The following is a 72089-nucleotide window of genomic DNA, read 5'->3' on the forward strand; positions in this document are numbered from 1 at the left end:
CACATGCTGGGTAATTGGAACACTTTTACCTGTGATATCAGAGCTCCCTCGCTGACCAGTGTGAGAGACGTTTGGGTTTAAAAAGCCTCTCAAAGAGGTTTTTTTTAGGTATTTAATATGCAGAAAAAGTCCCCAGTTAGTTATATACATGTATATATTCTTTGAGGTGAGATGTAATTGTGATAATTACAGGATGTTATGAGCTCCAGGGAGCTGCAGGAGGATCTTCAGGTGTCTGGATTGTATAATCTGTCATATAATTAATATAGTTCTGCAGGATTAATGTGTTTAATTTCTTGCTGTAGCCTCACTATATTGAAATATTTGGTAAAAAAAAATTATATTTAGATGAATTTAAGAAGCATCACGTTCTGCCCTGTTGTTATTCACCCAAATTACAAAAGCACATTTTTTTCTAACTTAATTAATAATTAATTTGCATGTTAACTAGTTTGGCTTTCAGTGGAGACTTTGTGTGACTTTTCCTTGTGTCCAGCTCATCAGTTTTTTAGTGTTCCCTGTAAACTTTTCTTTGTTCTGTACGACTTAAAGTCGACTCCAGTCAAACGTGTGTTTGTCTGTTGAGGGTTTGAGCTTCACGGCCCAGAATGCTGCACAGTTTCACACCAGAGGCTGTTTTCACATTCGTCCCTGAAAGTGTTAATTTTCTCTTCATTAATTAAAAAGTGCAGCAAACCGGAGTAGGTGATGATTGTTGCAACAGTGAGAGGACAAACTAAGAACCAAGGTTTTATTCTGTTTTAGTCAGATTTGAATGAATTGTGTTTCACACTGTTTAACAGAAACATATCTCTGTAAGGATCCTTTCCATGATGTCCTCAGACGCTTAGTACAACAATCCAAGCCAGCAACACTTTTAGTGGACGTACATTGACGTAAACGTCTGGAAAGCATTGCATCGCTGGCTGTAGCGCTCTCGTTCAGCACTGAAATAACTTTTAAAATTGTTGTTTCCATTCGTCAGTTTCACAAAAAACATGTTAAAATAGAGCCCATAATCAGATAAGACTTGAAGTCTTCCCTCATGGATTGATAATATAATTTCTGTGAAGCTGAAACAAGCACAGAAAGTTATCAGACGTTATTTATTTTCTAATTTGTAGGAGTGTAGATCGATTATGTTGAAATATTAAACACCTAACCTGCCTCTTGTATTGATTTTCACTCTTATGGACGTAATGTGCAAAAATAGAAATTTGATTGGTTTGAACCTGTGTGTTTTTTTTTTTTTAGAAGGAATATTTGAGACAGCCCAGTGTGATGAGATAACCTGAAGCCTCCGGTTTACCTACACTGACAATAGGCTTTATAGTCCAGCAGATAAAACACGTGAAATTAAAAATATTCGTCATTTTAAGGTTTTTAATAGTGGTAATACAGACGCATATTAAGACACTTTTTAAGTGTGCTGTCATGCATGTGTGGAGGCGATCTTTAGGTTTCAGGTGCATTTAACTGATTAACAGAAAACACGTTTTAAGATTTCGTCTGCAGCCACAAAGCATCAGCTATGAGCAGCTTATTAGCGATTTACTGGCTTTCAGACGTTTGTGTCCATAGTTCAGTGAGAGGTGACAGATCCAGACAGACCACCGAGGATCATTACAGCAGGTTGGACTCTTTGGTTCAATAAGCTCTGAAGATCCAGACTGACAGGCAGAGTCTTCTTTTGGATCGTTTCACAGCTGATTGTTCAGTCAGATGTTTGCTTCAGTCCAGATTGGCCAGTTTCTGTTATTCTTTTTCTATTTCAGCTCAGTGTCATGAGATCTCATATTACTGCACTTTAAAACAGTTAAAACAGTTGCAATGAGTGTTTTTTCTTTTTAATTCAAACGATTGATTAATTTTTAAAATATTATAATAATAATTAAAATACTTTATCGTTTTGTTAATAATGAAATGATAATTATTGCAGCACTTGTCTCGTGTTACACCACACACAGCACCACCCTCCTTCGTCTCTTCTCAGCCTCTTTCTTTCATTTGTCCATCCAAAGTGAGTCTTCTAACGCTCGGCTCTGCGATCACCCAGTTCCCCGGCTGACCTTGCATTACCCACAAGGCTGCGGGTCATCAGCCGCGTGCTCGCCTAATTCCACAAATTGTGGCTGTGGCTCGTGTTCTGTTGAGACCAGCACTTTTGTTTCCATTTATAGCTCAGTGCTTTTCAGGATTCTTATCATTATTTCCCCCAATAGGTTAAAGGAGGGAAGGTGAGTTTCAGTCCGGCTGAATTGCTAATGACAGCACCTCCACACTGGTGTAATGGGTATTAAAGCACAATCGCATTAAGCCGTCCGGAGCGGGCCGAGCGTCCCACAGGCCGGTATTTCTTCTTGCTCCTGTGCTTCATGTTTGAGGCTGGCCGCGTCCTGCTGACGAGGCTGAACACACAACTTAGGCCAAGGTAGTTTTGCAGCATCGCCGGTCAGGCTGAGAAACATGCAAAGACTGCAGGACATTTAATTAAGTCAAATGTAATCAGTGAGGCGAGAGGCATCGTCTTCTAGCTTGTTGGGGAGTGACGTCGTGAACGTGAACTTTTTAAAAATACTCTTTTAAAGCAGATCACAAGCAGCGTCCTGCTGTTAATTCATCACAGCTGGTGCTGCTCAGCCAAACTTTGTTCAAACCTACACAACTTTAAAGTCTAGTGGAGATTTCAAAGATTCCAATGTGTCAGATTTAATGTGTGTAAAAGTACGAGATTCGAATATTTAAGTATCCTGTAGGTTCAATACGAGAACCCATGACACAGAATGTACATGATCCTGTCAGATTATTTAACATCTTAAAGCTGCTTTAGAGAAAAAGTTCTCAAAAGTACGTATTCAGTGAAGATTTAATTTAAGACTTGCAGTCAAATGTGTAAAATTGTCGTGTTTCATGTTAAAAACCCAAAGAAACTTTCTCGTAAATCAGAATAGAGCTGTCAGATAAATGAGTCAAATCAGCCTTTAACATTAACTCTGTGGCCTTCAGTCTAACATCTGGTTCAACACAGTCAGTGACATTATTTCTGCCTCCACAGCAGCTTTGGAATCAAAACTCCTCCAGAACTGAACTGATGCTACGCTTGTTTCAGTGATTTGCTCTCATTCATAATATTTAATATTGAGCTGATTGTAGTCAGTGAAAATAAGACTTCCTGCGTGAGTGTGCACCGTGTTCTCTGCATGGCCACATCTGTGTGGGATAGTTTGGCGTCTGTCTCCCTCTTCTGGATGGACAGTGCAATTACTGCTTGTTTCGCTGGACTAACAAGAGTTGGACACATAATATATCAGCATTCCCTCTGATTGATGCTGCAGATGGAGCACTGCACAGCTTTTACATCCCTCTTTCCACCTGCTTTCTTAAAACTACCCGATCACCGTGTTTCTGAAGTAGCTCCCGTTCTCTCCGTCTAAAAGCCACTCAGCGCTTGTCGTGAATCCAAAGTAAAACTTCTCAGAGCGATGTAAATGAAGTCGGCTGCAGATGGCACTTAGCTGGGCCGAGCTCTGCAGCGTTAGCAGCAGATGGTGGAGTGCCGAGCTGATGGATGCACCGTCGAAACCTCCAGACATGAAACCTGCTGCTCCCCCTCCGCCTGAGATGCTCGGAGAGGACGAGAATCTGCAGCTCCCAAACATCCGGACAGTGCGCGCGCACACACACACACACACACACACACACAGACACAGACACAGAATGGTTGAAGCACTGCAGTAAGAAAAAACAGGATGTCGATTATGCAACTGAGAAATGCTGCTGTAGTTGATTTATTAGAGATTCAGTGGTTTTTGTATTCTATATACACTTTATAGTATCTGTTGCTTTCTACTGTTCATCAAGTTACATTTAAGACCTTTCTGTTAACACAGAGAATGTAGTTTAATAGCTGCTACGATCATACCGGCCAAAGTGTGAAAGCATGATGGAACTTGTGCAACATGCTGTAGTTATTTATCACGTTTTCTGTACTTTCCAGCTGTGTGGAACAATCATTTCTAAACAGGAGGGTCCTCAGATTGTTCAGACCTCCAACGCAGCCAAAACGTGGTTGTCGTCATCTCAGCTGTGCCTTTATTATGTGCTTCTAAATTGGAAATATTCCACATTCTGAACATGTGTACAAATAGCAAACTCTTAGACTGAAAATACATCATGAACGTGACAGCTGGTTATCAATAACAGTTGTTTTTTTTTTTTTTTTTAAATGTCCACGAGGAAGAAAGTTTGACTCAAATTTAAATTTGCATATAGAAAAAAAACTCATTATACAAACCAGCAGGACTTAGAAACTTAATATTTACACACATAGTAAAATAATTAGATCTGCTTTACAGTGTAAACATCGTTCTAGTTGTGCTTGGATGAAACCGCTGAATGCTCCGTAGCGACTCTTCCTATTTGAAGTTTGAGCAGCCACATGTGTCGGCTGCTCCGGAGGATTGCTGGTACCCATTAATGTGGAAATATCTCTACGACTGTCCATGCTTTGTCACTATTGAACTTTACTGCCATCTACTGGATGTTAAGGTGTATGGCATTTATTCTACCAAAGCCAAGAGCTCCATCTCGCAGTGTTCATGAAAGGGAAGAATAATTTGTGTATCCCCCTGTGATTCAGATCCACTCCATAATGTGCTGGGTTCTTATTTGGCCATGAGTTTCATGAAAATGGGACCAGTAGTTTTTCTGTAATCCTGCAGAAAATCAGACCTCCTGGGTGGAGGTAATAAGGCGTATGTGCACATCAGACTGCCACTGATGTGCATGTTCTGTGATAACACACCACAGGACCAAATTCTGCTGTGTTCATGTTTTGTGGTAAAGTGTCAGTGGCAATCCATCCAATACTTGTTGAGATCAATCACTGTGGACCAAAGTGGTGGAGCGGCCGACTGACGGAGCGACATCTCCACCCTGAGTCCCGCTGTCAGCGGTCAGTTACAGTACATGCATCCAATACAGTCAATTAAATTAACCTGACAGCAACAAAAAAAAATGAATAAACGGATAACCAATGAGAATGATTAATGAATGATTAATGACGATGAGCGTCATGAAGAACTGCCGCCAGCAGAAATGACGGTGTTTGCTACAGGTCTGACGGTGCTGACTGAACCTCCATTAAAACGAGGATTTAATGTGTTCATGCACACAACAATCTGACCTTTAGTTTGTGTGACGTCAACAACAACAGCCAGTCAGTGATTAATTAAATAACAATTTTCATTAGTGATTAATAAGTCATCTATCGATCATTCTCTGGTTTCAGACGGGAGGATTTACTGCTTATTATTCACTGTAAATTGAATATCTGTTGGTTTTAGCTGATGCTGACGTTTGATAGACGGGATGTTTAATCAGTTCATCCGTGGATGGACGAATGAGCTGAACCCCAGAATCACGTCATAGTTTATTTACTCCAACATAAAACATGACATCAATCACCTTCAGGCTACAGCGGCGCCACGAATTAGTGAACAAACTTAATTATTTGTGACTGTGGAATAACTTTCTAAATAAAATACAACCTGAATCACAAGTTTTCTGTGATGGTTTGTAGAACTGAAGTATTATGGAGGAGGTTTTAAAACCTGCTTTTATCTGAAGCTCAAACAAAACTAAATAAATACAAAACACCAGCAGAACTTAAATATCTACAAAACATGTAAAACAAGCACAGGTAATGCAGTTTTAAAGCCTTTTTAGTTTTGGTGACTCATAATCACTCATTGGATTAATAAATAAACTGCTGACAGATTCATCGATAATGGAAATATCCTACACTTATTTTTGTTAATATATTTTATTTATTATTTCCATTTGCAATAGTGAGTATTTAAAATAACTGGAAAATCAATTTTTAAAATGTAAATAATTAAATAGAGGAACAAACATTTAAAAATGCATATTAAAATGAAATATAAATAGAAAGAGAAATTAAAGGAGCACATACACTGATGTATACAAACAGCAGTGGAAACCCCCCTCAGCCCCTCTCAGCCCCTCTGAGCCCCTCTCAGCCCCCCTCTCATGACAGCTCAGATTCATTAGTGTCATATAAATAATAAACCGAAGAGCGAACTGTGTTATCAGCTGCTCTGGATTCACTCGTCATTTGGCTCATGAATCATCTTTGCTAATTTTATTTGCCACCAAAACTACACGAGGGAATCCTGCACCAACAGAATTGATGGCGTCCACAAATATCCGCGCCGTGTTTTCCTTTGACACCGACAGACTTGCCGTTTTGTCGGCCGCTCTCTGCTCTCTCTGCTAGATGTGCCGTGACTTGATATATTGGGTCTTTTAGCCCCTGCTTTGGCTCAAATCCAAGGCCCATTTGTACAGATGGGGTTTTACGTGGGCCATTTTAGCAAAGCACCCTCCCCATAAAGCCAAAGTGTCTCATCGCTTCATAATTGTGTGATTATGGTCAATTGCTGTGGTTGGGGTGACAGATTCTATTCGAGCCCAACAGATGCTTTTATCATATTTTAGATCCCCATTTGACCTTAATCAACCGTTACATGTATGAATGAAGGGGGGAGATAATATTTCACTCCGGAGGTGGATCAGGTGTCTGAGAGGAGCTGGTGTGACAGACACGGCGAGGCTGAAACACTCGTTAACACTGACGAGCGCTGGTCAAAGCTGAAAACTGAAGGAATTATACAAGTGCTGAGGCCTCCTTTGGAAGTGGATGAGACGGAGAGACGGTGCCACCAAGTGGGAGTGAGATGACATTACACTCACTGTGTGGAAACCTGCTGTAGGCCTAAGATTAAAAAGTGGCTGTCATATACACATTCAAATATTATTTTACTATATTATAATTGTTGGATTTTGTATTTCAAACATCTGCGACAGGATGTTTTTCCTGTACATGAAACTAAATTAATGTCGAGTGAGACGTTCAGTGTGATTTTTGGCTCAACAAATCAACTTGACGACTCCTTTGATGCGCACGAGCCACTCTGGCTTCACTGCGCTCGTGTGACAGAATGATGACATCATAAATGTAGCCTGTTCTCACAAAATTAAGCATGCTCAGAACAGTCAGCATGCAAACCGGATCTGATTCATGTGCTTTCACTCAGACGACTGTCCCATGATGCAATGCATAAAGGAAATGAGAGGGTGCTCACAGCTGGAAAAAAGCCACATTGCAGATCTTGTAAAGCACAAAAAAAGCATTAAATCTTTGCTTTTGTGTCCACTGTTGCATCTTTTCCTGTTTATGGTCAAACAGGTTGATTTCTTGGATTCTGCACCGGTCGTAACTTTTCCGGGGAGGCTTTCTTGTGTTTCCGCTGCAGGAAGTCGGGACTAAATTTAGTTGAGCCGTGCTGCAGTGCTGACTCACTGGTCAAACAGAAACCTCGCTGCTGCTGCAGCATCTGTACAGCGTTCATTCACACAGCCAGCAAACGCTGCCTGACACACACCATCAACTTCAGGATGTGGCATTACAGCGAGGTGCAGAGAGAGTGTGTGAGAAGAGAAACTAAACTTTCTTCTCAATACTAAAGCAGAGAAAAACTTACATGCTGGACTTTGCACACATCTGTTCATTACATCCACTAAATGCCAGTGTCATGCCAAAGTGAATACACATATGTTTGCTTTTTTAATCTGTCTAATTAGCCAAATCTGCAGTCGAAACTTTCTTCTGGCTCGTTGGAATCTGGAGCTGCAGCACAGCACAGACTTTCATTGTTAGGGTGTTCGGGTTGAAGTTGAGGTACCAGGTGCTGTGCATTCATCTGCACCAGGTTTGAACCAGGCGATTCCTTCCTTCCTGTTGTATACGATAGATCTCACACGTCGAAGCCTGGACTGCCAGAGCTGCAGACGAGCCGAAGAACATGCCGTGTTCATTCTCAGTGGGCAGGAATTAAAAACGTGTCCTGTGGCGTTTGTTCGGACACACGTTCACACCAACGATGCTTCAGTTTCCCCGCTTTCAGTACGCAGTGTGAACATTGGTACCTTTCCATTTGAATCCAGATTGTGATCGCTCAATCAAAACCACGAGAGCAGGAACAGGAAGTGTGATTAAAAAGGCTTTCTGCCGAGGCCTCGGGCGAAGAAACAGTCAGTTAAAACAGAGCACATTCACCTCCTGCACAGGCCTCACTGAGCACATTCTGATGTGGCGTCGCAGTGACACAAATAACAACAGTGTTTTTCTGTATTGTCAATTTTTCCTTCTTTTATTTTTGGCTGTGACAAAAAAAAAAAATCCCATCTCCTATTGTTTGTAGAGGCTCAAAGGATTAAACAAAGTCAACAATGATGGAGAGGCGCTGATCTTTTGAAGTATTTACATTTGTGGGGTTTTTTTGCGTCTCCGTCTTCCCCCCGAAGGCGTGCGTCTGTATTTTTCCTCTCGCAGGCTGCAGCCTCAGAGTTTGCCTTCGCTCCGGTTAGGTAAATGGCGGCCTCGGCGACAGACAGGCGCTCTCCATCTTGTAAACCCGGAGGAGTTTTGGCACAAGACAAATGGGTTTGGGAGCGTCCCCCCTCCCCGTTCCACCTGGCTCACCTCGCACGGTGTTGCAGCGATGCGGCGTCGTGGGATTTGTAGTCTTACCGTGAGTCCCGGTCCGGCCCGAGCACGTAGCAACTCATCACTCACCACAAAACAGCACCGAGACACTGAGGCTGAAGTAGACAAGTTTATTAATGATAATAATGAGGATGATGAGGATGATGATAATATTAATAATTAGTCATAATTATAATAACGTTAATGTCATAATAAATAGAACTCTTCATCTGAAGCACGTAAAGAGAAGCATACAGAAAGAGAAAAAACAAAAACACAAAGTTCAGAGTACAGAGCCAGAGGAGGGGGCAGGGACTTCTAGACATTTTTTAACCTTTCAATATATCCATTTAATTTTTTAACATTTTTAAACTTTATTTAACTGGAACATTTACAAAAAGGAGAAAGAGATAGATTTTAAAAAATCCTTATAAATAAATTTTGTCATTATTAGAACAAAATACAAGATTTCGGGGAGTCAGAGGATGTAGTTTTTTTTTCTTTTTTTTTTTTTTCTCTTTTTCCCCCTGAAAGGACGGCTGGGGGAGAAGGGGAGGGGGGAAGGACGGGGGAGGGTTATTATGTACAGAACACCAGGAATACAAAAGGGGCCAGTCGACTCACATACTAGAAGGCTATGGGGGAGTTGGGGCGGTGGGAGGAGGGTCTCGTACGGGGCGGGTGTGTCGGGGTCAGGGGGGAGGCGGGAGGACTCTTAGAGGGGACATCCTGCTAGTGTCACAGCTCAAGCAGTTGTGCTCAGGAAGATCAGGACCAGTTCATTATACTGAAGGCATCTGAAGGAAGGAAGGGAGGGTCTCTCTAACCCCGCCCCCCGCTTCATCCCGCCGCTGAGGCGCAGGCTGGAGTTTAAAGACGAGCCATTTGCTCAGGCGGAGCTTCTCCGGACGCACATAAAGTCACGGGTCGAGTAAGAGGAGCGCGTCGGCGAGCAGAGACGAAGAAACCACCACAGCTTTGTGAGGAAAAAAAAGCTTAATCCATACCTGACCACTGATGCTAGTATGGCTACTAACGTGGAAGACCAGCCAGACTAACGAGCTAACTTAATATTCTGCTAACGAGCATGTTTGATGCTGATGGATCGGACGATGATGTGTGATGTGAAACAGGATGCACGCTCTCACAGGAAATTCTAAGGCAATAAAATCTCAGCTGCGTTTTTAACTGATGATTTCGTCATTGTTCAACCACAACTACCATGAGCCAAAGCATCATGGGAGTTCTGTTTTGACCTTTATGAGAAGATACACTGAAAACGGCTAGAACAGGAGGTAACGGGGGAGGAAGGTCGGACTTTGGCTCTTCGACAACCTCGAAACAGAAGATTAGTTACTGCAGCTTTAATGTGGATTCACCGACACAGCCGAGTATTTAAAGTCAGAGCTCCTGACACATAATACAGGATATATAATATTTTCAGAAATGCTCTCGTTAGTAAATAAGTAAATAACTATGATTTTAAATACAAATACTAAGCAGGAAGTGAACTTTGTCCTGTCTTGCCTGGTTAGTGTTGAACATCATGGCGGAGGAACATGAGCTTCAGGCTAACTTCAGTACAACACTTAAAATGGCAACACTGTACTACTACTGCTACCACTACTACTAATACTTTACTAACTAATAACCAGAATAATAACATGTAACACAAAGACATTTTCCTTCATTACCAAGAACACACACTGTCCTGCTGCCCCAAATACTCACTAGAGTTTTAAAAGTGAAACTATACGTTTGTGATTTATACAAATTTACATGTTCGGTGGGAACCAGTTGGCTACAGACAGGAAGTCAGACAGGTGAGACGGACTAACACAGTGTCGCTTTTGGTCTTTTCATGGATTTGTTGACGAGAAGAAAAAGAACAGCGCCAGCCTTATTGCCAAAGAGTTTATGAACTACAAGCTAACTAGAATAAATAGACGACAGCGGTGTCTTCCAAAAATGCGCCTATACTGTGTGACATCATATTTGTTTTTGTTGCAAAGTGCATAGATCATTCAGTGGACGAAATCAGATCACGCGACCACACCTGAACGTTAGTGAGCCGAAAAACAAAAACCGTGGTTCTTCATCTCCGCCGTTTTTTTTTTTTTTTTTTTGCCTCCGGAGCGGCTCTGCCTCGCAGGAAGTTCCCGTCAAAGTAAAACTCCAACCTGCGCCTGAGTCGTTTCTGACCCGCCACAAGTCTGTAGTGCTGCAAGTAGGCCAGGTGAATCATGTGACTCTCAGAAACAAACCCACAGGTATAAAAATGCTAAGCCTGCATGTGATCGCTGCATGGGAGAACAAATGACCGACTTTACCCCAATTAGACTTCACAACAGTTAGTTGCCATGATATAGATACTCTTTGTAATATATGAGAAGCTGTCTACAGATGAACAGAGGTCGCGTGGGTAGGAGCCCTGATTCAGAACAAGATTTTTTTTAACCTGAAATAAGATGAAGTTAATCAAGAAGTGTGAGGTGAGATTTACTGTACAGGATATTAACAGTACACACTGTAGTTTCGTACAGGAAGTCAGGAGCTTAACCGAGTCTTACCCTCTTGGAACAATTCAAACAAACCACTACTAACTAAGTAGTGTACCCTGAACTCTCAAACAAAGTTGTGCTTCACCCGAACCTGCTCGCCTCTGATAATAAAGTTTCTTTTCAGGGCCAGCAGGTTATTTCCAATATGCAATAAAACCGCCCGCCCACCAGGGTCAGCATGAGAACAGCAGTTCATAAAGCGAGGCTGCTGCAGGAAGCCGGGCTTCATCAGCGGGGCTCGTTATATTAGCAGAGCAGCGAGCTCTTCCTCAGCAGCGATGAGCGAATGAAATCTGGGTCACGTCAATACACATCCGGGCTCCGCCGTCATCACACAGTCTCGCTGTCTCCTGATCAAAGAGCGCTGAGACTGTGCGTTCAAATCATACTTTGGTTCAAGTGAGAAAAGAAAAATCAATATTCATAAACTTTTTATCTGACACCCACAACACCTTGCGCTAATTAGCGAGTCTTCCAGCTCCAATGAAGGGCCAGAATTACTGCAGCTGCGATTCTTCCTGAAGTGTCTGTCGGGTGAACACAGGATGTGATGTTTTGCATTAATGGGGCAAAGATGTGGCGTTATGTGTAACTCTGCATGTGTAGTCAGCCAGTGAGTATCTGTGTGTGTGTGTGTGTGTGTGTGTGTGTGCACACGTGTAGTAAAGGGGGGGTTTCAGGGGAGATCAGTTCACACTATCACCATCACACTTTCAATCATATAACACATGATCACATGTTACAGTAAATATCAGGGACATATTTAGCTGGAGGGGGGTACTGATATCTATGCTCGGGGGCCAGAGGCTTTCCTGCCCACCCCCTCTACTCCCTGACATCACCACAGCCCATATAATAGATATGTATATATATTTATATACAGAAAAAGAATACATACTTATTGGACACCCTAGACATTAATGTACATTCAAAGAACTGAACCAACATTCTTGTTTAAACACGTTTACAGTGACTCTCCTGATATAAAGAATTAAGGTTTCGCTTCCACCAAAACTAAAACTTTTTTTTCATCTTTAAAAGTTTTCAGTGCTGCAAAACAAAACGAAACAAAAAAATAAAAACCCACACAAATATTCTCAGAGTACATTGACAAAAAGAAAAATGACATATTTTAGCCCTCGTTCCTTGTTACCGTTGGATGGGCACTACTGTATTTCTATAATGCTTTATCTAGCGACATAGTCTGTATGCCTCAGGCTTGTGTTTTGGTTATGCACCTGCTGATGTAGTACAATGGGATTATTCGATTATAATTCAATTTGTTACATGGACGTTGATGAGTTATTCTCGTCAGGTGGAAACGTGCATCCTTGGTAGTTGTACGCACCTTGTTACCGCGTTGGTCTGATAGTTTGTCCGTCGGTGCAGAGTGACACAAAGGCTTGGGCTCGGAGTCTGGCAGGTGAGTAAAGTCGGCGACTTTTGCGCCATTTTCTCTTAACTAGTCCTCAGTCATTGACCTCTGCTGGGGCGTGGAGAGGGGCAGACCGGGGAGGCTCGGCTTTATACCGTCTCACCGTCCCGCCGTGGCTCACCCCCCCACTCCCCAACGCTGTAAACCAGTGACGCTGCCCATTGGGGAGGGCGGGGATGCCCAATGGTGCTGCCAGGAGAAAGTGACATCACGACAGTATCCACAGGGGGACGCTGCTAACAGTAGGCGCTGCCGGTCAGTGACACCGCAACAAGGAGGAAGGAGTGACATCACCGGCCCGAAAAGGAAGGAAGGGCGTAAGGAAGGAGGTCGGGGAGGTTGGAAGGAAGGAGGCGGAGCAGTCAGACCAGGAGGCTGACCTTTGACTCCGCCCGCAGGAAGTACAGCGTAGAAAGTGCTTCTGCCTGGCTGCCGAGCTCTCCCTGCCACCTTTCTGTTTATGTTTTTGTTTACGCGACCTCGGCGACAGAGCAGTGTGCCATAGAGAGAGGAGGGGGGGCGGGTGGGGGTGTGGGGTGGGGGTCTGTCCTCCCTCCTCCTTCCTGCATACCACAGAATCAGCATCAAGGGCCAACTGTTCATCTCCCTTACCAAAAAACATAAAAACAGATTTGTACATATATACTGCTTTATACACACTTTTTACCATTGTAAATCACAAAAGTATAGAAAAATAAAATGTTTTATAATAACGGGACACTTTTCTTTCTCTCTCTGTCTTTTTCTACCCGGCAAAAAGGTGGTCCCTGGTGGAAACTGGCTCACTCCGTCTGTCAAGTTTGTGGCTGGTTTGACACCGCTGCCGCGGCGCCACTTTGTACGCCTCCCGTCTTCCCTCGCCAGCCTCAGTAGAGGGACTCCTTCTCGTCTTCTTCTTCTTCTTCTTCTTCTTCTTGTGTTATTTTCTTAAAGCTAGTTCTCCTCTCTTCGTTGTTTTCATCTGTGATGTCCATCAATACTGAGTACAGCTCTTCCTTTTGTATTTACTGGAAACAGGGGAGAAAAGTGGGGAGACTGGTAAATATGCAGAAGGTTATGTTTCTGATAGGCATACATAATGAGAGGTGCTATGTGAAGTCAATGTGGAGCAGCTCAGTGCAACTTTATTCCTCTCTGACTAACTTTTCAGGAGTGAGGATCTTGTCACAGAAAGTATTGGCTAGAAAATAGCTCTTTGAAAAAAAAAAAAAGACGAGAAAACATATGGGATAATGTATGGGATAAACAACACACACTTCCTTTAAAGTCCTCCCACCCTGGCGTCATCTCCCGCCTGCATAACGTACACTGTTACACGGAGGAAAAGTTCACGACGTTAGGTTAGCACACACCGTCGCAGTCAGAACGGCTGAGAAGGAAACAGCGCTTAAAACTCAACTGCAGAAAGTTGGAGAGCAGAGAGACAACAGCTTCATTCACTTTTCATCCGTTCTTGTAATGTGGCATAAAAGAAGCGGGAGCGGGGGCCTTACGCCTGCCAAAACTAGTGCTACTGCTCTCCCCAGAATAAAGATCAGAGTGCGCTGTAATCATACAAGTGGAGATCGGCAGTTTGGCAGTGCAAAGTGAAAAGCCTTTGTGTAATGGGGCTGGATGGAAGCGGAGCAGGGAGGGTGGAGGAGCGTGTGGGTGTCGGGGGCAGGCGAGGCAAGGCGAGTGTCCCAGGACCCTCGTCATGACAGATGCTCGCTAATTCGGAGTGATCTCCGGCAGCTCCGTGGAGCTTCTGACAAAAAAAATAAAGGAGTGGAGGAAGACGAGGCTTTAATTTGGAGACGTCTTTGTAGTGCGTTAACTCCCTCCTCCGCCCCCACCAACCTCCAACCCAGAGAGACAAACAGTCAAACAAGTGGCGTGCTCAATCAGCATCCACCCCGCCTCCCTTTGCATCTGTCTCTTCACATGGAGGAGCTGGCCTCAACACCTCCCCTAGCTATCCTATACCTCAGATTTACTGAGCGCTCGCTGGGGACCCGCCATACAAAAATATCCACATGCAGCCTTATAGCTCAGCAGGGAGGGAGCACAATAGCACTGCAGCTACTTATAGTCCTCACTGACAGGCAGCCTAGAACCGAAAGGACTGCAGAGACAAATATATTAATCACCCACGGACCTGAAGGATTCACGGGGTGGTTGCTTCAGGTATTAGAGCCTGAGCTGCTTTGACTCACAGTTTGTTACAACAAAGTTTTATTTAGCATTAAAGGGTCAGTCCACAAAGATTACAGAAAGATGCGTTTGTCTGCTTGGACCCAGAAAAACATAGATTTGCCAGTTTAGTAGGTGGTGCTGGTGGTGTCAGGAAGTGATGACTGAGAGCTCAACACACTGCACTTCCGGTTTGTTTTCACCTCATTATCGCTGTCGTGCTCTTTCTGCCACTTTCTGCTTGGATTTTAGCATCTGACCAAACCGAGGCTACGATAGCGGTTGCTTGGAGCAGCCATCTTTATTCAGGAGGATGTCTTAAATTCGACTTGTTTCAGCTGATCCGCGCCTTTTGCAGTTTTGTGGCTGTTTTTCTGTCATTATTTCATGAATTATCTAACTCGATCGACGAACTTGCTGTGTTTTAGCTTCCCAGCTTTGCAGTGATGTGTTGATCCCGTCTGGTTGTTCGATTCTGTTGGCTGTCATTTAGACTCATACACTGCAAATAGAGGCAATGTAACACTATGAGAGTAAAACGAGCGAACTCGAGTATTTATCAAAAGGTCATCGATGAATGCACAGCTTCACTTCATGTTTTTGTTTAAGCTGCATTGTGTTGAGCTCTCTTGGTCACCACAGAAATCCTCCTGATCTGCAACTGTCAGTAGTGGCTCTGCAGAGAAGCAGAGCAGCACCGAATAGAAAGAAAAATACCCCAAAACAAAATCTGCATTTGACTAAAATGATTAATCATATTAAATTTGTCTTTTTTTTTTTTTTTAATTAAATCAACTTTCTTTAATTTTTGGGGTCTTAAAATGCTTCTGAACTGGCATCTTTCTGCAGCTGTTGGCATGAAAGTGATGAATTTTGGAATGATTTTTTATTTGCAGTAACTTTAGCTGTTTACTAGAACAGTGTTCGAGCTGAAATGGATTTTTTTTTATTGTTGTTGTACAGTATAAACGTAATTTATGGTGCTCGACAGACCCGTTAACAGAGGTGCGACCTTCCCTTTGTGTACGACGAGCGGGAGAGGAAGCAGTTTAAACTGCACTGAAAACGCCAACAAATCTGGATTCAAGCAGAATATTTCTTGATTGCATCTTTTCAGTGGACTTAAAGTGGATTTAAATTGGATCACACGAGTTGGAAATAATCCTACAGGCCAGCACAGGAATCTAATATAATAACTAGTAATATTAGTGTAGGCTCATATTCATCCGCAGCTGTGCAGAAATAACAGGTTTAAACAGGATGAATAAAGCCGAGCAGCGTCCGATTGTTGATTCAGAATTTGAGCGTCAACGTTATGAATGAACGAAGCTTCGACGTATTCGGCGCAGCCATCACGAGGAAATAATTCATCTGCACACACACACCACCAAAACAAATCAGAATAAAAAAATAAAAAAAATCAGATTCTGATGAAAAAGCTTTGGTTGACAACAACAGCAACAACATCCATGTGTGAAGGCAGACATGATGTTCTTATAACTGCTTTATTCTGACACTCAAAACAATCAGAGAGTACTTATATGTCACATATTGACAACAAAAAGAATTCATGAATAAAGAAAACAAAGTCATAATAGTATACTTTTACCTATGAAATTAATCCAAAAGAAATTTACTTTACACCTGTCAGACAATATATTCTCATGATAGAAATTACATACAATTCAAGAACAAGTTCAGCTGAATTGAAAATACACAGATAACCCCACTTCATATAGGAATACATATAAAACAGTTACTCAGAGGATTGCGATATATTGTGTGTGTGTATATACATTTAAATGTATTTACATGTACTGTAACTTTTTTGCTTGGTTCTCTTTTGTACAAATCTTTTAGGTGGATTAATAAACGCACCTGCCAGCTTATCAGGGCTTAGTGAATACTTGTATTAAATATAAACGATGGATTAAGAGTGTTTTCATGTAAACATATCTCAATACTACTATCAATAAGTACGAACATATTTTTGGATCAAATAGAGGTCTGGTTGCATATTAAGCTGGTTATGGAATACAACAAAAGCAAACTGAACCAAAAAATATCAAAGTTTTTGTTTTATAAATTCACATTTAAATTACTTTAGACTGACTGTAAGCATAATGAAAGGGCTCAGACCTCTACAATACTGACCACCAGAGTTATTTACATGTTATGTCTTTAACATTTAAGCCTTGATAAGCTGACACCAGAACAGTTAAACAACGCTAATTTGAACTTTTTCTGTAAACTGTAGACAAACCCGTGCAGACTGATAGGAGCAATGACGAGACTCGAAGGCGTCCCTGCAGTAACATGACAGTAGGAGGAAGAGTCGCAGTGACCCTCGTGGTGAGATGCATGCTGGGATCACGTAACATGTGGATCCACTACTACTGTATTTGTTACTGTGTCCATTCATGTTGAGCAGCTGACCAGCAGGGCTTTAAACAGGAAGCACGGCTGCAGACGGTTGTTATTTCTGGGAGTAATAATCGGGAGGTCAATGTTACCCCGATTAAAACGAATAAAGGCCACCGGCTTTAAGTTCGCTGCTGCGAATGCTAACGCCTTTATGGAACAGTGGGATTATTCAAAGCAAACCGGCATGATTCAAACTTTGATGACAGCTTTAAAGGATTGAAGAATAAGAGCAGTGGAACCGTGTGAATTACACGTCGTTTAGATAAACTATGAGTAATCTGAAGTTTGGAACTGATTAACAAGGAAAAACTAATTAAGCTGCTAATGCTGAAGACTTGAGAGAAGACCAGTCTGCCACTGAGGGCCTTTTTTCTGTTTTCAGAAGAATTCATGGCACCAGGTTGCATGAAGAGACCAGCTGAAGTTCAAGATTTGCACCAAATGTGTCAAATACGAGAGCTCATAATACTTCTGGTGCTATTTTCTTTTGTTGCACACGATTTTGCACATTAGATTTTGACTGCAGATACGTGGATGTTGTCTATTAAACAACAATTCTGATATGTTCTTAATTTAATAGGACTCAGCAGCTCTAACAATGTACATTTTCTGTGAAGTGACTCATTTAATTGATTCTGTGCATTAGTCCTGCGATAAAATCTGCCGCCATGTTTAAAATCCGTCATTCCTGCTCTGCTGCATCCTGTTTATATGGACACAAGGTGGCCAAAAAATTAGGAACGCCTTGGTTCTGGTGGGATGGGCTGACATTTTCTCACTTTCAGTACAATCTGATCACATGTGATTCCAGTCGTGAATGTAAAAGCATCGTTTTGTGTGCCTGCTTTGCTCTGATGCTAGTTAAGGAGATCAAAGGAGGTTAAAATGAAAGATTAAAGTTATTAATAATGCTTGTTGCCACTGAAACATTTGAGGTCAGAGTTAAACTATTGTGATGTTACTGCAGGGACTTGGAGTGAAGTCATGTCAAACTGTTAGCTTACTGCAAACTACAGTATGTTAGCAAACTGCATTCACTTCCTGTCTCCTCCTCACACACACACACGCACACACACTCACTCACACATTCTAATGCATATATATATATAGCACATAGGCACACACATTCAGATCAGAAAACCAAAAGATCTATTTCATTCCAGTCTAGCTTACTAATAGTGGTCACTAACTGAACACCCACACGTGTTCTCTGCTGCAGAGTTCAGACGTGAAACTCCTGCAAATGCACAAACCAGATCTCCTGTTCGAAAATGGTAAAAATAATACTCAAAGTTCGTTTCGACTCATATAAAAACCCCAAATGGTGAGCACGTACTAGCATATAAAAGGAAGAACAGCGTTTGTTTACCCACATAAAGATCTTCTTTGACTCATGAGATAATGGGTTAATTGTCTTTTTTGATATACAACATTACTCTATATCATTTTAACATCTCGACTAAACATAACTAGCTGTTTATGATACTTTTATAAATATGTTACATCTCAGAAAGTATTGGAAAACCAAAAAACAAATAAAGTGCAACAAACAGATTTTTTTTTTCTTTTGAGACCACAAACACTTCTGTGAGTACATAGAAATTAAATATTATTGGCAATAGCTTTGAGTTGTATTTCCGTAGCTGCACTGAAATCTGGACAGCTAGCAGGAGCTACAGAGATTTTCTTTTCAGTTCACCTCACGTAGCACAAAGTTGTTATAGAAGCCAATGCAACCACTGAATGTCGACTAAGAGGCGAGCACTGCTGCACTCTACACACATTTACACTGTGTCTCCTAACTCCTGGGTGCTTTTATATAATATCTTAATGTACGTGTGTGTGTGTGTGTGTGTGTGTGTATACAGTTGAAATGTTTTATACAGTATATGTCTACATATATATATAATACAGTAGCTTTAATAAAGAACAACAGTACAGTCTTATTTTATCAACCTCTCCTGGGGTCTCTGCTTAAACAAAATCAAAATTCAGCTCTTCTAGAAAGCCGTGTTGCAAAGAGGCTAAACCTGCTGGTTGTGTTAGAAATGAAACTGTCCTGCCTGCTGAGAAGTGAATAGCACTGTATTCTAGTTTGTGAGTTTCAGTTAGCTTATCCTGAGGTAAAACATTTTGTGCAATGCTTAAAAAAGAGACCGGTGACTGGTAGCAGAACAGCGCTCTGTCAGGCTCACCCACCTCGGTGCTGTGTCGTTACTGTGAGTGTGAAGGTGTGTGACGGTGCACCTGGAGTACGGTTAGTCTGCTGTGGTGTAGTGAGGATATGCAACCGTGTCTTCTGCAAATTAGGGTAATATGCAACTATTTGCGTTTAGCGGTTACACTGATTAAAATTACGTTTGTGAAGTATGAAATCAAATCGTTCAGAATGGAGGAGTTCATGATGGAGGCCGTCAGGTGTCAACCAACAAACCAAAGAGATTCAGTTTGGAATTATGTAAAACAAGTTTGGGCCATTTTTATTAAAACTGTCAATTTTCTTGCAATCAACTAATCAGCTAATTGACTAATTGCACTAGTCCAGAACAACAGTCATAAATCCTATTTACAAGCTGCAGTCTCTACTGAGAATGTAATTTGTCCTGATGTTTCATTGGCATGCATTATGTTCTTAGCTGTGTTTACCATATTTAAATCTATTTTCTTTGGACAAAATACTTCCAATATGATGCATTCCAATACAGCATCTCAGTACAGCTACAAAATGTACCAGAGAACTGAGGCGAACGCAAAAACTAAACTCTTTAAGTTCTGTCAGCATATCAGAGTGAATTATCGTCCTACAAGCTGCAAAACATTCAGTGACAACTTTTAAAAGTAGATTATTTCTACAATGTTTTCGAGCTTTAGAAATTTTCTGAAAGCGGACTAACCTTCAGAGTAAAGCCAGTTAGGCAGCTAAGTGCACGTGGTTCTTTACCTCAGGCATGTAAATTATGTTTTCAGTCTGTTTGTTTGAAAAACTTCTGGCCCCATTTTCATGAAACTCATGAAGGGTCAAGCACGAGCTAAGGAAAAACCTGGCAGATACAGGAATTAATTTTCATTTTTCATTAACATTGCGAGATCGGTGATTTGGCCTTGGCAGAATAAATACTGACATCTTCAAATCTAGAAGATGGTAGTTAAGTTCAGTAGTTGACTGTAGAACCAGTGATCCTCTGAGGAAGCCGACGCATCAAACTTCAAATGTAAAAAATGTGCATATCATGCAACTAATCACCCTCTTATTCACAACCAAATGTGAAATCCTAATCATTTGGAAATATACTGTATCTAGACATGTAGAATGGTTGATTTGCATATCATAGAAGAGTGGCCTGTTGGCCTGGGTGGAGGTATGCGCTCTCCCAGCACCCTTTCAGTTTGGCGTTTACCTTTGGCCGCAGTTAAATGAAGTGCTACACGATTCCCCCTTAACACGACCGCTGGTGCAGAATAGTTGCATATAAACGTACAGGAATTTGCAGGAGACTGGGCTGGAGTGTGAGCCTTGCGAGTCCACGACAGAAATCTGACCCTCATGACCCTTTACTCTGCATGCTGTCAGACCACATAGTACAGCTTGTAACGCTCCACTGCAAGTGCACAACAGTAGGACTCCAATGTTTAAAGAAAAACAAAAGCAATCAGAGCAGCGCCGTCTTTGAGCTAAGAATCACCAAGGCATGTTCAGCGTCAGCGCGTGGCCTGAGCTGGGTTTCTGCATGTTAAATGGAAGGTAAAGGTTAGGGAAGCAACAAACTGGTGATGGATCAGTGATCGGTGCACACCTGATCACGCCTAGCGTCTTCGTCATGTACTGTATGTATCATACAAATGCCCCAGTATATTCTTAGTCAGATGACAGCGGCTGCATACACACACCTCTGAGCATGCATCATGCGTGCTGCAGGAGGCTCACATTGGTTATGGTGACACAGCACCCATATACAGCAATCAAGATAATGCACATGTGCATAAAACTTTCCAAAAGAAAACCAAAAGCACAAAATGAATACAAAACAAGAGCAGACCAATGATGACATCAAATAGGTTGTTGTAGAAATATCGGCTTGAGAGGGTGTCAGGGGAGGGGCTCAGCATGGGACCTGGAAGCTTTTAGGACCGGGTGTTCGCTCGTTTTGAGTTTGTCTTTTTTTGTTTTTTAGATTGTTTTTTTTTTTGTTTGTTTGTTGGGGTAATGTCTCTGTCTTTTCTCGCTTTTTCTCTTTCTTTTAGTAGGGAGTGAAGCGACTGTACCCTCCTCTGTATAGGCTAGCCTGCAACATCAAAGATGAAAAAGTACCAATCAGTATTCAGGTGACAGCTTTAGTCGGTTTCTCTTTTGTCCACAAATTTCCTTCCTTTTCCCATATTTTCATTTCGGAGTAACGGTTTCCGTATGGGAATGATCATGAGGCGGGTTGATAGTTTGATATATTTACGCCAATAACTGGAGTGTGTGTTAGGACCAGGCTTATCTGGAGTTAAGGTGGATTGATTTTTTTATGTAGTATCATAGCAAAAAAAAAAAAACCTTGCATAAATTGAAGCACTGGACCTGGTCTGGTGTATTTTCTTTAGCTTATTACATTAAACAGTTAATTTAAAAATAGCGTGCTTTGTGCTTTTTTACTCGAGGAAAGCCATTCCTTTTCAGGCTGTAACAATGTCAGAGATTCAAACTAAGCAGGATGAGTTCAGAGAGGTTTAATCACAGCTCCTTTTCAAGTCTAGCGGAGGTTTCTGCACCTTTCTGCAGGGCCAAACCACCACAGGATATTAGCCCTTAGATTTAGCACCATGCTCAAGATATGTAGGGCAGACACACACATAAAGCATGCATGTGGGCCTATGCATGCACACCTGCACATGCACACACACACACAATCACACAGTCTCTCCTCTTATCTTTCGGTGGCTCTGCTGCAATTAGGAATTCAGACAAACTCCAAAGGCTAGTGAATGTCTTCAAAGGCTAATTTTGCCTAATTTCGGGGAGCCCTCTTGCTTGTACAAAACTTTCATCCATATGAGATGCTTCTGTATGCTGGAAATGAGTAAAGAGAATTTCCAACCTCAGAGGAACTAATTATTATATAGCTTTTAAATGCAAAAATGACTCCTCTCTGCTGGAGAACCATTAATCAAATATGATTAAAGAATTAGGAACCAAGCTGGTCTCTTTCTCTTTAGCTCACGAGTTTATTCGATGTTGGCCTCAGCACAGCCCTTCTCCCAGTAGCCTCGCCATTTGTTCAACACCACACGAACACACACACACACACACCCTCTCGAGTCTGCGTTAGCTCCCTGAGCTCCCAACACACACAGCATTAGCTCTGATATTTTTAGGGGCCAAATCCTGTCTTCTACTTTCATCGAGAGGACGAACAAAGTGTCGGAGAAATGGAAGGAAATTTAGAGGAAAAAGAATAAAGAATAAAAAACATTCAAGCACATTTTTTAATTAAGTAAATGAAGAGGAAAAAGAAATGTCTTAATTAATGAAAGCTTTTAGCTAGCAGCTGCACCGGGGAACTGTACGCTTTTTTTTTTTTTTTTACGTTGTTGAAAAATCGCATGCATGCCGGAATGGTAAATTTGAGTCATTTCTCAAGCAGAGAGCACGCCTCAAGCATCGAGCTTGTGGGCAGGAGGGGAGGGCGAGACAACTCCCTCCCTCTCTCCGTCTCGCTCTCTTTATATGTCCCACGGCACACTGCTGCATGCGTTTGATGGTCCTTAATCTCTAGGTTTGGTCTGTGAGGCCGGTCCCATCCCCTCATCATCGTAAAACAAAACCAAAGAGAAGCTCTCTCCGTTTCAAAAAAAGATGCTCTTTTATTTATCATCACTTTTCATCTTTGATGTTACAGTAGCTGCAAAAGCTAGCTAAAAACAGACATTAACAATTCAACTTCATCCCTTCAAGTTTGATTTGGCTGAATGGAAAAAAAAAAATAAAGATGGTCCAACTCACTCTGCAGCGAGCGGAGAGATGTAGAATGAACAGAAAGCTTGGAAATGTAGTTGTTATGTAAAATGCAAAGTTTGTGTTAAAAAACACGCTGCAGTAATCACTCATTCTCATTTCAGGAGGAACTTGTGTCAAATTAATATTGCATGAGGTGAGCTTGCGCGGCATAACACAAGTTTGTTGCACTAAATGTCTGAGCCAATTTTCACATGCCGGGGTTTTACAGTACTGCTCAGCTCCACCAGGGTGCGCCAGATAGCATGACAAAAACCGAATCGATTGATGAATAAATACATAAATAAAAACCAGTGGCCGCTGCAGCCTCTGGTCTTTATTTTGGAGTGTGAGTCGTGTGTGTGCTCGTGTTGTGATGTCTCAGACAGGGAGCAGACAGAAACGCCCGGCGGCCTCATAGACTTACCATAGTCCCCACACTGTATGTGGCGGCAGGGCCAATCGTGTGGTGGTAGGGGTCTGCTGTTGCATAGACTCTGCCATAGCTGCACGACAGGAGGCACAGAGAAACACGGTCATTGATCTATCATTGACGAGGAGAGCAGAACATTTATGCATGCTTGTTTAATGCTCAACCCCTCAAGTCAACTCTTTCAAGTCCCTAACACAATCAATTATTTCCCTCCTCGGCCTCCTGGGCTTCCTACATTATACAAGGTGGTTCAAAAAGGCGAGTTCAAAGGTTGGTGAATTATACTTGTCTTTTCATTGTCATCTTGATTAGGTGGATAGAATAGGTAATGAGCGCAGAGCGAGGGGGAGCGGGGGGGGGGGGGACAGATGCAGGGGAACACAGTCGGTGCTGGAGGGCTTGGTCTCTCACCCTGTTCTTGTTTACCCAGGCTGCACACTGGGCTCACGCCCCTGTCTTTTCATTGTTGCTGGTTTGGAACTAATCCTTCCAATTTCCTTCTGAGACAGGACAAGATGTGTCTGCCTTATTTATTTATTTATTCGACTTCACATATTCCTCTATTTACTTTCCTTTTTTTTTTTTCAATGCTCGCTTGCAAATGAGGGTCTGCATGGAGCAGATAAGGCACACCCAGCCAAGGACTGAGGGCACCAAATCAACCAGGAATAAAAAAAAAAAAAAAAAAAGTGGAGAGAGGAAGAAATTCTCCTAAAGGAGACAACAAGACATACAGCGCTCATGCCTTTCGCGTGAGCTACATCGAGTTATATAAGATCTAAATATGGCTCGGCCCATTTAAGTCCAGCAGCACCCAAGGTCAGTGAGCAGGACATGAAATCAGAAAGGCTGTCTCGGCTCCTTGGGGAGGAGGCCGGTGCCATGAGATGGTCAGGGGAAGTCTCCGTGGTCCTCTTATCTTCAGTGAGCACCGAACCCCACAGGCCCTCTAAGGCTAATATATCTACAAAATGACTCTCACCAGAGTGGCACTGCTGACGACCGGCAGGTCAAACCACCCGGTGCAATGTCACAGAGCCTCAGCAGAGCTGATTGGAAGCCGGCAGGGTCTCTACAATGTGACTGGCTCCTCACAAGGCCCCTTTGATACATCAGACTCTCTGGTATGAACTCTGTTTAGTTACTTAAAGGGCTTTGGTAATGCAGCCAGTGAGCACTGTAGGCTTTTCAGATAATAAATGTTTCATATTTTGCAGGGGTTTCACACGCTTTCCACAATCCCGGTGACCTCTTTTTATGATTGGCTGACTGCTCCACCGTTAAGTCTGATAAGGTATTGCTGAGACAATACCGACAAACCCCTATTGATCCAATGGGCATGACCGCTTATTCAAAAGGAAACAAACAGACAAAGCAAAACAAACAACTTGGGGGCGAATTACATTAAATCTCAGGGAAAAGTATAGGCAAGAGAAACAGGAATTAAATCACTCTGAGAGAAAAAAAGCTGCTGTCCAATTTCTGCTCTCGCCGAGCACGGCTGCTCATAATTCGAGCTGCGGCGAGGCCTGATAAATCTTACATTATCGATATGATCTTCAGGCTCTCAGGCAGGGTGTACGTTATCACAAGTGACATGCTCAATCCTTCCCAGATTAGATTCCCAAACCAGCCCACATCCCGGCTGACAACGGCTTTCAGGGGCCGAAATGAATCAGCGACGCCTCCTCAAACGGAGCACACCTGAACCGGAGTGACATCACTCAGAAGTGATAGAGTTCCTGCCGGTCCATCTCTCCCTCCCTGCCTCCCTTCCACAGACCTGAGGCCATTCATAAATACCGCAGTGATATACCCACTCGCCCATCACAAGCAGAGAGTCACGACATATATCACCGCTTTTCTCATCGAGTCCAACAAGGTTAGTCTTTTTTTGTGTTCTTTAGCTACAGGCGGAAAAGAATACGGCGGTTTGCCTAATAGATAACTGGAGAGGAAGAACCCAGAAATCCAAAATAACCCACACAGAATATTGAAAATATAGAAAATGCTGGTGAAGCAGCGCCGGCTCCGTCACGTATGCAGGAATTACTTACAACACAAATCCACCCTTTGCTACTTCTCCATTGTTAGATATCATTCTGTGATATTTACTGCATCCAGAGACTTCTGTTGAAGTCTGTTTTCCTTCCCCTCCAATCTTCCTCATCTATTTCTACTTCAATCAGTAATTTCCTCTATTTGTGAGCATGCAGGATCAGCTTGTTGCTTTAGATCGTAGTTCACGTTAACAAAGATAGCTTGTCGAACATAACGTGGACGTGCCTATCATCTTGCTCTGAACTCAACGTGTGCTCTATCAGCATCACGTTCTGTTTCTTCTGCCTCCTGCTGATGGGAAAAAAAATGCAATCTCTGCCTGCTCTGCGGCGGATTCTCTGTTTTCTTGAACACGTGCAAAATATCAGCTTAAGAAAGAGGCTCGTGCTGTTTGGATTTTACATTTTTTTCCTGTTCTGCGAAATTGCATTTGAGCTGTGCTGAAAATCGTGACATCACATTGTTCACGTTTGATGGAAATAAGAGAAACACCCACCCAAAAAATAACAAAATGTAGCCAGAAATTAAAGATACATTAATCTAATTACGTATTTCAGGGTTGGCTGAATCTGGACAATCTGGAACTGCTGAAGCATGCAACACTTTCTACACTCAGTAATCTTTGTACAACATAATGGTACAACTCTCTCAGTGCAGCCCTTTAATAAAAAGATGAAAGAGTGGATGGGGAGGGATGCTCACCTGTCACTGTAAGCAGCGGTGGTGGTGGGCTGGGCAAATCTGTATGCTGCATAGCCACCCTGTAAAAACACCACAGTGTTAATCAATGATGAAGCTCAACCTGCACAGAGAAAGGTTAGATCTCAGAGACACAAGGAAACAACAATACGCGCCGAGAGCTCGAAATTGCCGTAATAATTAAATGCCACTGCACAGGATTGCTCACTTTCCCCAACTGCAGGCTGCCTTTCAGACACCAGAGGGTGCTGTTTGATGTATGGCGTATGAGGCAAGTGGTGGCAACAGGGCAATGAGTGATGTTCCGAGAGGCAGCACATTCGGGGGGAGCGAGCCTTCATCACACTAGTGGCTCATCCAGGTAGCAGTGACAGCATAACAGAGGCCACGTGAGCCAGCTCCCCAAATTCAGCCCTCTTTTAGATTGAGGTTCTGCTGCTTCATTATTGAAGAGCCCCTTTTTTCCTTTACACGACCCCCCTGGCTCACAAATGAAGTAAGAAGGCGGAAGACGGTTGGACCATTGGGGAGTCAGGACCGCTGTATTCATTTGCCAGAGTGGGGAAGGAATTAAAGACCTCATTGTGGAGTGCTGCTATTACTCTCTTTGAAAAATGAAGCTGTTCTCCCACTGTTTTTCTATTAGTGCCAGTGGAGTGTGTGCCCATCTGCGTCCATACGGTGGATAGGTGGCTTTTAATAATGCATGTTTTCATTCATTTTTAAACTCGAGGGGAAAGACGTCCGACGGAGAGCCGCGCAGAGAGGCAACGGTGTGATGGTCGTGGCCACGGCTGCACATGAAATCAGGTCAGGGGCCACAGCAATTGAATCTCCCTCCCCCGGTTCCCCTCCAGGCTTCCACAGAGACAGGAAGTCACTGCACTCGAGGCAGATGACTTCCTGTGGGACAGCCATGCCTTGGGACTGTGCTGATTACAGCAACAGCCTGAACAAACACGCACCAATAAATCACTCTCCCACATTGTCAAATCCTGCACACAACAGTGCAGCACATTTGTTATTTTGTCGTGCGGCGTGTGTGTTTGTGCATTCATGTATGTGTGCACTCGTGTGTTTCTACATGAAGGTGGGAGCATGCATATGTATTAGCAAATGCATATAGGGAATGCGTATATTTCTGCGTGTACGCATCCAGTTCCCCGTTCTGCTGATGGATTAGCAGCTCGTCTGCTTCCGAAAGGAAGCTTCCGCGCACCAACCGGCTGGTTTTAACGGCGAGCCAGTGTCCATTGAATGATTGTGGAGGACACTGAGGGCTAAGGGACAGCTTCCTCTTGGTCACCCGAGACCTTCACGCACACTCAGCCAGTCTGAAGCAGTGCAGTGGCCAGTGCCAAAACTAATGGCAGTAAAGCACCAGGGGCTGGCATGACGGGTTGAGTGATGGACCAGCCTGGCCAGGCTTTGGTCAAGGGACATCGGGGTGCGGGACTTAGCTGGAGGTGGCTGAGCGAGTGTGAGAGACAAACAGTATCACTCAGAGCCGCCCCGGTCTCGTCTACGGTGGTGGATGTCACCGCAATAAAAAACAGCGAAATACAGTCCTATCATGTGGGCTGGTGTGTAAGCCATATATCACCCGGGTTCAGCATTTCGTTCCCAGACACTGGCCGTCGTCAGGGTGAAAGTGAGAGGCAACTGTCATTGCGGCCGTGCCCACTGTCATCTCGCTATCTCGGCAGACGGCGGCACAAAAAGCGGCAGAATCAAAGCGACAAATTACATCCTCCCACAAACGTCTGGACTAATGTCAAAGTGGGGCAGCGTGGTAATTTCAGCATTATCTCCACAGCGGCCATACTTTTCTCTGTCAAGGGCAACGTGCAGCAGGGCCAGCCCCTGATGTGACCCCGCCTGCACGGACAGCTCCAGAGGGACGGCTAATCCCTTTATCTGCTGCCGCTCCTCTTATCTCCCACATGGTGATGGCTGGGAGGAACCGGCTCCACTCAGGCCTGCACAGACCCCCTGGGGCAGGCAGGGATATCCCAGCCAAACCCTCTGAGTGAACACAAACACAAAACAGGAGAGAGAAGGAAAGAGGTAGCGAGAAGGGGGGGCGCAGAAGACAAGCCACCTCAAAAACCCAGACAAATCTAAAGTAAGAAGTGACCTAACTTGACACGGGACACTGAGCCCGGGTCTGCCTCGTTGCCAAAGTCTGAGATCATAGGAAGAGAGAGGAGGGAGAGGAGGGAGGAGCTGAGGGGGTTTTAAATTTTGTTGTTGGGTTTCTTGGCACAGCAGACAGAGGCCTAATCGACGCCGGCTTGGCAGCGAGGCTGGGAGAACGCTGGGGGCTGAGGAGATCACGTTTTTGTCTCCAGGGCTGGGCTTTTTGTCTGCTTTACTTCTGTTTCATCTTAGCAGGCGAGAGGAAAAGCCAACTGTACTTACATAGATCTCTGCACCATAGAAGCCATCTTGGTACACCACCCTGCGAAATTAGAGGACAGGAAAGGAGCGTCAGTTGATTTGTTGTACATGCTGCCCTACTGAATCTCAGCCCTTGACGTTCTTCCTGTTTCAAGCATTTGTGGGTCTGCGGGGTCAGTTCTTAGCAGCTTTAGCGTACTGTACCACAAATAATGAATGACACTTTAGAGCGAAAAGTGCAACCGTTTCACATCCCCGTCCAATTTTCTGCTCTGGTAAAATTGTTGTCTTTCCAGTTGCTGCAGTGTTGTCAGGAGGGCTGCTGGTGTTGGTGGTGGTGTTGGTGGGGAGGGGAGGACAAAAGAAGGCAGCGAAGGAGCGCCGTCACATGACTCTGCTATATAAATCAACCAGCTGCCATCAGTAGCAAAGGGCCCCGGAGTGGGAGGGAGGGGAGAGGGGACGTGGGATTTCCAGTCCGGGGTTCAGCGGCAAGTCTCTCTGCAGTAAGACGGATCCTGATCTAATCACAGATAGACAGCTATACTGGGCCCTCGGCCGGTCTCCGTCAGACCTCTCCCACGGCCACACAGACCACTGCTGATAACGGACGAGTGTGAGGCAGGGCTGCACAAAGCCAGGAGATCAGCATAGGCCCCGGTCACAGTCCAGTGAGATCTGCTCAGTAATACCATATCTCAGCTCTCTACAGCTCCCTGTGGCTTTGTTAGTTCCTCCTTTGTCAACAGACAACGTACACATATAAGGATGAGCAGAGTTAGGGCATGTATATGCCTAGATACCAAACAGTGATTCTGCTCCCCAAAGACCCCACCAGGAAGAGTAACAAAGGAATGGCCTGCAAAACCTGCCACCAGTATTATTTAAGCAAACTTAAACTTGTTTCTGATATTAAACAGTTTTCCATAATTGACAGTGCATGATGTAATCCTGGTCTTCAGACGTAATCACATAAACATCTCTTCTTTGAACTTGTGAAATTATGACTAACACACCTAAATCTGAATGCACGTGCAGTCTGTGCGACGCCAGCATGCAAACACACATTGGAGCCTCACTCGTACTACATGACTAAAAGCCTGGCACTGTCTGCAGCGCTCAGTGTTGTTTTCTGGAGATTCAATACTCACGCTCCATAAGCTGGGATTGGTGGTGGTGGTGGAGCTGTGCGGAACGTGTTGTACACAGCCCGCCCCCGACCTCGCAAGTGGGCACCCCTATAGGCCACCGTAGCGCCTGTGGCAGGGTAGGGAAACCCTGTTACTATGGAAGGAAACACACAAGAGAAGAGAAAATGACTTTCAGAGAACATCCTCGACTTGGCATTGCTTACCTTATGACAGAATACATTAAAGAGAGACGTGTGGCACTGCTTTCCCTATGACAGAATGCATTATGGGGAAGACAAGGAAACAATAGATTTAATCTTTTCTAGGTGCGCCTCATCGAGCACTCTCCCCTTTCCCAGCTCGCTGCTTTGTGCCGTACTCAGCAAGGATCCACATTTGCTGTACGCATCCTCTCCTGATGCCTGGCGAGGGGCAGCCTTGAAGCATAGGCAGGTAATGGATGCAATACCACTAGTTTCGCACCACAGCTTTTGCATAGTTTAGACACAATGGGCTAGCAGCGAGGAGAACGGTGGGAGGGTGGACGGGGGAGAGGTAGAGGGCGTTTCTAGGTGTTGGGTAGAGTCAAATGGGAGGCGAATGTTGTTGAACAACCCGACTAGATGTTCAGAACTTTCCCCAAGGGGAAATGGAGCAGATGGGCTGGACAGCCAAGGTCCAAACCTTAGCGTGACCCCCATCTCGAAACCCATCTGGGACCATCTTTGGCCAATCGCAAAGCTGCATGTCCTCTGCTGACGGCTACCAGTGAATCAGAAACGGGGCGTCGGGGTGAAAGGCGTCGGGGTGAGTAGCAGGGGTTGGTGTGACGGTGCGACAAAATGTGTGCGGTCACAGATTAGAGGACGGGCGCTGTGATCCTCGTCTCTCTACTTAACCTTCAATCAGTCCAGTGGCTGTCTGATTACAAGCGGTGGAGGTGCATACAAACACCGATCTCCAGACATGATTAACTTGGCCTCCTCTATTCCAGCAATCGAAATTCCCCCACATCCCTCTTCCCTCTGGTCCTCGCCCTCTCCCCCTCCCCCAATGCCTAGTCCATCACAACGCAGTCATCCCCATTATTCTTCATCCCCAGCAACGCCCCCTCATCTCCCTCCCCTCACCTTATTCTATTTTACTCATTTCCATGACACGTTTTGGGTGAATTTATCACATCGCTTCAGTCTCTCCAGTCAGAGATCCCTCTGCGATGGGGACTAGTGAGGCTCCTGCTGGTCTTGTTTGGGTGGGGGCGGGCGGGAGCTCACTTGTGAATAACACGGGTTAATAACATGTATCCAAGTGTTTCAGATGAACCTGCTGCCACAAAGGCGACGGCAGGCAGTCCCTCGCAGTTGCAGATAAACTAGGCTGCAATGATGATCCATAGTGGCTCGTATATAATCGGCGGCGTGTACGTTTCTGCCTGCGGAGCGGCGGCCCGGCGTTACCGTGCCGTGTGCAGCGTTAACCCTGCAGGTGGACGAGGCCAGTGAGCACCCTAATGAACGATGCACACCCTAGCCCCGCTGCTTCAATAAAGCTGACAGGGAGACAGATTAGTGGTGCTTTTAAAAACACAGAGAGCCAGGTTTAATGTCTTCTGCCATTAACATCACGCTCCATTAGTGGGTCCGCTCACATATTCAAACTCTGCTTCTCATTTGGCCAGGTAACACCCATATAGCCCCCCCCCCCCCCCCCCCCCCCGCTCCCCTCCACGCACCCACCAAGGTGCATGGCACTTTGTTTGCTGCCAACGTACCAATAGACTGCCTGGACTTGCAGGGTGCCCCCTTTCCCCCAAGTGATTTATAATGCTGACCTTGACATTTAAATTAGTCTCTTTTTTTGGAGCAGTGGACATCTGAGCGCAGTTGCTAAAGGGCAAAAACAATCCTCTTTGATAGTTTCAGAGGTGTTTTTTTTTCTCCTCCTCTTAACAAATCACTACTATTTCTGGGCCCCAGAGAGTCCAATTGCCTCTTTCTTTCTTTTTTGGAAATTTGTATGCAATATGCATGCAGTGATGTATGTGAATGTAAACTTATAATGAGTTGGCGATAGGCTACACTGCTTCAATAATAACCCATAAATCAAAGGCACTGTCACACCTTGGTAAGCCTGTGAAAAGCAACAACAGCCACGGTGTATGAGAGCGCAAACCTGGTCTAGCCACCAAAGTCAAACACCTTTTCCGGGAGGGGGGCTGGAGAAAATATGAGTTATGCGCTGGAGGGCGGCGGGGTCACGCTGCACCTCATATGTCATATGTGTCAACTTGAGAGGAGCTCAATACCTGCAGAGCCAGTTGGACCTGAGGTAATCCAGCTCTGTGCCAATGATGGGGTCATAACCGGCTCCCATAAAGAAAGATCTGATTTTCCACAAGGTTGATCTCTCTAATACTTCCTGCTCAAATACATCGGGCAATGAGCACTTAATCCACGCACTGGGGACCAAAAACAGCTTAATCTAATCAAGAGTCTGGAGCTTAATTATCCCCCTAACGTACACTCCAACAATGAAAGGATCTGTCTACATATATTAAGATGGCAATTAGCCTTTCTTTTCTGTCATTTACACAGCTGGTAGCTTTTCACAAGTCCTCAAGAAAACTCCACCTTAGTAGCAGAAAATATGAACTGCTGTGTCTCTGAGAGCCGGAGGGAACTGGCCATATGAGGGGATTTCTAAGTGGCAGCTGTCCATGGTGCTGAAAATATCCCACACGAGGAATAACCCAGAAAAGTTTGCCAATTATTGTTAAATGAGGTAACTCTGTTTTATGCAGATCTGCGTCTGAATGTTTTCCTTTTTGATTAAATTACATTTGTCCATGTTTTGCATTTAATATTAATACCTGCAACTGTTTCATTATCGTATATAAAAGAGTGAAAAAGTAAGAAAATACGTGTCAATTAAAAAACAATTACCACTAATCCATATTTTAATCACAGATACATCTGTGCGTATAGATGAACATATCCTTCACATATGTAGAAACCCACAAACAACATACTACAGCTGCGACAATTCATTCATTAATTGTCAACTATTAAATAATTGATTAATTGGTTTGAGTAATTTGTTAAGAAAAAAAAGTAAAAATTCTCTGATTGCGGCTCCTTAAATGTGAATATTATATTCACTCCTCTAAGACAGTAAACTGAATGTCTCAGGACAAAACGAGATGTTGTTCACCATCACAGATTCTGGGGTTTGCTCTACAAAAGTTTTCATGTAAGCCAGATCAGCGCACCGTAAAGGTGAGCACAGACACTGGAAGCCTACCAGCTGCCACACACCATGATTTGTGCCACTGCCATGTTTTATTGCCAATCCCTCCATTTGACTGCGAACCCAATCACCTTGCTCCTCTTTCCTGGACCGCGACCCCCTCCTCCCTCCATCAGGGCTCTGGGGGAGGTTTGGGTGTTAGGTGGCAACAGAGGACATGGGCTCGGGGTTGGCGCCGCCTGCCTGTACCCTACCAAGCGCTCCCCACCCCCCCTCCTCCGTCAGTAGGAGGGGCCAATCTACCCTGGAAGAGGTTAAGAGCGAGAAGCCGGCATGAGGCTCTCATCCGTCATTCTCCTGAATGGGTTTTGAGGACAATAAACCTGTAGCGCCAGGACGAATGGAGACGAAGTGTGCTGTCACCGAGCCAGGATTTATGGCTCCCAATTTCACTGATCTCCCGCACAGAAATGAGGACTGATAAACAGTGATTAATCGCCTTTATATCCCATTTTACTCCCACCAAAAGTATATTAACTGTAGCTATAATGATTTTGGAATACATCCTGAATCCCGCCAACCTGACTCTTGTTTTGTTCTCGGGGAGGGGAGGCACGTCACAGTCAAAGGCATGGTCAGAGTTTTCCCTTTTTTTTTTTTTAAAGCACTAAAACGGCCTTTTGCTGCTCATCAGGGCGGTTTTGTTTCAAAAATGTATCTCTTATTTATGTTTCCCATCTTCCCAGCTGGCAAGCATATGTTGTCGTTTAGGCTTGGCAAACTCCAGTGCCATGTCAAGACGACTTGAAAAATTAGCAGCCAATAAATCACCCAACCCCTCCTGCTTCCCCTGCCTGGAGTGGTGGACCACACTCCCTCTGATTTATGAGATGATTTGGGAAGTGTGTGTGTGTGTGTGTGTGTGTGAGAGTGTGTGTGAGTGTAAAATGAGGAAAGTGCGCATGAAAGAGGGGACATGTATTAGTGTCTGTGTTCTACATAGGTTATCTATTTCTGTATGCTGGAATGCTTTGGTCTGAGTGTAAAAACAGGGCAGGGGGGGCTGTTGTGTATGTAGGTCAGTGAAGTGATTGTTGATGAGTTAAGACTTACTTAATGTCCAGATTTTTAATTTAGTGAAAATTCCGCCTGACGCTGACTTCATGCGTGTGTTTGAGCGTGTGCGTGCACCTACAGAGGGATGTGTGCGTGTGTTTGTGTGTGCATATAATTATCAGGAGGAGATGTCGAAATCAAGGGAGTGTTGGGGGGGTAGGAGGAGGAGGAGGTGTGTGGGAGGCAGGGGAGGAGGCGCGGCGAGGGTGAGGGGTTGGGGATGAAATAAAAATGATAGATGACTGCTTTCTGTCATGGACAGTTATTTAGAGGTTCGCCGTAAAGCTGTCCGGGGAACGAACAGATTTTAGTCTAATGAGCAGAAAGGAAAGCCGTTAAAGTGGCGCGATGTGCTCAGCACTTCTTCCAAATGAAATAGTACCATTTCCCCCTCATTAAAATGCAAAGGGTTCATATAACATACAGCAATAAAGCTGGCATGTCGAGGCAGAGAGAGATAGGGAAAACCCCACTGAGCTCATCTCATTCCTCCATTACTGAGACCAGAAGGAATAGCGGCCTTCGACAGGGTAGGTGCCAACAATATCGCTCACTCAATCTCCCTTATTCGGTTAGCTCTGTAAAAGTCAATCTGGCGCACTTGGCAAATCCATCCACAGCAGCAGCCTCCACAATCTGATAACAGTTGCAGGGGCGCTTGCTCTTGAAATCATTTTTTTTCAGCTCTACAGTTGCACACCGTGCAAACAATGGCTCAGGCTCCCTCAGCCACTCAGAGAGGCTTGGATCATCCACTGCTTATCTGGGCCGCTCTCAGATTCACTTTGATTTGAGGGGAATTTCATGTTCAGTAGGTTCAGGATGAGCCCGATTGTAGAAATTCAGGGGTCAGATTGGGATTGGCCGCGGCCGATAGTGGCCTCAGGTACAGCGGAGTGCATGCGGTGGAAGGCAGAGAGAAAATCACTCAGGATTTGAACATCTCTTACCAGCGTACAGTTCAGGACCGTAGACAGCTCCCACCACTGGATTCAGCTTCCAGCCTGGTGAACAAAGGCACAAACTCAACTGACAACAACAACTCCATGGCAACGTTATTATGTCTAGCTTTTATCATACGGTTTGGCACTCACCATTCGTGTATGGGTTGGCCACTTTTTTGTTTGTCATCACTCGTGCTGTTGCGTTGTTCACCTGTTCAGAGCAACGAAACACAGGGCCTGTTATCGCTGACCTTCACATTTCCTATCCAGGATGGGCCAAAAGCAAGCAGCAAACCAAGACGACTAAAGGCAAATTCATAAAATAATAGATAAATAAATAAATGATTATGTAAATGTTTGTAGCACTTTGGTGTGATTGAGTTTGGGTTCACCCGGTCATGAATTTATTCATCATTTCAATTCTCTTACAGATTATTAAATTACTGGAAAGAGGGGGAAAGCATGCACCAATTACCCACAGGTATGAATAAAAAAAAAGAACATCCTCCAAATTCAGTAATTGGTTGGATAAACAAATGGATTCCAAAAGAAAAACACAGACAGTGCTTTGATTTTCTTCTATTGACCTGATGAGAATGACTGAGCGGGGGCTCGGCTCGTCGTAAACAAGAGCAGAATTAGAGCAGGCAACACTAAACGATGGTGACAGGGGAGTGCAGGTCTTCTCAGATCTGACAGGAATCCAGAGGATGATGGCATGCATTCATTCTGCATTGTCAGGTAATGATGGACAACTGGCGTGTCCGGGTTGACATGTATGGATCCCGCATTCTACTGAGAACAGGTTATACGCACCATTATGCATGCATGCATCCAGGCACACGTACACTCAGGGATGCACACACACACACACACACACAGTTGCAGCCACATGCTAATGCATGGGTTTATAAGTTCAGGAGGCGGCAGGCAGGAAGTAGAGAAAGATGGGGAGAAGGGAAAAAAATGAAAGCACCTCTATTTTGCGTCCCTCTACGATTGTACCGTTTAGTTTCTCCCGTGCACGATCAGCATCTGTGCTTGTTTCAAAAGTTACAAACCCAAAGCCCTGAGAGCGCCACGTTAGCCACCAGTAGAGAAAAAGGAAAGGATGGACACACACACACACACACACATTCACACACACACACACACACAGAGGAGAAAGAAAGGGGGAGGGAGGAGAGAAGGGAAAGAGAGGTGAGAAGACAGGAGTAGGTGAGCAGCAGCGGCGGCGGCAGAGTCGAGTTGTAAGCAGCCAGATTAATTAGAGGCAGTTAGTGAGGCGTCAGGAAACAGCAAACAGAGAGATCCGAGGAGGAGAGGATAACGGTGACATGACCTCACACGGCAACACCAACAAACCTGCCTGCTTTACCCAATTAAACAGCACAGCGCCGGTGCCACGGGTGAATGTCAGGAAGCGCCGGATGCAAAACACTGCGTTAGCTGCCATAATAGTCGTATAATTATCTACACAACTTCGCCAGCGCGGCCGCTCAGACGGCCTCGCCTCCCTTTGAAGACGTGGGCAACGGGGAGAAGGAGTGTGAATCCTCCAAAGAGGGATGTTAAATTGATCTCTGACTATTTCCTAATTCACCGGCGTAATAAGGAGACGTTTTTATGGAGGCGAAATTACACCGGCCCATTGATGCAAAAAAGTGAATGGTGTCACCGCAAATGCCATCGCCTGCGATAGAGAAGAGCGAGGATATTGACTTTAAACCCCGACCAAAATATACCCAACCTCTCATTTCCATCCCCCTCCCCCCAACTCTCTGTCTCCCTGGCTCCCCTGGGGGGGTTTGTCACTTCCTTGAGTTATGTGGACTGGGATACTGGACCTGAGCTCTATAGCGGAACCATTAAGATATGCTGGCCAAACAAGTCCCATTCCTTTGGTTTCTATATATACGTATGGAGGTATGGGCAGGGGAAGAGGGAGCATGGCCGGCGCTGACTGATAATTGCTTGAGGATGTAATACATGTGAGAGATGGCGAGCGGCGTGATCTCGTATGCATACACTGGATCTCCAGGCTGCTATTCCTAGCATAAATAACACGGGACCTGTCCTTGGGGAAAGAGAGATAAAGAAATAAATTCAAAAAAGGAATTGAGGGCAAAATTAATCCTTTGGACATTCACCCGACTGTGGTTACCCCCTCTATCTTTTTTTTATCATGCACAAATAATTAGCTTACAAGAGGGGAGAGTGGAGCCACCATTTTTCAAAGGAGACAAACATATTGAATGCAAATTGCCAAAGCTTCATAGGAAATAGATTGTTTATTAATGGCCTGGTAGGTTCATTATGTAGCACACAGGGTGCGGGAGAGAGCGAGGCATCATGGGTAATGGCTTTGTAGGGCACAAACAATAAATGCTTGTTACGGCGGAGGAGGCAGGTTTATCCGGTGCTCAATCTTGTCTAGCGGAGGGGGCTGAGTTGCAGCAGCGTCGCCTGGTTGCAGCGCTCCCTGCATGCCTGTACTGGAGCCCAAAATACTCCCAGGTATGAATGGGAATCAATAGTATTCATGCCTCAACACCCAGCCAGGGATCCTGTCTCCTTTATGAATGGAAAGCTCTGGAGCTTAGTACACTCTATTAAATGAACAGCTGGATGAGTAGCACTCGGCTGTTCACACCACCGCGAGCTTAACCTGTCCATGGTGGGTGGGTCGGAGACTGATACTGCAGCTACGCAGCGGCGGTCTGGTGGCTTCTCTGTGTTCTCGGTTTAGCTTTGAAATGCATGCACACGATGACATGATGACAGCGGTGCAAGAAAGACGCTTAAAGAGTTTAAGATTATTATTTCAGGTTTTCTGTACACCTGACCTGAAACATTAAGGCTCAATCAGCACATCATGAAAAGACCAAAAACCAGACTACGTTCTTCCTCCATCCGGCTGTAGGACGGCGAATGTGGGAGTGAGTCAAGACACTCAGAGTAATCCGCCAATAAAAATAGTCCCCAACAGCAACACAGTCTAGTTGTGTTTCCGTAACATTTACTGAAAATTACTGAGACCAGCTGCTCAGGAAATTAATGAGCCATTTAAAAAAAAAAACAAACTGCATCCTCAGTCGGAACCAATGGGCTTCGAGCTGAGAGCGGGGAAGTCGGTCAGTGCTGAGACCAACACTTTGTTGGTATTGGTCTTTTCATGGGATTTGTTGACAATAAGAAAAAGCTAGAATAACAGCAGGCTCTTGGATCGGGGCTTTAATTGAACAGGTAAAAGCTTCCAGACGGCAAACCGATGACGTCCTGTTTGTCCAAAGCTTGAAATGTGAGGTGAGAGCAGGATTAGCCTTCAGGTTTCTTCTAACTGAACTGTATTTATTCACAAAACATCCCAGAGAGCTTTATTCTCATCCTGAATTAGAGTATATCTGAAAACAAACTGATAAACCCTGAATAATGGAGGACCAGCATCCAGGCATCAAAGAGGACCCGGTCCCTAAACACGCAGTTTCGGTTCCATAAGCTTGAAGACCTGCAGCCTGCTGTTGGATTAAGTGAATTGTGAAACAGCTCAATAATGAATTGATTGACAGGGCTAATGATTCACAACTTGGGTTAGAGCTGCAACAACAAAAACAATAGGGAGGGAGGGAGAAAGAGAAAGAGAGGCACGGTGGATGCAGCTCTCCAGGACCAGGCTTAGGGACCACTACTCTCAGCCAATGTACACACTACACTAATGCCATCATTAGGAAACAGAAGAAGTACATGGTAATGAAGCAGCTGGCGTTCTAGTTCACTTACCTTGGATCCTCGCTCATTAAAGATAATCTCCACATCTAAAATCTTTCCAAATTGCTGCAGAGAGAAAAGAAAAAGAGAAGAGCGGAGCAGAGATGGAGTTAGAAAGCCTCACTGACTGTGAATTCATGAGAAGGACGACTGGAGAAAGAAAAACCATTAAGGCAATATGGAAATGTTACTTTTGTGAGGAAATGGTGGTCAATTTGCATTTGTTAGCTCGGCAAACAGTTCTCGAAGCCGACTGGCACGCTTTAAAAAGAGAGCTCAAAGCTGCTGCTGCTGCCGCTTTAATGCATTTTCCTATTTCTATCGATACGATGTGAAACCGGATCACAGGATCTGTAAAAATGCAGCATCTTTGATCGCGTATCAGCATTTCTGATGTTTGTTTGCCTGCTTGTTTCAACACAAAGAGACAAAAGAAGCATCGGATTATATTTTGATGCTGTGGAGGGATGTGGGACCCCCTCCACCTTCATGGTCACCTGGGGAAAACCCACTTCTTCAAGTCTCTGAGCTCTGACTCGTGGAAAGTTTGCTCGTGAATGTACCTCTCTGTTCTTTTATATGTCTCTCTGTGTGTTTTCTGTATTCTCTCTCCCTCTGTTTGTGCGCTCGCACAGTCAACACGACCGAAGGGCCGGCCCCCGGGGGTTAACATGCTCCAGCCTTTCGATTTAACAGGCCTGCCTTTGGATCATTAGAAAGCAGAGGAATGAAAGTAAACTGTAAGTTCCTCTAATGAGTGGAGTGAGAGCGACTTTTAATTGCTGTCTACAATGGCCGTATTATTTCATTAAAAGTAATTACCCTGTCAAGCGGTCCGCGTCGCCTTCATTTCGGCACAACAGGGAAGAAATGGGCCTTCCATGTGGTCGACGCTCAATGGGAATGGATGGATCGTTTGACTGAGCCACTAATAGGGGTTAGGAGGAGCTGGCTATTATCTGGCTGAAGTGAGTGGAGTGGGCTTGAGGAGGTGAGGGTTTATGGGTTAGCGAAAAACATATGTTCCCTCCCAGTGGAGAGGGTTACGCGGTGACCTCACCACTTCAAGTTAAAGGAAAAAAAAACAAGGCTGGGTTATTTAAAAGCTGCTCTGTTCCAGCAGGGCGTAGCTCCATCTCCTCCCCTATACATCCGCTCCTGAAAGGAAATTCCATAGATGCCTCATATGGCGCTCAGCTTCATTGATTCGAATGGGAAGCGCCGGCTCGATCACACACACAGGCATTTATATCCCAGCGTGATGCCCCTTTCTCGCCTGAGATGACAATGCTTTCCCCACGCAATGTGCAGATGCTAATTGTTTTAACCGAGCGTAATGGGCTTGTGGCGTCGATTAATTAGTTTCAGAGGAAGTCGTCTTTGTGGATTTCCACATGGCGCTGGGGACTGCTCGCTACTCACCAGTGATCTTATGCACTTCTATCCCCACCCACCCACTCTGTCTCTCTCTCTCTCACACACACACACACACACACACACACACACACACACACACACACAGAAACAGCTGCATCAGCAGCACCGATAAATAATAGCTTCAATGGGAGGAGCCTCCAGAGGGAGGACAAGAGAGACTGACGTCATCTAAGAGGCTGCAGCTAGATTCATCCATCCGGAAACGATAAAAACAATCCGATACTGATACGAGAACAAAAACACCAGCAGATGTTCGCAAGGTAAAGGACCACACCAGAGGCTTTGCATGCTTTATCCCACTCATCACCTGTGTTTTATTTCTATATCATCGCTGACGAATCAAGCAGCTGCGGTAAAGAGGATTGAATGTTCAGAGAAACATAAACTGGATTTATGCTTGGAATACTGGAAACCAGTGGATTGTGGGAAAAGGAGAAAAATAAATTGAAAAAATGGTCAGTATACATGACTTGCTGCTAAGGAGCTAAAACTTGTAAACACACTAATACGGCCCTTTGATAGCGTGTGAACTTGCTGCCTTTTTCCGAAATGAAATTACAACACGCTGCAGTCCCCACGCCTTAAGCTCCTACTGTGGAAGCAACAAACAAGATCGAGGCCACTGTGCCTCCACTTTTGATTAGCTTGAATATCTTTAAGCTCTTCAGAAACCTATAATTACGCTGCAGCAGCAGCAGCCCTGTGTGTTCAGACGGTGGAGTGGCAGAGCAGAGCGTGTTCAGACACAGCAGTCAGTGTGACAGCAGGATGGGGGAGGGCAGAGGTCCTGATTGCTCTGGGGAATGCTGTGAGAGCCCTTACATGCACTGAGAGAAGCGCTGCTGAAGAACCCGGTCGCACAAATGAGGGCACCCTCGAGCAGCGCAGCATGGGCGCCGCGCTGCGCTCGCTCACTCGCGCTTGGAGTGTTTTCATTTCCCCTGCACTCGCACTCGCTCTCAGAGATCACAGTTTCTAATTACTGATTAAGGTCCGCTGTGGTCGTCCTAATGAGCCCTTCATTCAGCGCCTCGTTAAAGGCTCACAGGTTTCTCCACACCCTTAATCTGGTGGCGCGGGGTGCATCCCGGGCCGTGCCTCCTTGTTTTAGGGTGCCGGCTCCGAAGCTTTCCACTGGTGGTGAAACCTTTGCCGCCGTCACCAGAGAGGGGGCTCTCCGTGCCGCGTAGCAGCAGATGGAGCTCCTGGCGGGGCTTCGCTCCGCTGTCGGGGCCTTCTCCAGTGGGCCGTGCAGCTCCTCCACTCTCCTTCCACTCTGTCTTCCTGCCTACATGTCTGTGGGTTTCACTCATGCGCAACATTAATGGTGTATTGAGCCGGTGGCGCTCCAGAAGCCATTAGAGCTAGAGGGATGAGGCTTTGCACATGCTGATCACACAAAGGCCCATTGTGGAGGCCATGTCAGAGGGTGGAGCGGACCAGCTATCTCATTGCCAAGCTCTACCCAAGACAATCAATCCCACAATCCTCCACTATGCCAACCGCCGAGAAGGGCAGGGCATGTAACGGGAAGGAACGGGCACCGTGTGGGTGAGTGGGGTGATTGAGGGGAACTGGGTGGGCTGCGATCAATTTAGTATCGTATATCTGCACGCGCCGGCCGGGCACACAAAGCCTCCGAGCTAATTACTGAGGCGATTTGGATTCCACACGACCTGCACCAGAGCTGGGAACAATAAAGCCAACAATCAGAGAGAGAAAGAGAGAGAGAGCAGCCATGTTGTCTGCAATTTATAAAGCCACAGCCGGGCCTCTCGAGTAATTAATATCATCAGCTGGATGTTGTCTTCATAACGATGAGAATTAACGCCTCTGGGTTCTAATGGTCCAATTAGCGCATAACATTTAAAGTACGTTTTTGGCAATCATCTCCATTCAGATCCATTATCGTTATTGAATTGGGGGTGTTTGGTTCAATTCTTATGGAGGCAATTCTTTGTGAGGCACGAGGGTGAGGTGTTGAACTATTCATTGACTCATTAATTGGCAAAGACACACAGAGAGAAAGAGAGAGTTTCTGTTCTGGTATGCTGATATGTCAAATGACCACTCTGCATGTGTCACCTCTGAACTGCTAACGAGGAAAATGATTAATAATTAAAGCTAATTCTTTTTTAAATATATATATTATAGTTTATTGTTCCTATTGTGAAAAACAGCATTGATGCCATCATTTGCTGAGATTTGGGGACAGTCAGGTGATCAAACAGGTTTTAAACCATCCTCAGGTTAGCCAGACCTACGTCTAACAGTGCTGGGCTGTTTGAGGTTTTCTCTTTTTCCTGACATTATAGTCAGAGATGCCGGTTTGAGCACTCGTCTGGCTCATTAAATATGTGGCCTTTGTTGTGCAATTTAGCCCCACTGCTCATTTTCTCTGAAGCTTAATCAGCCAAATATTCGGCTTCATAATAGTGTAATAATGTCTTCTGATGTTAGTGGATGTTTGTTTCAGGGGAGGTGGAGCGCCTCCAATATGAAACACAGTGGGACGCCCTGCAACGAGGAGTATTACCAACATTTCGGGTGTGCTGAATTTCACTTTTACAACCCGTCTGGTCACCTGACTGCTTGTGTTTTCAACGTGTTCCCACATGACTGGAGGTAACTCAGCAAGCAGTGTTATCATGACCAAACCTACAACAGCAAGACTGCAGCGGTAACAAACCGGAGTTTTCCTTCAAGGTACTCACCCCAAACATTTGCCTTAGGTCAGGGTCCCGGAAGCGGAAGGGAATGTTGGAGACATGTAACCGTTTGGGCTGCTGCTTCTCTGAAGAGTCTGAGTGCTGGAGCTGGAGCTGCTGAGAGCCCTCTGTTTGCGTCACATCATCTGTCTGCCGGAGGGAAACAAACAGAGAAAAGACACAAGCTGCTCATTAGCTGCTACAGTATACTGTACCTCCCGGTCCTGCATAGGGGGGAGGAGGAGGGAGGGTGGTGGGTGCGGGCTGTAGGGTGGGGTGGGAGGCCTGGCTAACTAACTTACTCAGCGTCTGCCATTTTTCAATCCGCGAGAAAGCCAAAGCGATAAACAGCCGATGACTTATAGTGTCAAACCTGAGGTTGTGCATTACAAATCCACTTATTAATCTCTTGCACTTAGCTCTTGAGCAACGGGGAAGATTGAAGGCGCTGACAAAAAGGCGTGGATATAGATCCAACAGAGCCCTGACATGTCTAGACTAAAGACACATTATTGGTGACGTTTGCACACAGCCATCAGAGTGCGAGGCCCAAAGCCCTCAGCGTTGTTGTTTCCATCATTATGCGAATGCTATGCTGACATTTCTATATAAATGACGTGTCTGATGTCAATGACAAATTCCACTTGTTTCTCTCTGTGACACCAGTGATGGATTTCACTGAGGCTGCTGGTGGCTTGTCTGTTCAGATGGACCTTGTTTTTGAGGCGGTTTCTTTTTCTGATGTGTTTCTGTGGATAAAACCTCATTGGTCAACGGCATAGTTTATCCTCGCTTTTATGCACCCTGGTGCTAATAATATAATAATAATAAATTATTATTATAATTACTATATTATTATATAATAATATTTATAGATCAAATGAGAAAAAGGCCAAGAACATGAGCATAAAGGAAGTAAAGATGATAAATTAATAGGAATAAAAACATATCAAACATTTCCACACAAAAAAGGGTAATATACTGTTATTAGGCAAAACAGTTTGTTTGTTAGTATATTTAAATGTTGCACAATTTGGTTAAATGAAGAAATGACTTTACACAGTTCAATGTTTTGAAAGGTGTGAAGATGAATATCGATCTCATGTGTGAGCATTAAGTGTAGGCAATTAGCCTAGCTTAGCATAAAGACTGGAAGCAGGGGAAGGCAGCTAGCCCGGCTGTGTCCAAAGCGAAAAGAATGGCTGACGCCTCTAATGCTGGCTGATAAACACATATCTGGCTGTAGATCCAGCACTCAAACACAGATGCGAGTGAAAATTGTGTGCTGCCGGGGGCAGTGACTTCCTGTAACGATCGAGTGTACGTGGTGTAACGCTGCACAGAAGCACTGAGCAGATGAATAAACTGAATAAAAAGCTTTTTTTCTAACGTGCAGATAAAAGAAACCTGATCGCCTTGTTCATTACTGAGCTTCACAGGTGTTGATTGGTGCATATTTGAACTTTGGAGAAAGCAAATCATCAGCAAACCTCTGATCTCTGATCGGCCTGATTTCCTCCCTAAGAGGTTTTGCGAATCTATAACAGCATCAGACCACTTCCAGCGTTGCTTCTGAGACACGACGGTAATTACTCTCAAGCCCACACGAGGTCACTCATCAGGAAAACGTAAAGTTAGTTTTAAGCGTTTGAGCAAACGGCCGGCGCTGTGTTTTTCTGCCCATTCTGCAAGAGCCAGCAAATGATTAAAAAGGATAAAAACGATGATTTGGTGCCAGTGAGAGGGACTAAATATCGAAACACAGAGAGGAGGGGAGCACGGGGAGCACGGGAGGCGAGGGAGTGGAAGTGGCAGATATTGAGCACAAAAGCTGTTTGAATGTGATATGTAAACTGCAAGGTCTCCTGGGAAGTGCTCTCCGAGCACGGCAAACACACTATACACTGGCTGGGAAGTCACATACACAGACACAATCTTGTACCGAGATACAGACGTGAAAAGGGAGGAGGCTGTTTCCAGAGTACAAACGGTTCAAATGACACGTGCATGGGCGCACACGCACACACGCACACACACACACTGATAACCCTCACCCTGCTCTGAGGCTGTCAGATGGCTGCAGGCCACTCTTAGTGATACATTTCCCACCATTTAGGAAATGGGGTAGGGATTTATTCATTATAATTCATCATCACAGTATTATCATTATCATCATGATCGTAATGATGATCGCCTTTATTATTCTCATTATCATAATCACAATCTCCACTGTAATGGCCGTCATTTATTTGGTTTTTATGGCCCATTCCGAGACGGTGACATACATTGTTAACAGTGACAGTTGTTTGATTCAAGGTCCCACTTTGTCTCCCCTGCAGCCATCCAGGTAGGGCAGGTTGGCGGCAGCTACCGAAGTCCCGCCCGGGCTCGCCGGCATCCAGACCAGAGGTTAACAAGTGGCGAAGGACACGGGAGCCGCGAAATGCACCGAGCCGGCCTGCCGGACGGTGAGGAGTGGATTTGTGACAGAGAGAGACGGGCGGAGGGGTCTTAACTCTGCTGTGTCCTCGCGTGCTGGAGGTTAATAGCCTGAGTAGCCATGTTGGGCCCCGGGGGTGACACATTGCAGACAGATGCTCGGACCGTGGAGGGTGACAAGGTACCAGAGCCCCGCGGGTCAATCTGTTTCATCGGTCACACATGACACTATCGACCTTTAGCGTATGTTGCCAGACTACTGAGCACCCCTGTCCTCCAGCTCTGTCTGTCTGGCTTTTTATCACGGCAAGCGCGGCCACATGTTTGCAAACATCCAGATTAACTTTCACTCGGCGCTCAGACGGGCCGGCAGCGCGCTGACATCAGGGGCAAATACACATATGGAGAACACAAATACTGAATCGCTGACTCCCGAGCGCCCCAGACTGCATCCTACTAACTCAATAAGTTGGAGTGTCACTGAGATCCGGGATGCCTGCCTCTGCGCGCCGCTCCCGAGGCTCCAGCCCGCCTGGCTGCGAGATGGTGGTGTTGCAGTGGAAAATAATTACCTCCGTATTACCATAGGAGGCCACCTTCAGTGGCACTTTACTGTCCCGACAGCTGCTGTCACAGGGAGGAGGAGGAGGTGGGATGCAAAACACGCCGTCACCGCCACAGCCAGCAAACCAGAGAGTGAGAGAGCTGTCAACTCCGGCAACTCTCCGGCTTCCTGTTCAGTCATTTCTCTAAAAGACTCCCTTGCTGTTATTTGCAAATCGCCTGCAAAGTGCTCTGCTCAGCACTTTCCCCTCCTTGCAGAGTGGCATTACAAGAGCATAATTGAAACTATCTGATTGGAATGCTGCCAAGCAGGTAGATTACATCCGATTAAATGTGGTGGTGGTGGGTGGGGGGGAGGGTACTGAGTCTTCGCTCACAAGAATTATAATGCCTGAGCTTTAATTCATTATTTTCCTCTGCCAGTCCTCTACTGTTTGTTTTCTTTTTCTAAAGAAGCTGCAAATTTATCTCCTCCATCACCTGAGAGAGCAGGGGGTGTGACGGGGGTAAGTGTGGAGTATAGAGGGGCCGCCCCACCTCCTCCCTCTGATTCATATAAAATAGTGAAAGGTAGAGGAGTTATTTTGGGCGTTCGGGCGACAGTTAAAGGTCCCGTTCATTTTCTGCATAAACGATTTTAGGTGACTGGGAGCTGAAGCACCAATAATACGCCTTCTGTCAGAAAATACCCGTCTGTCATTAAAAAACACGCCAGAAGAGGAAGTCAAGTACAAGTCTCTCATCACTGAGCTTAAATTTCAGATTCTGGATCACATGAGATGAATTCTGCAGCGATTTGGTCCCAAATGCAACAATAAAGTGTAAATGCACCAAAACAGAGGATCATGGGTATTGTAGTATTTAGACACGATTTCCCTGAAATAAACCTGAAACAATTAAAACTGGAGGACATGCAATTACCAAGACCAAAGAACGGACATGTTCCTTCATCACCACGAACACACACACACCGTCCTGCTGCCACAAACACTCACTACAGCACCAAATGTGGATTAATCCGCCGCTGAAAATAGTCCCCAACAAATGCACCATTACCTCCTGCTTGTCTGATAAGAACTACAGCGAGCAGCTGTTTGAGGAAGTTGCTGAGCCAAACCAGATATTTGTGAGGTGTTTTTAAAGTTTTACCTCTTCAGGGGGAACCAATGGGCTCGGAGCTGAGAGTCACAGACCGGGTGGAGAAGTCCGGACATTTTGAGAGACATTTTGGTCTCTTCATGGGGTTTGTTGACAAAAGGAGAAATACAGATAGCAGCAGCGTTATCCTTTAAATCACCCCTGAGTGTTTTCACATTGAGCATATCTGTAACATCTTTTAAAATGGGGCTTTACAGTGGGGGGAAATCAGTGGCTCCTTCAGAGAACGCAGTCATCCCTTTTTAACTGGTGGCCTACATGCTGCCATCAGCACCGCCTCTGAAAGCTACACCGCTCAGGAGAGAAGAGGGAGTGCGCGTATGTGCGAATGCATGCACGCCATGTTTCCCCACATGCTCTTGTGTATTCGTGCGTGCGTCTATGTTATCACAGTCCTCCAGAATACCCTTTGGAGAGTCTTCATGCCGCTGACACGGGCTGTGAAAAATCTGGAATTGAGCGCTGCCCTAACGCCACTGCCTTAATTTGTTATCTGAAAAGAGAATGATTACTCATGAAATTCAACCAAACCTCAGACTATTTGAACTGAGCCAGATAACGAGCTTTTTTTTTTTTTTTTTTCTCCAGCAGAGCTCCCTGGCAGCCCTCTGCTACCCTCATCTCTAAGGATTTGGAGAAAAGTTGGGGGCTGCCTCTCTTCCTCAAGTCGCCTGCTTTCAAGTCAGCTTGTTTGAACATGGCACAGAGCGAGGTCCCAGAGGTCTGGCTCTGGACAGCGCCACCTTCCCAGTATAGACGAGTGACTGGTAGACGCAGACAGAAACAGAGAGGAGAAGCGCCTCATTAAAACATACACGCTCTCCGCTCTCTGCGGGGAATTCACACAGAATCCATACGTTTCACTGAATTTTCACTCTCTCTTGACTCTTTTTAAGTCTTTAAGTCGAGAAGACGTGCAGAGTAAAGCGTCGTCGTGGGGTAGGGAAGCTGAGCGCAGCAGAGTCGAGCCAAGGGAGGAGGGCGAGGGGGAGAGTCGCAGCGAGTCGCTGATCTGCTCCCTCAATCTGTGTTTCTGCAGGGTGCCCTAATCAAAGGCACCCGGGCCCGTCTGTGGCACCCAGAGCAAACAGGCTGGGTCTGTCATTAAAGCCGGGGAACACAGCGGTGGGCGACACTACACCAGCAGCCCCCGAGGATTAGACTCTCTGTTTACACCCCACTAATCTCATCCCTCTGTCCTGCCTGAGAAAGGATGGGTGGAAGTGGGGAGAGCGTGGATGCAGAGAATGAAGATGGAGGAAAGTGGGGACGGCGCGAGAGAGGGGAAGAGCGCGATGGAAAGCAAGGCGAGCTCTCATCTCTCCATGGCCACCGTCTCTGGGCTTTCTTCACAGCGGGTGAGCAGATGAAATGAAATCAAATGCGAAATGGATAGAGAGGGGAGACGGCGAAAGATAGCGAGCGGAGGAGTGGTGCACGGTGTCGGAAGGGGGGGGGGGACGGAGGAGGAGGAGGAGGCTCAACCTCCCGCCAAGTCTCTCCTCACTTCAAACTCTCTCGTGTGTCAGCCATTACTGTAAGTGCGCCGTATAAGCGCGGAGCAGTTGGAGAGCGTCGCACAAATCTCCAAATCAAACATTGCTACATTACAGGCGATGATAACGCGCCACGCCGTGCGATTGCTCTGCTTGTGCTGCATAAGCACTTTTCCGCTGCCAAATGTTCGTAGCGGTGCGGTAATTGTGAGGCTGGGAAAATTGAGTTATTAACGGTGGTCTTTATGAGTGACCCAGATCCCTCTCAGGAGGCCCGTGGCCTCGCCGTGACCTCTCCCAGCAGGTGTTTTCATGCTAAAGGAGAAAAGAGGGTCTGAAGGTCTTTTTTTTTCCTCATCTCTGCCAGCATTATCCGCCTTTGTAGACGCATCTCTAAAGTTTGGAGCTAAGTCGTCCTCCTTTTTATCTACATCTGCCTCTTCTGAAGGTAAATCCCAGGTCAAGGCTTTCCATATAAGAGTATCAGCACACAGGGATGAAATGTTTAATACATCATTTGGAATTTCGCTCACTTCCAAGCAGTATCTCAATGTGCAGCATTGCCAGGGGTTTGTTTTCCACTCGGAGTGCCAGCAATTTAAATACATGCACTCCTCTGGTGAGGTGAAAATCAGTGAAAGAAGGATGTAATTATTTCCTGGCACAGTCAGGCAGAGGATAATATCTGGAGTGTAAAGGAAGGTCTCAAATATTTGGATGCAGTTACAAATAATTAGCTGATCTGACTAAACAGCAATTGATTGTGGCTCATTGAGAAAAGCAAATTTTTTTTTTCTTTTGGTCTTTTAACACACCAAAGATGTGGTGGTGTTGGTGGGGGTGGTGTTGGTGGGGGTGGTCGCGGTGGCGTAAATCAATGAAACAGCTCAGGTTTACGTGTCTTTTAGGGGACACTAAATGGCTCTTCAGAAATGCATTTTTATTTTACGAGCACTTTTTTCGTTAAGTTCACCCCTGACGATCAGCCCCCGTTTCAGTTCAGCCCCCACTGTTTACTAAGAAGGCTCAGATTAGTGTCTGTGATGTGATCCATCACAACACTGCCGGTGTCACTGGAATAAAGTTTCAAATGCACGTAAAACTAATGGAGCTATAAAATTTTAGTTCATGAAGACAACTGAAAAATTATATATTTATATAATAATAGAGAAGGACCATATTTGTAAAGTAAGAAATTTTGAGAACGAGCATGATTAAAGGTGTAATTCTTATTCATTCATTTTAATTTGCGCAGTTTGTGCAAACGACTCTCACACCTTCAGTAATAAACTGACAGAAGGAGATTTGTCCTAACCGCTTTTAATGTTTAGCTGGATTTTTCTGTACAGCGCAGAGATGAGCAGGACGAGGGAAGACTTCTCCAGCACGAATGGTGCTGAGACGTTCAGGCTTCAGGCAACAGCAGGCGATGCAAGGACTGAATGAGTAACAGAGAAAAGCCGACGTTCCTCAGAGAAACTGAGTCAGGGAGGGGGAACAACTTACAAGGAATATTCAGATTTAGCTGGCAATCATGCAGACTTGTGGCTCATTTGCTAATTAATCACGATTTTATATCGATGTTAGAAATAACACTTCTGACCGCCATCAGAAAAGAAGCTTTGAGTAATGAACAGCATACTTTTGGTCATGTGATCAATGTTACATAAAGGAAAAAGGTAAATAATAATGTCTTTTACTTGCTGACAGCGTGTTGAGAACAGTGTTTGCAGATGATGAAGGGCACTGACCGGTGCGGTCGTGGTGGCGGTGATGGCGGGCGTGCTGTTGTCAGTGCCGGCCGGCTCGCTGTGCGTCTGTGTGGGCGTGTAGAGGGTCATGGCGTGCTCGGGGACCCGGCTCTGCCCGGTGTAGTCCTGCGTTGGAAGCGGGTGCGGTGCCGCGAACTCTGCGGGGATGCCATTCTGTGGGGGAGGTGGGTACTGGGCTGGGGTGTACGGCTGGGCCATCGCTTCCGGGGGGTTGGTGGCCTCTTGGTTACCCTGCGAGAAACACACAACAGGAGGCAAGTGTTAGAACTGCAGATCAAAGTTTGATTTCCATTGTTTGATTGTACGAGCGGCATGAAAGATGTGCGGGTCCACCAGAGCGGTTTGGAAGGCAACTGGGGAGAGCTGTCCTGCAAACCAACTAAGTCGGGGGGGGAAACAGCCATCATATCACAGCTCAGCTCAGATTACAGGATTCCTTGATCATGGCTAATGAACACAGTTTATGTTGTAGAGCATGGCTCGCTGTTGGAGGGGCAAGAGTCAGGGGGAATCTCAATTGCACTCGTGGCAAAGCACAAGAGGAAAGATCAATTAATTGATAAAATTTTGATTAGGGCCTTTGATTTCAATGACAGGTCTGTTAAAGTAGCAGCTGCTGCCTCTCCGAGCTCGCCTACTTTAACGTTAGCTGGTGTCTCAGGTCACGAGCTCTCCTACCGCTCGCCATCTCCGCTTTGTTTCCGTGTCGTTTGGAATAATTCGACACAGGTGCGAAAATGATACCTGAGTTTCGGTAGCAGGACTTTTCTGTCGCATCACCCAGGTTTCATTTTGCAGCCGAGAACCTTGGCAACATAAAACTGCATCTGAATTTCTAATCGAAGCTGAATTAAACATTTGATGCAACCTTTTGGTACTTGACAGTTTTAAATATTAAGAAAAAGAACTCGTCGCCTTCTTCCTCTCTCGCTCTTCCATTTGCTCCCCGAACAAACTGTATGTGGTGCCTTGCACCTCACACTGTATGTTTTTTAGTCTCTGCTCCTGACTTAAGTGATAGATGGCCCTTTGCAATGAAGCAGTTTCACAGACCCTTTGTCTCGTGTGGATGCTTGAGATGATGAGCTGCAGAAATAATGGACTTTTCTGGCTGGTGCACATTGTTAAACTCAGTAATGGCTGGACTACAGAAGTGCATGTCTTATTGTTGCAAAGCGCCAGGCTCTGCGAATCCAGACTAATGAGCAGAACAGCGCGATCAGTGTTGCCGGAGCGAATATCCATCCCAACATTAAAAACGCAGAGGGAAAAGGTGAGACAATAACACTGAAATCCAATAACACCCCCCGCAAATACCCTCAATCAAATTTAAAGATACAGATCATGTGAGCTCAATGCATAACTCTTTCGATAAGAGAGAAGGAGGAAAAAGCGCACAGCGGCAGCGAGAAGTGAGGGTTTATGATTGGAGAAAAACAATAACAGTAAACAGATAGAGAAGTTTCTGTCTCTTCCTTTACAAGCTGGCTGGGGATGGTGAGATAGGAGATAAACGTGTTTTATTCCTCTTTTTTTTTTTGCTGCTGTGGTGTTTGGCCTCTTTCTGGAGATTTCCACAGAAAGCTCTATCTGGGCAGGAGGAGGCTGTGGTTTTAATGAGAGAGCTGAGCAACACTGTGCTGTAAATGTAGTGGAAATAACTCTGCTCTGACGTGTTGGCAAACAAACCTCAGCCTAAACTGTGCTCTGCCAATTAAGCAAATGCTCCATTATCTAAATGAAAAAAGAGAGGAGCCTTGAGAGGGGGGGGGGGGGGGGGGGGGGATTGACCAGCTTCCTGCAACCTGCGGGGCCTCAAGGCTGCTCCTGCTGCAAGAGTGGACCCTCACTCCTGCCTGACCTAATCCCCCTTCTCTGTTTCATTATACTGTATTTCTATCTCCTCTGTCTCCCTCAATCCCTCCGCCCCCCTTTCCCTTTCATGCTCATCTCTTCCTCCCCCCTCTCTTTTTATGCAGAAACTTTTTTAATCTCTACCCCTGTGCTCTACTTTTCCTCTCCCTCCAGTCATGGCATTATATAACACACTTGCATTGCGGGGCATCCTAATTCAAGGAAGCTCTTGATGTTGGCAATTTTCAACTTCTAAGCGCCCATTTTAAAGGAGAATGGGGTTGGTTACCTAAAAAAAGATGCACCTCCTGGTATGACAGCTGAAAGTACTACCAGATCCCGTGTCCTCCTTTGAACTAACCCGCGCGAACCATCGACACATCGGCGCTCGACGGTCCAGCAGAGACGGAAAGCTCAGCAGCCCGCAAACACGAAGGTGCTGTGTTCAACTGTTTCCACATCAAACACTGTTCTTGTCATTAAGGAGATCAAAGCCTCCGTTATGTCTTTCAGTTAGTCACTGTCAAGATCTCTGCCCACGGTCCTGATTGGTGTTTTTAAGGATTTGCTGAGGAGTTACTGAGCGTGTTTACACGCCCAGTAATAGACATCATCTCCTGCTTTCAGAATGCAGGATAAAGCTGTATTCCAGGTTTGAGGAACCTCACTTTGCTCGCTGGGTCCTCCTGATTCAATCCTGAGCACTGTGGCGCCTCCGGCCTTCAGAAAACCGCTCATTAATTCAATGAGACCACCTCATTAGCACATTCAGGGTAAAACAATGCAGGCCAACCTTCATGCTCCGGGATGCATCACTTAAACTGGACCGTGTTTCATCTTCTCACTGTTACCTGCTGCAACACGCCCCCTCCAGCACACTGCTGTTTTGGGTTTCTGATCACCAGGTGCTCAGGTGTCAATTCTACAATACTGATGTAGCAGTAAAGCAAAAACTGATAATCGAGTGAAGACTTTTGTTGTCCATTATGAGTGATTAGGTATTGAAGCCAGAGTGGTAAATGACGAAGGACTGTGACGGTGATCAGGTGGTGGTGGAGGAGGGGGCTACATTCTTGGTTATCTGTGGATCCTTTTTGGTCATGATCCTTCAGTGCTTGAGATTTTTTTGGGTAATTTGTTCTGCTGTTTCTGTTGAGTAAGTTGTAAGAGGGCTTCTGGTTTTAGTTGTTTTCTGTATCCTCAGCTATTTACGTGACAGTTGCTTAGTTTGGGGAAATCTGTGATGTAGTTTACTTTCCTGACTGGCAGCACTGGTTACTGCTCTGTTTCTTCTTCACGCCTCACTTCTGGATTTCTCATGACATGTTCCGCTAAACTTGTTAAATCATCATCCTCCTCCGAGTGTCCCTCTGCGCTCGGGTTAGAACCTGAATTGTTCCACTCAAGGCACACAGGCCAGTATATCTGTGTCAGGTCTGTTGCTATTTGAGCCTTAAACAAGTGCAGAGGACTGAGACAGAGCCAAGTGACACACAAACAGGATAACAGCCCCGAGCTCAGTTTTGGAGAAAGAAAACTACCAGAGTGTTGTAGCGCCATGTCGTCGCTGTTTCAAAGGGCACCAAGGCAAAAGCAAGGAGGCGGAGAGCACAGGCCTCATTAGTGAAACACAAAGTAACACTAGCTCTCGTATGATCTTCGCCTTCCTCTGATGTATGTGACAAACGAGTTATTCAACTGGAAATGAACTGGGAGAAGAAAAAAGGCCCATGCAAATCAGGGGAGTTGTGCTCGTCCCAGTGCGACCACGCGCCCTTTTCGCTCGGGCTGACTCGCCGTCGTCAGGATAATCCACGGTGCCTAATGAAAAGCTCTCCAAGACGAACCAGTCAGGTACACGGCACATCTCATTCCGCTGAAAGAGATTGCTTGTTCATTATGGCTGCGAACGAGCGCTACAGTTGCTGTTATATTGGGATCCTGGCGAGTGTTTCTCTACCTGCAGCCCTGTTTATGGGAAAAGAGCAGGTCCCTTTGCGGCACTTTAATGCCCCCCTTACATGGCCTGCTGCCATGAGCCGCCTAAACCTCGTCCCAACGGACACCGCGACGAAGAATAAAGGCAACCGGAGAGAGCAGCCTTTATCGATCTCCCATCCTTTCCAGTCCCCTTTCCCTCCATCTCTCCTTTCACCCTTTCTACTCCTATTACTGAAGAGCACAATAAAAAACACTATCTCTAATCTTAAGCACTCTCCTTGTGTAAAATTGGATTGGAAACCCGTACTTAAGGAGATCACTTTTGGAGCGGAGTTTTTGTTTTTACAGTCAGCATCAGGAGCCAAAGAGGTCAGGAAGGCCTTGTGGTAATGCCCACTGCCGAGGCTTCCAGTCTGAGAGAAACTCCCAGCGTTCAGTATTCAAAGGGGGAGACGGAGACTTTCGCTGGTGCTAACCCCCCTGTAGATGGTCAAGGCTATATTCCATCTCAGCAGGTACAACGACTTGGCCGCTCGCCAGCGATCCGTGATCCTCTTTAGCGGCGCTGGGAGGGACGGCGTTGAGAGGCCAAGAGGAGATGGGCTGTGCAAATACACGAGCTGTTAGGAGGAACTCATATCGGCAGAGTGCTGCACTGACTCATACGTGCGATGGAGGGTCAAAGAGCAACACAAAGGCAAAATACTGCAGGCGACTAATTGCGTTGCATTGAATCCGGAGGGAAATCACTCAAATGGGAGCGGGCTGATCAATCTCGGCAATCTCGGCCGTGATGGAGTGGGCAGCTTTATGGCTGCGGCTAAGTCACATGCACCTTGGATCATTTTTCAGCAAAAGCCTTCCTGCTTTACATGGATCCTACCGTATGACGCTGATAGTCTCCAGCAAGAAACGTCCCTCCTGCTCCCCTACTCGCAGCAGCTCTGTGAACAGCTCTGCAGTGTTTCTGCACCATCCGAATGGCGCGACTGTGTAAATGTTGCCTTAACATAAAGCATCGCCGTCTCATCCCGTCATGCAAAATGTACACACGCAACTTGCTTTGTCAGAGAACAGATGACATAACATTTTCTAATTTAATCTTAAGCTTTCCAGCGCCTCACCCACAGCATTGCGCGCTCCCCCCAGAACAATGCTCATTTGCTTTTAATGACCGCCTGACAGTGACTGTGGCGTACTTGTGACAAATCCCGCTGGGCCGTCGCAGCGCAAACCCGAGTCGAGTTTATGGTGAAAAGTGTAATGCGGCTCAGCGGAGGCCGACGCACGGCAATCAGTTGACGCAACACAAACGAAACACTGAGCGGTTTTCAACCAGCTGCATGAAAGCCTCTTGTTGTCCCCGGCTCTGCTGCTGATGCTCGGTTAATTGTAGCCCCGCACGCAGACAGGCAGGCGAGAAGACGGCCTGAGATGATTTCCACAGGCAACTGGCATTCATTTTGTCTTGAAGGCGCATAAATAAAGGCTGTCTAGCCGGGTCCATTTTAATTAGGCGAGCCACATGATCTTACTCCAAGTCTCTGTGTTAACACTCACCAGAGGCTGCAGCATGTGTTAATTACTACCACATGCCACACAGCGAATCCAAGGTGAGCCAGAAAAGAGGAACTCAGAAGAGGTAAACAACAACAACAAAACACCTTCAGCTGAGTTTCTCATGATGAGGCACATATTTGGTGCAACGGCTATTCCCCTCCCCCCAGTCAACCAATTACAGCCCGATGCTTGGGGGGGAGCGAGCGGGGAGATGTGGAGGAGCAGCCCTATTTAATGCAGATTCACAACACACCCCATCTCAACAGAACCCCGCTCTTCCCCACCACTACAGTAGGTTTATGATTTCAGATAGGCTGGGGAGAGGGTTATTGTTTTGTCTCACATTTCCTCCCTTGCAAACTCCCGTCTTTCCATTTTTCCACCTCATTTGTGGAGAAATCAATTCATGAAAATAAACACTCGCCGTCTTCGCCCCGCGTCCGAGTCAATTTAGATTTCGTGCGTGTTTCTGCCGCTCTTTTCCGAGAGGCTTAATCGTTTTCACATGTCACATATGTTTCATCTGCTCTAACGTGATTTTTCCTCGTTATTGGGAGCACTTATTTGCTGCACGGCCTTGGATGGAGGTATTAGAAGGAGAGTTCATTTTCCTCAATCCCTTGCTGATTTCTTCATTATGTTGCAGCGGAGGCGCTGCACACGGAGCCTCATACCGAGATGGGACTGCTCTTAGCGATGCGACTGCGAGCGTTACTATACCTCAGAGACGCCGGAGCGCCACTTAATAAACAGAGTAGACAGAGGATCACTTTGAACTCCTGTGACATGTAATGAACCTGTCTGTCTCAGCCACAGCTCTGTCTGGGCTCAGCCTCTGCATGGTAAAAATGCAGATAAATAAATAAAGAAAAACACATCCAAATAAGCCTCGAGGCCCTGTGAAAAAGCCATCAGTTACACATGGTTAGACTCGGAGCGTTTTGCCAACGCCATAAGAGGAGATAATTGTCTGTTTCAGTGCTGTTGCTTCTTTTGTTGCATAACAGATATTTACATCTGGGACTAATTACTCCAGTCTGGGTGTCAAAATTTGGATTAACTTGTGGGATGCATCCAGTTTGGTGTTTAGACTCGTTTATTAGCGAGAACAGACAACGTGTTGCTTTGACCCCATCAAAAACACACCAACGAACTTTTTCCTCGACTTTTTCTTCTCGGTTTCTCGCTCCTCTAAAGTTGTCAGAACAAAGTGATATTGACACATATTCTATTAAAAATCCTCCCGACTTCTTTGAGATTGCTATTGATCACTAAGATAAAGACCTGAGTGCAGTGAAACCTGATAAGCGAACAGTGGGGTGTTCTGTCATTCTGGTCATATAAACCCGTAAATCAATGCCGCGTGGCCGTCATGCCAGCGGACGGCGCTTCAGACTGCAGATGAGTCTTTTCAAATTCTACAGGGGCTAAAAATGCCAACATTTGTTTTAGAATCAGCTGATTGTCATGTTAATTCTGTCTTCCTCCCCCCCAACTGCACGCTGGGATTATGATACAGGGGCCAGAGTTCCTCGTGGGGACAAAATGCCATTACTTAAGCATGCAGGAATCTCGACATGACATTCCTTGACCGCTGTGACAATGGCAAACATATGCAAATGAAGGACGAGTGCCACTCTCATTACGACCCTGTCACAGTGACTCCGACACCTCCCACCGGACCCCGAGAATGGAGGAAAACGAGGGAAGGGAAAGGAGGGCGCGATGACGACCAGATTCCGGGAGGAGAACAGGTGTGACGTTGTTGTTATCCGTGCTTTTCGTCATTCTCTCGCGCTCTCATGCCTCCCTTTGTAATTTATTCCATTGGCCTATTTGCCTCGCTGAAGGTTTTTTTTTTTGTCTTTGCTCTGCAGTGAAGGAGGGACAGGTTTACATGGGCGGGATTCTTTGAAGTGAAAATGCAGACTACTCCCTGCTGTAGCCAAAGCTCATCTAATCAGGGGCTAATTCCAGTTATTAAGATTTGAGAGATAACTTTGATTCATCACAGTCCATCTACCCCTATCGGTTAATCACTGTCGCGCTAAGCTCTTTTTTAGTCATCCTTTTGTTTCCACTCCCTCTGGCACACGCAGAGGGGGAATAAGAGAGATAGAAGAGAAGGAAAGGGAGAAGATATTAACAATATTAATGACCCGTGATCCTCGTCTCCTTAATGAGAAGGGTTATTAACTGTGATTATCCGTGATGAAATGGTGGTAATTCTTGAGAGCTTGAGAAAACTTGTACAGTCGCTTGTCTGCTGATTTGTTCCTGTGATGTTTGAGAAAGAAAAAGGTGAGCGCGGTGAGAATGAGAGCTCGCACGGGCAACCTGGGGAAACGCAGCAGGAAGCCGGGGAGAGATTTATTTATTTATTTTTAGGAAGGCTAAGGCAGCCGGCTCCAGTCCCAGCGCTGCTGCTGCTGCTGCCGCCGCCTTTCAGACGCTTAAAATCTGTCTTCTTCACAGAGAAGAATCCAAACTCTGAAGTGTTTCTCCCTCTTAAAACCCTCGGCGCCACGTCGCCTCTCGCTTCCTGTCCCTGTGGCTAACGAGTGGGCCGGCGTACGCACCCAGTCACCCATCTGCTGGTTGACACTGCTGAATGGCTGTTTGAACACCTATGCCGCTCTCGCCAGATCCCTGATACAGCATTTCCCCTACTCGCCCTTTTTTCAGTCCAATTATAGGAAGTTGCATGCTTGTGGAGTCCCTGTCGGCTCCATATGATTCCCTCAACGGAGTGGAGGGGGGGGGGGGTTGCGCTGTCTGGTGAATCATTGATGTGCAGTCAGACTGTTTCATTGCAGATCCGTGTGTGTGTGTATGTGGGGAGAAGGGGGTTAGCAGCAGACAGATAACAATCCTGAATTATGCATGTCCGTCCCTTGTGAGGAGATGAGGGGGGGGATGGCGACAGGGATGAGCCACACTCCTATCCCCGGGGACAAATTTGGGTAGAAAAGAGCTAAGTGTGGAAAAGTCGGGACCACCGTGAGCGCTACCTGGCCGCTTCAGACGCCTCTCTTTAGCTCCGCGAACTCCTCGAGCTGTGACGGCTGCTGTTTCGTACCGACGGCCGCAGACGATCCAGTCAGGGAATCGGTTCAGGAAACGGCCCCGCCGTGCAGCCCGATCTCCGGTAATAACGCTAATGGGCACGAGCGGCGGGACTCGCCAACTTATTTGTTGGATGTTCCTTTAAAAGCGTCGCTGGGAATTTAAGCCTGGACCCCGCAAAACGCTATCACCCTCCTAAAATTACACTGCATCACAGAAACACCTGCTGGGCCCATTTGAGATAATAATCCCATTTCTACATGCCAGTACAGCTCTCAGACGGGAGAAATTGGATTGTTTGCATTACTGACCTGTGGAGCAAGGCAGTCTGGGAAAAGCAACAGCCTTAAGGCTTTATTAGATTCAATCGGTCTTTCATAAACAAACCTTACTTTTCAGAAAGGTAAAAAAAATCTACTAAATGTGGGTAAGCCAGCACTTTGTGGACACACTCCATTTATTTTCTCCAATTAAATCTCTTTAATTGGATTGAGGGCTGGCACCTGGTTTACACTCTGTCAACCACGCAATCCACAATAATTGATGCCAGAGTCGTGGTGTGTGTGTGTGTGTGTGCGTGCGTGCGTGGGATGTGTAGCGATGGGGGAGGGATTTAGAGCATGTCTCACTACTCCACAATTTCACTGTGATCAATTTATCAATGGTCCGCCTCGCTGTCCACCAGCGTCCACCGTGCTGAGATGGGAAATGCCTCAACACTTTAGTGTGCAGCCACACACTCTCTCACACACACTCACACACACACACACAGGAGCAGTGCTGGAGGAGGCATTCAGGTCCTTTATGAAAGTAAAAGCCGCAGTACTACAATGTAAAATATACTAGTATCAGCCAGACAGAGCAGAGTGTACACAGAAGTGCTCATTTTGTGGAAAAGTGGCCCCTTTTGAGTGTTAGATACACACTGTTTACAGAATGAATTATTATTCCTGTTTTTATTTACTCAAATTACTCCATCAGTCGATTTTTTACATCACCTGACACACTAAACAGTCCCTGCAAGAAGTATTCATCCCCCTTTAGAAGTTTGCATGTTTTATTGTCTTACAGCATTAAATAAATGTAGTTTTTAATGTGGATTTTTTGACATTAATGAACAGAAAGAGACTTTAATGTCAAAACAGTACACTTGAAAATGCTTCCTATAGGCACTGCACTGTGCTGCAGGTGTAGCGCATCATAATGGTGAATTAATGAATGATTTCTGACACAGCTTTAATCTGCAAAGTCATGATTAACTGCAGCTGTCAAGAAAAAGTAGAGGAGTAAAAAGTTTAAGTTTTCCGCTGCTCAAGCAAGTACCATAAATAGTACTTAAGCCCAGTACTCGTGTAAGTGTACTCAGTTACTTTCCACCCCTGCACACAACCACGAGGAAAAACACCCCCTCACATATATGCACATTTCCGCCCAGCTCTGCTACATATGTTTAATATGCACACCTACAGAACTTGGATCCACTCGTGAATACAAATGCCAGGCAGAATACAAATGGTGTGCGCCCACACGTGGAAACACGCAGAGATACAAATCCAAGAGATGCATCACGGCGCGCTGACAGCACCTTTAAGACACTTTGAGAAACGCCCGGCTCCTGAATACCGAGCCCCGCCGCCGTACAAATGGAGAGAGGCAGAGACAGAGCGAGAGGGAGGCCAAGAGAGACCCGACACAGTAAATAAAAATACAATTTCCTCCAGTGACATGCCCATTCTGTTGGAAGCCTGACTCTAATTATTCTAAGCACTTTGAGGGATGGCTTTCCACTGCATTAATCTACACATCCCACTAGCCCATCCACAGTCGATGCACTTTTAACTACCTAAGGACGCCCCGAAACTCTTCTTAAAACCTCGGGAGGAGGAGATTGACTTTGTACAGTGATGGGGTAAAGTGCTTTGCCTGAGTGAATCTTTCTCTAAATCTCACAGCACAACGCCATGCAACAATTTTCATTTTCAATTTCAAATCCCCCCCCCCCCCAAAAAAAAAGATCAGATTCGAGGAGGGAATGTACGCGGCGCCGCGCGGCTCAAAATAAGTCGGTGAATTCTCATTACGGGGCTTGTGTGAGAGCGCGGTTGTTTTCCTCTGGGCAGGAAAGCACTCGCAGCTCATTTGGAACCGAGATGAATCGATAAATCACCGGGGACCATCAATCAATCAATGAGCCTATCGATACTCGCTGGATGAGACTCCTCCCACCGCGAGAGGCCATCTTTGGTAAGAACATGTCGGGCAAATGGGCTTTTAACGTAATAACTCTGTCCACTTGTGCTGAGTGCAAGATTGATGCTGCGCGATGTTTACATGTTGACACAGGCTGTAATAGTGATACACAGCAGGTCCCATGTTTACATGTAAAATAATCAGCACGCACGCACACACACACACACACACACACACACACACACACACATTGATACACTGTAATGTGAAAGGCTGCTCACATTCTGGTCATGTTTATCAAAATCTAAACAAGATCAAACCATCTTTGAAAGTGCTCTGCTCTCTGATCGAGGCTGTATATTTGGCTTTGCTGCGCTGCAATATGTACTCTGTATAAACATCAGCCCCCCTCGGTGGAGAGGGGGGGCGGGGATGGAGGGATGCAGAAGCGGATCGGCGGAAGCAGAGATCCATCTCTCCTAATTAATCACCACTCGTTTTTACGTAAAAAGTTTGTAATAAGGCTGCTTCCAACTGCTGTTTCCCCCCTCCCAAGCAGACATGGAGGCCAAACTGCACGGCACATTATGAGGAGGGTGACATTTTGATGTGAACTGTAGGGCAGCTTCACTCCGTGTTCAATAGACACAAAACGCACAATAAGGATGAAGCTGCAATAACAAGCTGTTGCTGTTAGAGGATAAAGCTGCTGATGTCCTGCGTTTGTCTTAATGTCAGCGAGCAAATCCCACGAAAAGACCAAAACCAACAATGAATTGATCCTGTTAACAAGCGCTGTCACTCTGACATGTTCCATCATCGCTGTGACACACACACACGCTGTAGTTTACTCAGACACACACACCGTCCTGCTGCTCCAAATGCACCAAATCCGCCGCTGAAAGTAGTCCCTCACAAATGAACTATTTCCTCTCGTTTGACTAATGTTTGCTAAAAAAAAAAAGGCAGCAGCCAGCTGTTTTAGAAAAGTACTGAACCTTTTTTTTTTTTAAATGGGACCTTATATGTGTGAGCTAGTTTTTAAAGATTTACCGGAGCACCGGGGAGAGAAGTAGCACACCAGCTAACACACTGCTGGGTTGTATAGACAATAAAGGAAATGTACAATAACACCAGCTTCATCCTTTAAATTAGACCTAGAAAAACAAATTATTATGATGGATTTAAATTCATTTATGCTTCATATTACACCTCAATCAAACACCTTTCATTAACTGTACAACACTTAAACTCTACTGTTCACTACACGGGATGCGTTTGTTCTCAGTGGTAGCAGCGAGCTGAGATGCAGAGACATTTCTCCAGCTGAATATAATTCCTCACACTGGCTGCGAGCGTAAAGTGTTGGCAGGTAAATTAACTTTCCTCTGAGTTGCCATCTCCAACCCACGTGCCCTTCAGCAAAGCACTTATCCCCTAACTGAGCTGCTCGGCGGCCATCAGCAGAAAACGCAGACTGCGCCGAGCGTTAACGCGCTGTGTGAGAGCGCTGCAGGGCGATGCCTGAAAAAGAGGTTGCACACTCAGCAAACACGTGTTGAGTTCACAAGAAGCAATGAATGAATAAACAAGCGACCAAATATAAGTTGTCATGTTGTCACCTAATGAAAGATATGAGACTTTAAAGATCCTGGAAATCAGAAAACGAGCTGGTCGCAATAGAAAAAAAATCAACAATGCATGTGTGTGCATCCTGCAGCGACGTGAAAGATGTGAACTGAGTGCAAAAGACACGACGTCCAGCCGAAGACGAGGACATGAAGCAGAAACTGACAGTTACTGTGTACAAGTTAGGATGAGCAGTGTTTGTAATTTGTCACCTCTCAACCAAATCCAGATGTTTTATTTCTGTTTTCTCCCTGTAATGCTGTGATCCCGCTCCTCTCAGGACCTGGTCTGGTCCTGATGACGGACAAGTAAGAAATGGCTGCGCACGAGCTGCTCTGCGTGCATTTATGTGCATGTTTCAGTCTACAACACTCAGTGTAAAGGGCTCAGGTGGATTTAAGAGCAGTCAGTCAGTAAAAGAGATGGACTGAAGGTGTCATATACACCTGAGAGGAAACTTTCTTATCTGTCTTCTAATGTTTGTTATCTAAAGGTGAACCCACGTGACGAATCCTAATCTAATTTAATCTAAATGTTATGTTTTACAGTCAAAATGGACCAAAAACGAACAGTTAAACTGCTGGAAAGCCAAAGAAAATATGAGAATAAAAACAGTTCAGTGCTGTTTGCATTCTGCGAGTTATAACCACAGACAGGCCGCTGTTGTCAAGTATCCATTAATGATGAGGGCACTCAGTTAATTCAATAGGAATCACAAGCTTTCGTCCAATCACCAACATTTCCAAGAAGCATTCATTCCTCGCCAAGGCTGCACAATCCCCTAAATGTGTTCCTCGAATAAGATTCAGTCTGCATCGGACAAACGGCTATAGGCTGCATTTCAGTTCAGACCAGTGTCGCAGTTCATGAGGACATTTCTCAAAATCCTGAATCCAAACCCAAAACTCATCATTTAAATTTTTGGTTCCAACTTTCACCGAATCTCAAATGCAACAAGGCTGCATCATATCAGACGAGCCTGTCTGGTGACACCCAGTGGTTGTTTAAAGGCCCAAACCAGCCGGATAGATCGGTGTAACCCGAGTACACAGACATGCCTGCGCGTGTGTGTGCGTGCACGCTCTGAATGCGGAGCTACCGTGTGGCAGCTGACACAATGGAAACAGATTGCCACGGTTGCTCTGCGGCTCTCCATCACATTGCAGCAGATAGAGGGAACGTGAGGCCTGGGGGTCAGCGCTGTGGCCGCCTGCAGACACAAGGCACCGGGCCCAGCCATTACTGTTAGCTAATTGGAGTTTTCCTCGGGGTCAGGCTAGTCATCTGTGGTCCCTTTACCAGAGAAACCCCCACTCAAAACCCCTCACCCCCCTGGATCATTTGTAACACTAAGTCACCGCTTGACGTTACTCTCTTTCCCCCCGTTAAGAACAGGGAGGTGAGGGGGATTAAGGAAAGAGTGTGATCTCCCTCCACCACAGCTGGTTAATAGGAAAAGTCTCTGTCTCCTCTGTGCACCATTCATCATGTCAAATGGTAATATCTTTAAAGGTCAGGCCAAGTCATAAAGAAAAAAGAGCCTTGGCTAAACTTTCCCGGGGATTTCCAGAGGTCTAATCACCAATCACCAAATCTGAAGTGTCTCTTTTGATTGGCTTTTGATGGCCTTGTTTCAAAGTGAATCGTCGCACAGGAAAAAAAGGGGCATTTGCACGACTGGTAGCCGGCTAATTTTTGCACGGCAACAGGAAGGAAATTCTCTGGATTGAATTAACCAGCTCGACAAAAAAAGAAAAGGAAAAAAAAAAGATAGAGGCTGGAGGGAGCGTGAAAAAAAAAAAACTGCAGTTGCATGATTTATCCAGTTGACTTCAAGCTGAAAAGCGGCAGCCTGCACAAAAAAGGGGGCGTAAAAGCGAGATAAAATAGAAGAAGAAAAGGTGGCAGGAAATAAAAGAGAGGCAGAGGAGCTAAAGACTGCTACTGTCTGACAAGTGTCACACTTGCGCTTCGATCCAGCCTTCCTCCTGCGCTAATGACTGTCAACACGACAAGCAGGGCCGTCTGAAGGGGGAGAAAATTACTCGCTGAAAAGCAATTGACTGACCCCCATCATTTCTCAGGGAACCAGTGACCTGTGAATATTTCATTATGGGGAAAGTCGTGAGGCCCATATAAATGGGGGGCGGAGGGGGGTGTTGATCTGCCGAGCTGCGCCGTCCCGAGCTGAAGAGGGAAACCGGGGGCAGACCTGCCTGCGCGCCTGCCTCGTAGCCTTTTCGCCGCCCTGCTCCAACAATGCATATTTTAGCCAGAGGAAGAAAAGAAATGAAAGGACTTAGTTTGTGTTTGGAGAAATATTTTTCTAACGCAGACGGAGCGTCCGGATGAGAGAGGCGCCTCCCGTAGCAACGTCTGAGGAGAGAGAAAAAGCTGAAAAGCGTTGGGTCAAAGCAAGCCATTCTTTTACCCTCTGCGCGACATTCGTCTTACATTGAGAAACATCAGAGGCCTCGGAATCGAGAGGGGCAGGAAGAGAAAGAGAAGACGAGAAAGATGAAAGAAAATCAATCCCTCGGCAAGCCTGATTGATCGGTGGAGTTTTGGACAATTTCATCAGGAGGCTCCACTAACCAGAGATGACACGACCCATATTGGAGGGAGAACGCATTGTGGAGATTAATACCCACATTAGAGGCATCAGGTCGGATAAACGCGGGCTCTGGCAGTAAATACACTGAGCCCGCGTGCCCCTTCAATGACGACTTAATGCCAGAAAAATCCTCGCAACCCACACTTTACTTTTCAAACTTTGACTGGACGGGATAATTGAGTCAATTAGGAGCACCTTAATCCGTGGAAGGGATCTTCAAAAGAAAAATATACAGTCAAGGTTTGGGTTTGGTCTTAAGGATATAAATAAAGAGAGCTTGGAGATTGTCTCTGTTTATCCAACGATGGAGGGAAAGAGCAGAAGGATTATATCTGATCTCGTTCGGGAACCTCACGTTACATATTAACTTCTTTCTCGACTGTTTTAGTAAAACTTTAATTCATCATTTTTGTGGGAATAACTCCATTTTATAATTACTTTGCGACAGTTAAGAATTCGTCAACATTGGAGGAATTGTTATGTTCCGTCTGAGCCGCGGAAAGCGCCGACTTAATCTCAGGAATGAATTTAATTAGATAAGAACAGGAGAATCGAGTGTAATATTAGTTTCTGGTCATTCTGACATTTCTCTTTATTCCCCATTATTCTAAGACAAGCTTCAAAGACGGGAGGCGAAAGAAAGTCAATAGGCGCATCGTGATCTAAACTTGAATCACTGAATCCACCTCTGCGAAAAGCAAGTTTTCTGCTCTCCGCCATGTACGTCAAAGCAACGGAGGGGGGAAAGAGACGGGGTGAACCAGGGGGAAGTGCAGGGGGACAGAGGGAATACTGCTGATCGAGCAGATCAGGCAAGAAAGCATGAAATACTACATTACGGGGGGAAAAGGACAAAAGCAGCCACCAGGGCCTGATCATGTAGGCCTGACAGGAAGGCAGGGGGTGGAAGTAATCGAGGGTCACGCAGGCCACCTGACTGATCGGGGGACGACGGGCAAAGTGACAATTTTTGCGGATAGTAAATATTTCAGCAGCGCTCGGTTGTGCGGTGGAGGTCAAGCAAGCTCCATTTTAAAGCACAATAGACAGACGCCTTTAATAAAACATTCACATAAACACACACACACACAGAAAACTCTCCCCTCACTTTCTCTCACCCTTAATGGTCTAATTTCCTCGGTTGCAGCTGGAGGAAGTTGCCTTTAGAAGCGGGATGAAATTCAGGTCTGTGCTCATGAGCAGGTGGGGGGGGGACGTGACCGTGACTGTCAGTGACATTTCGCAATGATCCACATTTCACACATTTTAATGCAACAAAAAGGCCCCCTCAGTCCCCGTCTCGTATCTGGTTCAAAAGCAAAGCCTTAAAGAGCATGTCGGATTCTTCTTTCTGTCTCTGAGTGTGCTGCTGACGGGGGGAGGAAAGAAAGTAAAATAAAATAAAATAAAAAATCCTAGCTTCCAGCTCATCAGACTGGCGTCCCTCCAGATGAGAGCTGGAGTGTCTCGCTGATATACAACACCAGTGCCGGTGTGACAGTGCACATGGATCTCATCCATGTATCGCTGGCTCGACATCACTTGCAGCAGCTCCCGCGGACACGTCCAACTCAAACCCTTTGTGGACTACCCAGAGTGCCCCTGTTCTCTTTGTCCATCAGCACAGGTTGCTAGTCAAAGCACAGACTGACAAAGCCTGATTCTGGTCCAGAGGCTTTCGCCCCCCCCCCACCAGCTCCTGTAAACTTGGCAGCTGTTGTCAGTAGCCACTGAGTGGGGTTGGAAAAGCCATGTTCCCCCTTTTGCTCCCCGTCCTCAGTTAGTCATGATAAGGCGGCGAGAGGGGGGGACTGGCCTCTTATTGGCTGTTTTACATTACTGCATGTCTGCAGGAAAGTTGATTAAAGCCCGTGTGCAGATGTGAACTCCTCACCTGCTTTGCCTTTCATCACTGTTGGGGTGGGGCCTCCCGCCCCGCTTCGCTCTGCTGTGTATGCACCGAGATTATGACCATGAAGGCTACATTACGGTGCCCTCAAAGGGTAATCAGAAGCTCGGGGTGGGTGGGGATAGGGTGGTCAGGGTGTGGGTGGCTGCGAAGATCTGGATGGTGGGTGCTCATTTATCAAACACCTCCAGGATAACCTCCCGTCTCTTTCTGTCTGCTCCATCAAAAATGTGCCTCGCATGAAAAAGCCTCTGAACCGGCTCCGCTTTGAGCCTGAACCTGTACTTTCTGCCACTTCGTCCTTGTGGCAAATTAGCACTCATAATGAGCTGGAATCCAGTCCTCAATGCTGCCATTAAAAGGGGCCCTTGGGTTCTAGGTAGACTCTGTGACAAGACCACTGGTGTATTAAAGCCGTGAAATGCATACGCTAGACCTTAAGCATGTACTGGCTGAACTCTTGACCCCCCCACCCCCCACGCCATCTACATCTCGCATCGGGCCCCCCTGACACGGTTCCTCAGAGCTGTGTTTCCTGATCCCAGAACCCATTCACCCATTTACCCATTCTGAAACAATGAAATGGCCACAATGACTTCTTGGACCGGATTCAATAGGTACTTCAAGAGAAGGGAAACCTGCTGGGATTGGCTTAAATGATGAAAACTATTGTGCTCAGAAGGAATCAATCGGCGCTTTTCAGCGTAATTCGATTCTATTCACAAAGGGGCTTGGGAGGCAATCTTAAAATGGAAATGCCACTTTGCTTGGAGTGGGTGGGGAAGAAATGAAGAAAAAGAGGGATGGTGTGCATGGCAAGACACCATCTCCGATGGTTAGCCCACCTTTCAATCATGTCGCTATGTGTCTTACAAACCCCCGTTAGTTTGTGCTGACTGCGACAAAAGTGCGGTATCGCTTTCAGCCAAAATAATTACGGTGATGTGGGCGGGACGCACCACACCTCATCTCTTACATCCGGCACAAAGCCGCCTCACGGCAGCTGAAATTTTAAATTGGTCTCTGCTTACATTTTCTCAAACCACAGTCCCTGTCCTTCAGTTGTGCAGCATTAGAGCCATATGAACGACTTGCGAGTGCAGTTGGGACTGCGGATCGGTTCCCTGAAAGCAGAAAAAAAATCTGTTTTTGGAAGGAACGTGGATGCTGCGAGTTCAGGTAGCAGCCAGAGAGCCTTACAGGTATTTCCTGTTGGGGCTGTCTTACATATGGTTGCGTAAGATATAAAAATATGACATCCTCAGAATAACAGCGTGTTGTTATCTAATCATGGCAGGATAACAAATTGGTACATTCAGCTGCTTTGATAAAAGAAGGCCAGAGGGCAGCCATGGCACAAAATACAAGCATTTTTTTTTTTTTGTTTTAATCAAAAGTGCCACCTTTTTCCAGGATTAAGCTCTTGTAAATGCGTGTCTGCACCATAAGTCAGGCTGCTGGACAAACTGCATTAGGTGGAAATAACTACACATGCACAGGTTGATCCTGCAGAAGTGGAGCTATGACGCGTGAAGAGACGAACGGTGGCGCAGAGAGAAAGGCCGACCCCCCTCCCGAGCGCCAATCCAGCAGGATGTCGCTTATCTCTCTGGCTGGTAAAGTGCGGTTGAGGCTCCGGTCAGCATCCTTAACCGCTATCTGTCACTCTACCTCCTTCCCTTTCCCCCCTCACCTGCCTCCCCCCTTTGCTGCTCTGGGACCGGCTCAGTTTCAACCTGGCTGCGGTCGGAGACGGACAGGATGAGGTAGACGGGGAGTTGGACTGAGTCTGCAGGCGGGCGGGGGGAGTGTTGGGCGTGCAGGAGGGAGGGGGGACATTGTTAGAGGCTAACCCTTGGGGCTGTTCAGTTCAGGGGCCCTTCTCCTCTCCCTCTGTCTGTCTTGGCAAGAGAAGAGGTAGTGTCTCCTGCATCATTAATGAAGGCGGTTGACGCCCCGTACAGCAGTGCCCAGCAGCCAAAGTCTCTTCTGCCTGCCACCAGCCTGGAAGTTTGAAAGAGAGCTGATGTAGTGTATATCCACACTATGGTAATGACAGAGGTAAAGCCAGGCCTCGCTCTACTTTGGCAGTCCATGCTGTATAATCAGCCATGACGAAAAGAACAACTCTGGAGATGGAGAGGTCTGCTAACTTTGGGCTGGCACACGCTGGACTCCATTGTGAGGTTTATGAGTAATAAAGGGGGCCTATTCAAAGGGAATCCATCACATGAAACTTCTGAACATGAAAGCTGCTGCCTGCGTCTATGAAATTTAATCTCGACTAAGCGGCGGAGAACAATGAGCTAATTAAAAGATGCTTTTTTCAAAATTCAAGTTTGATTGAATCCTGGATAACGTGCATCTCAAAGAGAGATGGAAGCTCTGTCAGAGGCTGTTTACTGTAAAATGCACGATGGAGACAGACGGGGGGGGGGGGCTACCTCTACTCTGCTTTCATCTACACTGAAGACAACCATGTCACAATTGTTGCCTCCTCAAATTTCCTGATCAAAGTGCCTTAGTTCAGTTCCAAGCCTTCAAATCACATCCATACTTCATCCTGGGAGTTGAACTTTCCGCCGGTGCGATCGATCCTCCTTTTTGATTTCGGCTGAAAATTGCCACTTCTCAGAAATCTCAGCAAGCAGACGACAGCAACGTATAAACTGTATTTAGAGGCCCAACCTGTAATTCAGAGATTAACACAGGGTAGCCCCACTAAAACGTCTGAAACCAGGGACGGGGAAATATCGAATATAAAACATCCCGGTGTCAGAAAGTGGGACTGCAAGGTCTGACGGTACGTTACCGTTTGTCAACATTGACTTAATTCATTTTTACTGCGCGCCGAGCGAGGAGGCCGAGAATACAGAGAGCCGTAACTAACTGAATCCGTGTTGTTTGAAACTGCAGATGGAGGCATGCAGAAATATCGAGAAGCTGTCTTTGCATTGTAAAGTCTGATGTTTCAGTAAATGGAGGTCTGACACTTTAATTCACATTTGAAAAAAGGACTTGTTAGAATTTAACTTGTGACTTTAATATTATTATTATTAAAGGTTCCTCCTTTTCTTTTTAGATGTCCTCTACATTTGTTAATGTTTAAATTTGGCTCTCGCTAGTAAATAATTGATATAATAATGAGCTGTATTTCTTCTGCTATCTGTGAATAATGCTTATTACTAATAGTACTAATTATTTATTAAAGAACTGTATATTGTCAGTTCTGATATCTGCAGCATCTGATGAGTGAAGAGTGAAGAGTCCAATCAAAAGTGACTGACTTGAACACCGCTTGGTGAATTTCAGTCAGAAAATCGGTTTTACACATTTAGCCATTTTTTACATGTAACAGAAAATTAGCAATAAAAGTTAGCTTCGCCTGTGAGCCTTCAAAGCTTTCGCTGTTGACGAGCTGCCTGAATACATGAAACATGTTTGATTTAGCTGCTGTTGCTTTTCATGAATTCACATATACGCGCAGGTACAGGTACACGATACCGGGATGTGTTTACTTCTCCGACATATGGACTGGACTTCACAGCATGCTATATGCTACGAGCAAATTCAGAGAATGCCATTAAATATTTTATTCCACACCATCTGTTTAGCGCTTGGGCAGTCAACCTGAGAGCGTTTCCCAACATCTCAGACGTTTGTTTGTGTTGTCAGCAGGTCCGGCTGAACTGTGCATAACTGACAACTAACTAATTCTCCTGAATCCTGAAACGCTGCAGCATATTATTTAAAGAAGGAATAAAATATTTGTTTAAAATACTGATCATATTAAAACAAATGCACTAAAGATTTCAATGAGCTCTTCACCAAAAACTCAAGTACTCAGACTGGAAAAGAGACATTAATGCAACTGTTGACAAAGTGCTCATCAGACTGGCAATCGCCATATGAATGAAGCCAGGGAGGCGAGCTTATTCAGGAAGTGTAGCACTGCAGCCCTCCACTCCCAGAATAGCCCCCAGCTTTACTGTATCTCCAGCTCTTTGTTAGCGCTTCGCCTCAGCCTGCTGCATTTGCGCAGAATCGACAACAAAACACTTGTTTTTAGAGGGAAGAGCCCAAATCTGATTCAACTTCAGAGGATTAGAGTAACAATGGGGAGCTCGTGCACACACACACACGCACACACACACACACACACACACACTCAAACACACATGCAGGAGCAGTCCCTGCCCAAGTGGGAATGAACTGCTCCAGAAAGGCCAGGGCCTTGGCAAGGTAATTAACTGAGGGTGCTTGTTTCACATGGCAGAGTCCATTAAGTGCCATGTCACACTGATGTCAGGGTAAAGGTAGCGCGAGCATGCACACACACACACACGCACGCAGGAACACACACACTCTACTTTCAAATGGGGGCAAGAACGTCTGAAGTGGAGATAGTGAAGTGAGAATGACAGAGGGAAAGAAGTGGCTGTGGCTCCTCCGGGGCTCTCTAACCGATCCCCCCCTAATCAGCAACCCCGCTCCCCCTCCAAGTCCAGCCATCGATCGGTAGCGCTACCACCCCAGCGCTGTGATGAGGAGCAGGGGGAGAAGTGGATGTCTTACCCCTCCGTATACCCTCTAATTGCCCTGCCTGGGTTACCACCACCCAGCTATCCCAGCAAAATTGCCCCCATACCAACTGATGTAGCAACAATTCTGCTGGCAAAGCTCGAAAACGGGCCCGGACGTAAGCCCATTAGGCACGGATGACCACACCAGACACTCCAAGAGCGGAGGGCGGCGGGATGAGTGGGAAGGGCTGCATTAGCCGAGGGAGGAAGTGGGCACACTCGTCCCCATAACCA

General features: G+C 45.7%; 1 protein-coding gene across 2 annotated transcripts; it reads right to left on the reverse strand.

Moving 5' to 3' along the window:
• Positions 1 to 21291: 21291 nt before the first annotated feature.
• Positions 21292 to 50737, reverse strand: LOC121620433 (RNA binding protein fox-1 homolog 3-like). 2 transcript variants are annotated; one of them, XM_041956471.1, is made up of 12 exons: positions 50489 to 50707; positions 50438 to 50440; positions 43087 to 43230; positions 38948 to 39001; positions 36144 to 36236; positions 35318 to 35378; positions 35174 to 35227; positions 29883 to 30015; positions 28753 to 28792; positions 26335 to 26393; positions 23566 to 23644; positions 21292 to 21444 (listed from the first exon to the last, which is right to left on the reverse strand). In XM_041956471.1, the coding sequence occupies exons 1-12, from the start codon at positions 50705 to 50707 to the stop codon at positions 21400 to 21402; spliced, it is 984 nt and encodes a 327-aa protein (XP_041812405.1). In that variant the 3' UTR covers positions 21292 to 21399. The 2 variants fall into 2 exon arrangements, with proteins under 2 accessions (XP_041812405.1, XP_041812406.1); XM_041956472.1 differs by lacking the exon at positions 50438 to 50440 and having other exon boundaries at positions 50489 to 50737.
• Between the last annotated feature and the right edge of the window lie 21352 nt (positions 50738 to 72089).

The sequence above is a fragment of the Chelmon rostratus genome, chromosome 17, assembly GCF_017976325.1.
Source record: "Chelmon rostratus isolate fCheRos1 chromosome 17, fCheRos1.pri, whole genome shotgun sequence".
NCBI classification, from domain to species: domain Eukaryota; kingdom Metazoa; phylum Chordata; class Actinopteri; order Chaetodontiformes; family Chaetodontidae; genus Chelmon; species Chelmon rostratus.

What these genes read in the sequence shown, in the direction of transcription:
- LOC121620433 (XM_041956471.1), bottom strand. Translation starts at nt 50,707, where the DNA reads ATGGCCCAGCCGTACACCCCAGCCCAGTACCCACCTCCCCCACAGAAT. An exon ending in ACCTAAGGCAAATGTTTGGG is followed by an intron (nt 39,002 to 43,086) that starts GTGAGTACCTTG and finishes TTCTCTCTGCAG; the next exon opens with CAATTTGGAAAGATTTTAGA. An exon ending in CCAATCCCAGCTTATGGAGC is followed by an intron (nt 28,793 to 29,882) that starts GTGAGTATTGAA and finishes CTAATTTCGCAG; the next exon opens with GGTGGTGTACCAAGATGGCT.